This window comes from Canis lupus, chromosome 12, assembly GCF_048164855.1.
Source record: "Canis lupus baileyi chromosome 12, mCanLup2.hap1, whole genome shotgun sequence".
Taxonomy (NCBI): Eukaryota; Metazoa; Chordata; class Mammalia; order Carnivora; family Canidae; genus Canis; species Canis lupus.
Genome location: NC_132849.1, coordinates 668,955 through 739,441, shown reverse-complemented (window position 1 = coordinate 739,441; position 70,487 = coordinate 668,955). Strand labels below are relative to the sequence as shown.

Here is a 70,487-nt window from a genome sequence, read left to right as displayed (position 1 = left end):
TTCAGGATCACGCCCTGGGCCAAAGGCAGGCGCTAAACCGCTACGCCACCCAGGGATCCCAAACAATACAAACTTCTAATTTACAGTTCTAGAGATGAGAAATCCAAAATCAGTTCCAATAATGTTTGCAGATGTTTGAGTTCCTTCTGGAAGCTTTGAGGGTGTATCTGTTAACTTGCCTTTTCCAGCTTGTTTGCATTCCTTTGCTCATGGCCTCCCATCACAACTACCTCCATTTCTGTAGCCACATCCCAATTCTCTGACAATCTTGCCTCCTCTTGTAAAAATCCTTATGATTATATTGGTCTTGCCAAGATCTTAATTTAATTACTTCTGTAGGATCTTTTTTGCTATGTCATATAACTTATTTGTAGACTTTCAGGATTACACATTGGTATCTTTGAAGCATCATTATTTGTTCTGCAATCAGGTGATATTGATACTGCACACTTTGAATAACAAGTCTCTGTAGTAGAATAAAGTCCAGGGACACTTATCCTGATAGGTCTTCTGAACAGAGAGATCACTCTTTGGTTCTGATTCTCTATTCAAATATAGTACAGAAATTGAACCAAGACCACAGGCCTTCTGTCCTGTCACACAAATAGTTACACACACCCACACACACCACACACACACATATATATTTTATATAAGTTACTTTTTGTTATATAAGTTATAAATTATATATATAACATATTTTTATGTTATATATAAGGTATATATAACATATAAGTTATATATAAGGCATATATAACCTTATATATAAGGTTATATATATAAGGTTATATATATAACATATATATAAGGTTTATATATAACCATATATAAATAATATATGTAATATATATATAACATATATATATAAGGTTTATATATAACCGCATATAAATAATATATGTATATGTGTGTCTATATATATGTATGTATGGACACACATACTATTTTTTATTTACTTATTCATGAGAGACAGAGAGAGAGATAACAGAGACATAGGTGGCAGAGGGAGGAGAAGCAGGCTCCATGCAGGAAGCCTGATGTGGGACCCGATCCAGGCCCCAGGATCACGTCCTGGGCTGAAAGCAGACACTCAACCACTGAGCCACTCAGCCGTCCCAACACACATACTTTAAAAGGTGATAGACTCACAATATATTTGATGGTGTGTAATTTTATTCCTTGGACATTGTATTTTCAAACTAAATGCTTTTAAAAGTCCTTCTGAGGGATCCCTGGGTGGCGCAGCGGTTTGGCGCCTGCCTTTGGCCCAGGGTGTGATCCTGGAGACCCGGGATTGAATCCCACATCGGGCTCCTGGTGCATGGAGCCTGCTTCTCTCTCTGCCTGTGTCTCTGTCTCTCTCTCTGTGTGTGTAACTATCATAAATAAATAAAAAGATTTAAAAAAATAAATAAATAAAAGTCCTTCTGAGAAAAACATTTCTGTGTATATAAAAGGGAAAGACAGAAGGTGGAGGGAGGGAGAGAGGAGAGGAGAGAGGTTTAAAAATGCATCATGATCTAAAGGTCATCAGATAGAGCCCTTCATCAAGTTTTATTCTCAGTGCGGAGCCTGCTTCAGACTTAGACTTAAGACTTTTCTCCCTCCCTCTCTCTTAAATAAGTAAATCTTTAAAGAAATAAAAAAATAAAAATGTACACTACATAAGGGGTCTGAAAGTCACCAATCTGTCTAAACAAGTAAGCTGAACAGACTGAAAAATTAAGTCTTCTTTGATCCATAAGACAGGGCAAAGGCTACAAGGCAAAAAACCCTGCCTCCAAGATTGGAGAGGCAGATGACTACAGATCATCAAGGTTTATCAGGACAAAGACTCATGAGCAAAATCCCAGATTTGTTTCAGTATTGTGAAAAACAGGAAAACCTGAAGTGTAATAGACAAGCTGTTGGAAGCTCACTATGGACAATTGTGAAAGTTAAAAACCTCAGGGGGAGCCAGTTATCAGTGGTCTACAAAATATTGTGAGATTTACCTGGTACTTGACCAGGTTCCCAAGAAAAGATCCTCCTGGGTTCTGTCAGGAAGAAAGGAAAAGAGAAACCATTTTGAAATAGATGAGAATATTCTGTTTTTAACAAGGCCTGTCATCTGAGAAAAACAGCAAATCAGAGGTTAACTGCTGGAGTATTATCAGAACTTAACGGACCTGGGGAAAGGTATACCCAACTGCAACCTATTCCAACTACCCCAACCTATCTAAATGATGAGAAAAAAGTGAAAAACATTGTGACCTAATCACAGGACCATAAGGTACTTTGCTCCCCCTGCACATCACCATCACATTACTAAAAGCCTATAGATAGCAGTTACTTTTCTGGTACATCATGCACAGCTACCAAGAAAAATTTACAAGGCCAAAAATAAATAGCCTACCAAAAGACAAAATAAAATAAAATAAAATGTAAACAAAACAAGCCTCACACCAGACATGTTGAAATTATCATACTAGAAATTCTAAACAAAGCATATGATTAATATGTTAAGGGAGCTAATGAATAAAGTAGACAGCATGCAAGAACAGATGGCCAGTATAAGTAGAAAGCTGGAAATCCTAAAAATAAAAAATAAATTATCGGGTTAAAAATACATAGTAACAGGGATCCCTGGGTGGCTCAGCGGTTTAGCGCCTGCCTTTGGCCCAGGGTGCGATCCTGGAGACCCGGGATCGAATCCCACATCGGGCTCCCGGTGCATGGAGCCTGCTCCTCCCTCTGCCTGTGTCTCTGCCTCTCTCTCTCTCTCTCTCTCTCTCTGTGTGTGTGTGTGTGTGTGACTATCATAAATAAATAAACATTAAATAAATAAATAAATAAATAAATAAATAAATAAATAAATAAATAAAAATACATAGTAACAGAAATGAAGAATGCATTTGATGGGCTTGTTAGTACACTGGACATAGCTGAGGAATCCTGTAGCTATAAGGTACCTCAAGAGAATCCTCCAAAACTAAAAGCAAATAGAACAATGACTAAAATAAAACAGAATGGCCAAGGACTATGGGCCAAATGTAATATAGGCATAATGGGACTACCAGAAGACGACAGAGAAAACGGGACAGAAGATATATAGAAAGAGATGGAGTACTTCCAAATTCGTTCTATGAGGCCAGCATCACCTTAATTCCAAAACCAGACAAAGACCCCACCAAAAAGGAGAATTACAGACCAATATCCCTGATGAACATGGATGCAAAAATTCTCAACAAGATACTAGCCAATAGGATCCAACAGCACATTAAGAAAATTATACACCATGACCAATTAGGATTTATCCCTGGGACACAAGGCTGGTTCAACACCCGTAAAACAATCAATGTGATTCATCATATCAGCAAGAGAAAAACCAAGAACCATATGATCCTCTCATTAGATGCAGAGAAAGCATTTGACAAAATACAGCATCCATTCCTGATCAAAACTCTTCAGAGTGTAGGGATAGAGGGAACATTCCTCAACATCTTAAAAGCCATCTACGAAAAACCCACAGCAAATATCATTCTCAATGGGGAAGCACTGGGAGCCTTTGCCCTAAGATCAGGAACAAGACAGGGATGTCCACTCTCACCACTGCTATTCAACATAGTATTGGAAGTCGTAGCCTCAGCAATCAGACAACAAAAAGACAATAAAGGCATTCAAATTGGCAAAGAGGAAGTCAAACTCTCCCTCTTCACCGATGACATGACACTCTACAGAGAAAACTCAAAAGACTCCACCACAAGATTGCTAGAACTCATACAGTAATTTGGTAGCATGGCAGGATACAAAATCAATACCCAGAAGTCAGTGGCATTTCTATACACTAACAATGAGACTGAAGAAAGAGAAATTAAGGAGTCAATCCCATTTACAATTGCACCCAAAAGCATAAGATACCTAGGAATAAACCTCACCAAAGAGGTAAAGGATCTATACCCTCAAAACTATAGAACACTTCTGAAAGAAATTGAGGAAGACACAAAGAGATGGAAAAATATTCCATGCTCATGGATTGGCAGAATTAATATTGTGAAAATGTCAATGTTACCAAGGGCAATTTACACGTTTAATGCAATCCCTATCCAAATACCATGGACTTTCTTCAGAGAATTACAACAAATTATTTTAAGATTTGTGTGGAATCAGAAAAGACCCCGAATAGCCAGGGGAATTTTAAAAAAGAAAACCATATCTGGGGACATCACAATGCAAGATTTCAGGTTGTACTACAAAGCTGTGGTCATCAAGACAGTGTGGTACTGGCACAAAAACAGACACATAGGGATCCCTGGGTGGCGCAGCGGTTTGGCGCCTGCCTTTGGCCCAGGGCGCGATCCTGGAGACCCGGGATCGAATCCCACATCAGGCTCCCGGTGCATGGAGCCTGCTTCTCCCTCTGCCTGTGTCTCTGCCTCTCTCTCTCTCTCTCTGTGACTATCATAAATAAATAAAAATTGAAAAAAAAATATTTAAAAACAGACACATAGATCAATGGAACAGAATAGTGAACCCAGAAGTGGACCCTCAACTTTTTGGTCAACTAATATTCGATAAAGGAGGAGACTATCCACTGGAAGAAAGACAGCCTCCTCAATAATGGTGCTGGGAAAATTGGACATCCACATGCAGAAGAATGAAACTAGACCACTCACTTTCACCATACACAAAGATAAACTCAAAATGGATGAAAGATCTAAATGTGAGACAAGAGTCCATCAAAACCCTAGAGGAGAACACAGGCAACACCCTTTTTGAACTTGGCCCCGCAAAGGATACAGTCAACAAAACTAAAAGACAACCTACAGAATGGGAGAAGATATTTGCAAATGATGTATCAGATAAAGGGCTAGTTTCCAAGATCTGTAAAGAACTTATTCAACTCAACACCAAAGAAACAATCCAATCATGAAAAGGGCAAAAGACATGAAGAGAAATCTCACAGAGGAAGACATAGACATGGCCAACATGAACATGAGAAAATGCTCTGCATCACTTGCCATCAGGGAAATACAAATCAAAACCACAATGAGATACCACCTCACACCAGTGAGAATGGGGAACATTAACAAGGCAGGAAACCACAAATGTTGGAGAGGATGCGGAGAAAAGGGAACCCTCTTACACTGTTGGTGGGAATGTGAACTGGTGCAGCCACTCTGGAAAACTGTGTGGAGGATCATCAAAGAATTAAAAATAGACCTGCCCTACGACCCAGCAATTGCACTGTTGGGGATTTACCCCAAAGATACAGATGCAATGAAACGCCGGGACACCTGCACCCCGATGTTTATAGCAGCAATGTCCACAATAGCCAAACTGTGGAAGGAGCCTCGGTGTCCATCGAAAGATGAATGGATAAAGAAGATGTGGTCTATGTATACAATGGAATATTACTCAGCCATTAGAAATGACAAATACCCACCATTTGCTTCGACATGGATGGAACTGGAGGGTATTATGCTGAGTGAAGTAAGTCAGTCGGAGAAGGACAAACATTATATGGTCTCATTCATTTGGGGAATATAAATAATAGTGAAAGGGAATATAAGGGAAGGGAGAAGAAATGTGTGGGAAATATCAGAAAGGGAGACAGAACGTAAAGACTGCTAACTCTGGGAAACGAACTAGGGGTGGTAGAAGGGGAGGAGGGCGGGGGGTGGGAGTGAATGTGTGACGGGCACTGGGGGTTATTCTGTATGTTAGTAAATTGAACACCAATAAAAAATAAATTAAAAAAAAAAGAAAGGGAGACAGAACATGGAAGACTCCTAACTCTGGGAAACGAACTAGGGGTGGTGGAAGGGGAGGAGGGCGGGGGTTGGGGGTGACTGGTTGGCGGGCACTGAGGGGGCACTTTACGGGATGAGCACTGGGTGTTATGTATGTAGGCAAATTGCACACCAATAAAAATAAATTTATTTTTAAAAAAGAAATTTAAAGTACAATGAAAGTAATAAAAATAATAAAAATATAAAAAATATTAATATATACATAACAATTAAAATTAAGCACTTAATAAAAAAAGAATTGCAGAAAATAAATAAAAATATTAAGAAAACACAAAGTATTAAAGGAGCTAGATCCTACTTTCCCCGTAGAAATGAAGCTTTGCCGGCCTCTGTGATCAGTACTCTTGGTGGGACCCAGTGGTCTGTGCAGTCCTCTGGGGAAGGGCCCATCGCTCTGATTCTCAGGTGTCCTCTTCCTTACTGAAGATGCACCTGCAGGTCTCAGAGGCGGGGCTCAGTGTAAGCGCCTCTGGCCACCAGCAGGTGGCGCTGTGCTGCTGCCTGAGGATCAGTGCTGATGGGTGGGATGAGTGTGGGGGCCCTGCGTTCCCTGCCCTGAAGCTGAACATCCTCCCCGCAGCCTGCAGTCAGCCTTCACAGAAGAGCCATCAAGCGCTCTTGTCTCCGCAGGTTTTTTTTTGTTTTTTTGGTTTTTTTTAAGATTTTATTTATTTATTCATGACAGTCACAGAGAGAGAGAGAGGCAGAGACACAGGCAGAGGGAGAAGCAGGCTCCATGCACCGGGAGCCCGACGTGGGATTCGATCCCGGGTCTCCAGGATCGCGCCCTGGGCCAAAGGCAGGCGCCAAACCGCTGCGCCACCCAGGGATCCCTGTCTCCGCAGTTTGTGTCAGAACCCTGCGTTCACTCTGCCTGTGTCCCAGCTTTTCTTGTAATGTAATCTCACATGCGGGACTGAGTTTCAAAACTCCAAAATATAGGGCCTCCCCTGTTGGAGACCTGTGCTCCTGCTGCCCGGGAGTGTCTCCTCCACTTCCGCAGTAGGTGAAGCACAAGGGGACAAGGGGCAGCCAGGAGGAACGTGTGCTGAAGGGACCCGATGGCCGGGCGGATGGCCGTTCATGGGCATCTGGTCACGGTGGGCGGGAGCCGTGTGTGTCAGGTGCGTGCCTGTGGCGCCTGCGTGTCGGTCCGGGAGCCCCAGGGCTGTGGCTCAAGGGCACGTCGTCTGCAGAGACGGAGGGAAGGCGTCTCCTGGGATCCCTAAGGATGACCCCGTGCAGGCAGCGGGCAGCTCTCCGACGTCCGTCTCCTGCTGGGCTCGTCTGCTTGGGGCTGCAGTGCAAGAGCTGGGAGGGCGGGGGGGCCCCCACCGAGGGGACCACGGACTTTCCTGCGGGCGGTGTCCTAAATGCAGAGCCTTTCAGGAGCGGGTGCGCCCCCGAGGGAGCTCCAGGGGCCAAAACCTGATTGGAGCTGATGGCGGCAAAGGGCCACGGGCGTCGCTAAGTGCCCTTGCAGGGACTTTGTTCTGCCTACGTTGTGGGTGGTCGGTTGCCAGGCAGTGCCCGCGGAGGACTAGCACCAGGGCCGGGAGCAGCCCTCCAGCCCCTGGAGGATGTCTACCAGCCCCGTGGACCCTGGTCCCTAGTTCTCAGGCTGGGCTGGAACCATAGGATCATTTGGAGGATCCCCATTTGGGTGGACAGTGGGGTGAGGTGGTCCTTACCAGTTCAAGGCCCTTGGTCCCTGCCTCCAAGGCCACGACCCTCAGCCATCCTGCCAGCTCCCACCTGGACACCTTCTCCTCCAGGCTCATTCCCAGCGTGGTGGCTATGGTTTGCACAGATGCCAGGGCCCCCGGAAAGCTCAGGGATAGGGATGGCTCAGGCCACCGGTGGGCGGGACAGCCTCCAGGGCTGACGTGTGCCCTTGAGATCCAGTGTGAGTGCAACCCCGGTTGTACCTCCGCGACATGGGTGTAGACGTGCCATGGCCGAGGGTCCAGGGACCTCTCCTCAGCACACTGAGAGAGCAGTCCTCCCACCTCAGCAAGGGGGCCGTGCTTCCCCGGGGTTTCCCTAGACCTAGCAAAAGCCCCATCTGTCCCGAGGCCACCCTCGCCAGACACCATGGATTCCGTCGTCGCAACCCATTCTGTTCTGGGAAGGAGCCGGACCCACCCACTGTGTCTATGGAAACTATGGGTGGAGGGTGTCTAGCATCGGCTCTACCTATGGACAGGTCCACACAATCCCTCCCATGGAGCCAGATGCACATAGAAAGGGACATCCCGAGTGCCTGTGCAGCCCCGTCGCTTGGGTGTCCGCCTGGGCTCAGGTCATGATCCCAGGGTCCAGGATGGAGCCTCAAGTGGGGCTCCCTGCTCAGTGGGGTCCTGCTTCTCTCCTGCCAGTGCACGAGCTCTCTCGCTCGCTCTCTCTCACCATGCACCCCCATAAATCTCTAAAGCATTTCACAGAAAAGGAAATGCAGATACAGATAATGGTGGACACGCATGTGTGCACAGAGGTGACTAGGGGAGGCAGAGAGGTTGGGGTATAAGGGCCACCTCTCAGAACTCCGCTTCCTCGCAAACGCTGAAACCCACGTGTTGGATCCGGAGGCCTCAGATGAGGATGTCAGCTCTCATCTCCAAGGCGTGTGGGACATGTCAGGGGCATAGTAAACCCGAAGGGACCGACCGCCCCCACCCCCCTGTTCTTCCAAATTTTCCACCGACATTCCTTTCCTGAGGTTCAATGACCAGACAGTAAGTTGCAAAGGAAGCTCCCGTGACAGTGTGACCTCTGTGTGTGTCTACCTGTGAGAGAAAATGAGGTAGAGGGGTCAGGAGACAGAGATAGACAGAGAGACAGAGAGAGACAGAGTGAGAGACAGAGAGACAGAGGAGAGAAAGAGAGAGAGAGATTTAGAGAAATAGAGGGAGACAAGCATAGAGGGAGGAGGCGACCATGAGGGAGGAGTGGGGAGATTCACTGCCCGCCCACGAGGATCGGGGTTAGGGGTGAATTAGGCCTCAGCTGACACCGTCACGGCCAGATCGCGTGCGTGGAGTGTGCGTCCCTGGGCATCCCCGCGACCCCTTGGAGGAGTGCTCACACAAGCAGCGCCTCCACCAGTGATGGTGGCTGTGTGTGGGGAGGGTGAGTGAGGCCTGTGCGTGTGTCTGTGCCAAGTTGGGAGCTGCAGGTGGGCGTCTTGGTGTCTCCGCAGCCCGTTTCGGGCACAGGCACGGGAAGGATTGCGAATGTTGCGAGACAGGCAGGAAGGAAGGAAGGGACCGAAGGCCCAGGGGACAAATGACACCACGAAATCGCTCGGGGGAGACAGAGAGATGTTTATTGTAGCCATGGGTCACCCCGTGGAGCTTGAACAGCCGGGATGAGGTTTCCTCAGGTGACTCTTGGCAGGGAAGAGAGGTGACCCGGCTGAGGGAAGACCTGTGACAGGCTGACCGCTAACGTCTGCTGCTTCCTGAATAGCCAGGGACCCTTGAGGGTCCAGGGGCCTGCTGATGGGTCCCACAGAAGGAAAACACATGCACATGCACAAAGGCACACACGCGGCTGAGGTTCTGGAACGCACCCCAGTGGGACCGTCTCACACTGACCGCCCCGAGTGGCTGTGGCCACCCCTCTGGCTGCCACTTGGTGACCGTTGGCAGTGCTCTGGGCAAGATGCCAGGCCAAGGCCCCAGGACATTCCCGCCGTAGCCTGGGACAGGAGGCTGACGGGGGAGACCTCAGGCTTTGCCCCTTAGGCCATTCCCACCCTGACAGCCTAGATGCATCCGAGTCCCTGGGCAACACAGTCCAGACCTGGAGCATGATGGCTGCTCCTCCTGGCCTCAGGCTCCGTCGGCCCCTGGCTGAACTGAGGGTTCCCCCTCCTCTGAGTCACGCTAGGGCCCCATGTTCCCCTGGATGCCTGAATGCATGGGTTGGGCGTGGGGAGGACAGGTCCTCCCTGCTCCTAGGCCTGAGGCCACAAGGAGTCCTGTAGCATTTCCAGCAGAGCGTGAAAATCGTCCTCGCTGAGGGGTGCTTCCAGGGGTCCTGGAGGTTCGTCCTCCTGCAGAGTCCCCACCCACAAGGGGTGGACATCTTCTTCCATCTCATCGGCTGAGAGAAGCTCTTGTAGGAAACTGGAGGTGTCCGCACACAGCTGGTGTTGTGGGGGCAGCGGGACACATGGCCCTGCAGGAGGGGGAGGCTGTTGCCACCAAGCGGGGCTCTCCCCGGGGGCGGGCTGCTGCCCTGTCCCATCCTGGGACCCTGCTGTGCCCATGACTGCCTGGGAACTTTGGCCCCTCCTCGGCGTGGCCTGATCGGTGCCCGAGGGACCTGCATGACCCCAGTGTTGAGGAGGATCAACAGGCGGAGGCCGCGGGCCAACTTGCGAGGGCAGGGGCGCCTTGCTGGGGTGCTCTTTCGGCTGCTGGCATCTCCCAGGGGAGGGGAGGCCAAGGTCAGCATGACCTGGTGAGAGGCCCCCTCCTGGAGTCAGTTCTGGGCAGCATCGGCTCCCCAGGACTCTGGGAGCAGCAGCGATTCCTCCTTGCCCACCTAAGGTTGGTGTGACCAGGCTGGCCCCCGGAATCAGGCGCCCAAAGCCCCCACAAGAAACTGGAGGGACAACAACCACGGAGGAGACAGGAGGTGTCCCTGCAGCCTGCGTCTGCATGCTTCCCAAGGGATCGAAGGGAGCCAGATTTGGAGAGCTCCTGGGGACCCTTGACAGGTGGCTTTGGTCCAATGGGACCGTCCCGCGAGGACTGGGTTTGTGGTTTGCCGCCAAAGCATTCTCGGGCCCACTTGGGCTCTGCCCTGGGTGCCGAGCTCTTCTGTTCTGAAACCAAACCTGGGACAGAGAATAGGGGTTGTGGCCATCAGGAGGACGGGATGCCAAGTCTGCTTGCCCGTGACCTGCCCTGTCCCACCTCACCCACCACACACACACACCCCGCCCTGTGCTCTCTCCAGGAAAGACGCAGTGAATGGTTGGGGCTGCACCTCAGGCCACGGCTGTCCCTACCTTTCCATGGGCCCTCGAAAACCACGCGCACGCCCTGGGCAACCTTGGCCACCTAGCCGGGAGCATACTGGGCCTGTGTCACTTCGCCTGGCAGGTGCTTCTGCTGCTCTTCGCTCCCTGCCCTGCCCTCGCCTTCTTTGCCATTTGCGGCCTGGGGATCAGCCGTGCCCTGAGTCCTGGGACCGAGACTCAGCCGACGGCCTGCCCCACTTTACCCAGGATAGTCCACGTCCTGAGGTCTGCTCCCGGCTGCCCTCAACACCTCTGTCCCCATCTACTCTTGGGTGTGAACGTGTGGAAAACCACATCCTCTGCCTCAGAGCCTTGGACTCATGGCTACGGGGTCTGACTGCAGGCACATCTGTGATGGGCCGAGCGAAAGGCGTGGGCAGCCAGCCCTCCACATCCAGAACAGCTACGTTTGCATCGGCCCTCCCTCCCGTCCTGGCTGGAGGAAAAGAGGAGCTCAGGTGAGCTCCTGGAGTTTCCCCTCTGACCCTGGAAAAGACGCGTCAGAGGAAAGCCAAGGCGTGCCACCTGAAGCAGCCTCCTCACTCACGCTCTTGCACCAACCAAGAGTCTTTCAGAGAATCTGCCTATATCTCCCTGAAAGCTGCCTCACACCTCCCATCCCGTAAAGCGCTGTGTGCAGAACTAAGGCAGAAGAGCCGCACACAGCTGGGCTCCCCGAATCCTCTCCCTCACCTGGATTAGGGCCTGTAATCCCGGCTGATTAGGTTATCCACACAAGCTGTGGCTCCTGGGCAGGATCCGTTTTAGCCCCGTGGTCCTGAGGCCCAGGGCAGCATCACACCGGTCTCCACACAAAGGACGGCAAGCCCACGCACACTAATGGCATCTTGGGGGCGTACTCAATGGATAAGCGGGCTGAGTTTGAAGCCGCTGAGACTACGGCTTCTCTCGAGAGGGGCCAACTTGGACATATTCCCACTTTGGTCCGGTCACCATTTCTACAAGCATGTGTGCTAACCAACATTGAGTTTGGAAATTCTTCCTTTGGACGGGTTCTCCCGGGCTTAGTCAACACTCTGCCCCTGGTGCCTCTGCCCCACACCCCGCGGGTACCCCCTCCCCAGGAGCCCACGTCTCTCCAGCACCATGTAAGGGCCACCTTCCCTTCCACAGGGAACAACCCCCGTGACACACTGTAAAAACTCACCTGAATTCTGGCTTCTGGAAGGCCTGTTTTTCTGGCCAGGCTTTCCCTCATACCAATGCCAGGAAACCGCTCCTCCTCAAAGGCTTGAAGGAGGATACTGGTTTGGGATGCAGAAATGGATGTCCGTTTTCTCCTGCCTTCCTTCGGGACTCGACCTAAAGAGAGAACAAGGTTGGAGAGGAGGGCTTGGACGCCAATAGCACAGCCAGTGTGGAGACAGAAGTGGGTGTCAGGGTGTGTGTGATGGTGTGTGATGGTGTCTGAATTCATATGACTGGGTGTGTGTGTGTGTGTGTGTGTGTGTGTTAGAGAGAGAGAGAGAGAGAGAGAGAGCGCTTTTCTCCATGTTCTCTGTCTTCATAGGCTCTCCTTCCCTGAGCCCAAGGAGACAGAGCCTGGGCCGAGCCCCAGAGCCAGCGTTTGAATAACAATGGTGAGTTGATGGAAGAAGAGGCCTGTGTCCTGGCTAGCAGGTTCAGGACAGGAAGATGCAGATACTTCCTGACCCAGAAACAGCCCGCCTGCTGCCTGCCCAGGAATGGCAGGCGGGGTGTCGCCATCTGGGGTCACAAGGGTGGCTAGAGCCTGAGAGCAGAGCTTGGGGCCCTTCCTGAGGCTTTTGCCACGGCCAGGTCAGCACACAGAGACACGTTCCTGTGTCAAGGAGTGGCTCAGGAGGGGACCCTTCTTGGGTGCCGGGGAGTCACCTGGAGGCTGTGCCTTTCCATTCGGTGGCCCTTCTCCTTGGGGAATTCTGGAGTCCAGTCGGCGGCTCTGCCTTAGCTGTCTCGTTCTCTGGTTTTGGAACCAGACCTAAGGGGCAAGAGAAGAAGCAACGTTCAGGGAACACGGGAGGGCAGGAAACCCCACACATGTGGCAGGGACATGAGGCCCCAAGACCAACCAACAACCCAGAGAAAGCCAGAGCTGGCTTGGTGCCTCCAGTGGCACGTGCTATTTGCATGGCCCTCTGGTGTACAAGGAAGTAGGCGTTGGTCTAACCTGAGGAGCGAGAAATGTAGGGAAACCTACAACAGACGGCATGGGGACAAGAGTCATTTCTTCTTTGGTCATCCGCATGGGCAGAGGATGCAGCTCCTGCTGAAGTCCCCTGTAGGGAGCTGAGGCACTTTGACTGACCAAGAAGACACTGGAAACGGGTGTCATTCTCCTCACCAATGGACCCATGCGCAGGCTTCCTCTGCACTGGAGGGAAAAGACAGGTGTGCCGTCATGGATAGGCATACGTGCGTCTCTATGTGTCTCCTCCCCACCCCTGTAGGAGGACTCACAGTGTTTCATGTGGGGAAAGTGATTGGTCAGGACACAGGATCTCTGGGGACACTCAGCCCATGGGCATGGACCTGTCGTCGGGCCTCAGACCTTGGGCCCCAGAGTTCCCTCGTCCCTTGAGTGAAGGTCTTGGAACGACCTCCAAGGGCAAGGTCTCCTAGGCCCCCCACACCCCAGGCCGTAGGTTCTGAGCTCCCCAGCTGACCACGCAGAAGGACGGGCAAACACCTAGCCCCATGTGCGTGCACTCTTCCTCCCCCAGAGTCCGTGAGAAAAGCACTGGGGCTGCCTACCTGGATTCTAGACTCGGAGATGGCCAGCTCTCGGGCCAGGTGTTCTCTGGCAGTGATGCTGGGGTAAGGGTTCTTCTGGAAGAATGCCTGCAGGGCCCCCTTCTGGCTTGCCGTCAACACGAGCCTCCTTCGTCGGGGTGCTCGAGGGAGTGGGCCTGTGTGGGGAAGAGAGCAGCGACGGGAGGAAGGCTTTACGCTTTCAGAGGAGCATCGACCGGTGATGTGCTCTCAGAGCTCCTGTTTCTGGGATGTCGAAAACGTCCCCATCCAGGGGCACCCATCCCTTTGCCACTCATGGACCCACCTAAGCCTGAGGGGGTTGTTCCACTGGACACAGGCCGTTCCGCATCTGCCCTTGGGAATGGGTGATTGTCAAGGATCTAGGGAAAGGGCAGCCTTGAGCTAGGTATGTGATTCCAGGCCAAGGTATGGAGAAGACCCTGGGTGGGGGTCCCGGTGGGCGTCGGGTTTGAAGAGGTGGTGGGGCGGGGTGAAAAGCCCGTCGGGAAAACCAAAGAGGACCATATGTCCACCAGGAAACCTCAAGGGAACATGTGAAAACCCATGCCCACCGTGGGTCCCTTGAGGTGAAAGTTCTACAGTGGTCAACTCGTCTAAGAAGTGATCCACCTTGACCCAATTTCTGCGCCCCGAGGTCCAGCCGGCAGCCTTACAGAAGCGGGGCTCCTGCTGGGAATCTCGGCCCAGTCCAGGGTTCCCTCCCCCCGCAGCCCTATGCAACCCTCTCTCCAGCCCCTTTGCCCAGACCCCAGGGGAGCCCCGCCCTCCCACGGGCGTCCCAGCCATCCGGGTGGTGACTCCTCTTGTGCTTAAGCCTGGAAAGTCGCCAGAGCCCCTGGGCATCCCAGCAGGAGCGGGGCCCCGATGGCCACTCACCGCCGGGGGTGCTGCTGGAGGCCATGCTGCAGGAGGAGCTCGCTCTCGGGGCGCCGGCAGGTCGACTGGGCTGGATGCGGCAGCGCGGGACTTACCACGGCCTGGGTGGCCCCGCCCCAGGAAGGCCCACCCCTCGGCCTTCCCACAGCTTCCTGGGTGGCTCTGCCCTCAGTGGGGCTGACGTTGGGCGGGCCAGGGAGGTCTCCCGGGACGGGGCCTCGGGACCACCCGAAGCAAGAGTTGGAGCTTGGCCTGCGTCGCATGGGCCCGCCCCCTTCCCGGCACCCACAGGCCTCTCGGGATCTCAGCTCAGGCACAGAGACGCACCCTGAGGCCCTGTGCACCGTGTCTCTGCCCGGACCCCTTCGTGGCCCTGGTACAAGGGCTCAGGATTCCGGCCCCACCTCTGGGCGCCCGGCACGAGCCTCCTGCTGCTTCGCCTCCCTGGAAAGTCATTTTAATTTTTTTCCTTTGTTTTTTACTTGTCCCAGTTAAACTCGTGTGGTTTATTTCTTTTCACTTTGGTCATTTTTCATTCGGAGTGTTCCACTTTTCCTTTTTAGGTGTATTTGTAGCAATGACTTTGTAATTTCGAGATACATATGTATATATATCTCCAAATTATATGCATACGTTCATATATATATGGATTTTTTTTTTAAACAAACATATACTTTGAGGTCCCCGTGGGTTTTGAACCCTGGGCCCGCCAATCTGGACTGGTCAGCCTCTCAGTTTGGTCTGGAGGCAGCCTCGGAATCTGGGGAACCAGTTTCCAATGACACCAGGCGCCTCCCAGGCGGCTCCCCGGCAGCTCCTGTGAAGCCGCACTGGCCAGCAGGGCAGGAGACGGAAATCAGACCCCTTAGATAGGAGGCCCATGAGCGGGACCTTGCGCGCCAGCCTTCGTCCTCCGTGTGCGGATGGGTGGCACCTCGATGGTTTGCCTGTGGGCACGAATGAGCAAAAACCTTGAAGGAAAGAACGCAGAGCACCCGTGGACGAGGACCATTCGGGGCAAGTGCGTGTGTTACCACGTCCTTGGGCCCCGGAGCCAATGCCCTCCGCAGCCTCATAGGGACTCAGGCCTACCCCGGGGTGAAGAGTGCGGGCTCCGTCCGAGCCCATCCTGTTGTGGTCAGACAGGCTCCAGCTGCTTCCCCTCGCTCTTGACCGCCCTCTGCTGCGCATGTCCGCAGGGACATGAGGTGTCCAAGGAGAGGGAGGCTTAGTGACCTGGGAGACCCGGGAAGACCGGTCCAATCACCTGCAAAGCAGGTGACGAAAATCATATCCCCCTTGGAATCTGTACTTTTGTATCCTTCGGGTAAATACCTAGTTGTGCATTTCTGGTCTTGGGGTAGTTCTATTTTGAACCCGAGGAACCTCCATTCTATTTTTGTACGGTGGCTGCATCTGTTTGCTTTCCCACCAGTAGTGTAGGAGGGTTCTCCTTTCTCCCCATCCTCACCAATACCTGTTGTCTCCTGTGCTGTTTCTTTTAGCCATTATGGCAAGTGTCAGGTGATATCTCATTGTGGCTTTGATTTGCGTTTCCCTGATGATGGGTGACATTGAGTGTCTTTCCACGTGTCTGGTGGCCATCGGAATGTCATGTTAGAGAAAATGTCCATTCGTGTCTTCTGCCCATTTTCAGTTGGATAATTCATGTTTTGAATGCTGAGATTTACATTTTGGATACTAAATCTTTATTGGACCTGTCTTTTAGAATTATCTTTTCTCATTCTGTAAGTTGCCTCTTAGCTTTGGTTGTTTCCTTCACTGTGCAGAGCTTTTTATCTTGATGAAGTCCCAACAGTTTATTTTTGCTTTTGTTTCCCGTGTCTCAGGGGCATATCTAGAAAGAAGATCCTATGGCCACGTCAAAGGTGTCACTGCCTATCTTTTCTTCCTTTTATGGTTTCAGGTCTCACATTTAGGTCTTCAATCCCTTTTGAATTTATTTTTTTTATCCATGGTGTGGGAAAGTGTTCCCATCCCATTCTCCTGCATGTGGCTGTCTAGTTTTCCCAACATCATTTGCTGAAGAGACTGTCATTTAACCATTGGATATTCTTTCCTGCTTTGTCAAGTATTAATTCAGCCTAGAGTTACAGGTTTGCATCTTGTTTCGGTTTTCCATTCTCCTCTATCGATCTAGGTGTCTTCTTCTTGTGCCCGCACTATACTCTTTGGATCACTAGAAAACTGTAATATAACTTGAAGTCTGAATTTGTGGTGCCCCCAGCCTTGATTTTCTCTTTCTACATATCTTTGGCTATTTTCAATCTTTTGTGGTTCCATAAACATTTTAGGGTTATTTGTTCCGGCTCTGTGAAAAATGCTGTTGCTATGTTGATAGCGATTGCATTGAATGTGCAGATTGCTTTGAGTCGTATAACCTTATTTGCAATATTTGTTCTTCCCGTCCTTGAACATGTAATGTTTTTGCATTTTGTGTCTGTCATCTTCAATTCCTTTCATCAATATTTTATAGTTTTCACAGCACGGGGCATTCACCTCTTTGGTTAGGCTGAATCTTATGTATCTTATTGGTTTCGGTGCTCTTGTGAAGGGGATTGAATCCTCAATTTCTCTTTCTGATGACTCATTATTGTTGCATAGAAATGCAACACATTTCTCCACATTAATTTCATATCCTGCAAGTATTTCAAATTCGTGTTTCATTTCTTGCAGTTTTTTTACTTCTCGCAATTTTTTTGGTGATGTCTTTTGGCTTTCCTACATAGAGGATAATGATTTTGCCCCCTGAGCATGATATTGTTGTAGATATTTGGCATATGGCCTTTATGATGCTGAGGTATGTCCCTTCTATCCCTACCTTGCTGAGAGTTTTTTGTTTTCAAGAAAAAATGCTGTATTTTGTCAAATGTTTTTTTCTGCATCTATTGACATATCATACGGTTCTTATCCCTTCTTTTATTAGCATGGTGTATCATGTTTATTGAATTGTGAAAATTGAACCAGCCTCGCAACCCACGAATAAATCCCACCAGATTGTGGTGAATAATTCTTTTAATATACTGCTGAATTTGATTTGCTAGTATTTTACTGAGAATTTTCGCATCCATGTTTCATTAGGAGTATTGGTCTGTCATTCTCCTTTTTAGTGTTTTTTTTTTTTTTTTTTCATTTTTCTCTGGTTTGGACCAACGTAAGTCCGGCCTCATAGAACAGGTTTGGAAGTATTCCTTCAATTTCTATGTTTTGGAAATGTTTGAGAAGAATAGGTATTAATTCTTCTTTAAATGACCAGTAGATGCCCTGGGAAACCATCCTGTCCTGGACCTCCATTTTCTAAGGTCTAAAGTTAGGGTATGTAGACATCATATCGATGGATTGGTTTTTTTTAAAGATTTTATTTATTTATTCATGAGAGAGAGGGGGAGAGCCAGAGACCAAGATAGAGAGAGACAGAGACAGAGACAGAGACAGAGACAGAGTGAGGCAGAGATATAGGCAGAGGGAGAAGCAGGCTGCACACAAAGAACCCGATGTGGGACTTAAATCCTCACCATGGCATCATGCCCTGATCTGAGGGCAGACACTCAATCTCTGAACCACCCAGACATTCCGGATCTTGTTTTTTTTTTTTTTTTAAATTTTTTATTTATTTACTATAGTCACACACAGATTGAGAGAGAGAGAGAGAGAGAGAGGCAGAGACACAGGCAGAGAGAGAAGCAGGCTCCATGCACCGGGAGCCCGATGTGGGATTCGATCCCGGGTCTCCAGGATCGCGCCCTGGGCCAAAGGCAGGCGCCAAACCGCTGCACCACCCAGGGATCCCCGGATCTTGTGTTTTAATCCACTCTGGTACCTTAGATCTTTTAATTGGGGCCTTTAGTTCATGTACATTCTGAGTGACTATTGAAACATATGAATTGAGTGCCTTGGTGTGACCAGTAGTGTTGGTGTTTCTGGTGATGTTCTCTGGTCCTTTCTAGTCTTTGTTTCTTTTGGCATTTTTCCTCCCCACTTAAAGACTCCCCCTTAAAAATTCCTTGCCGGACTGGTTTAAGTGGTGGTGTACTCCTTTATTTGTCGTCTCTCTGGGAAATTCTCAATCTCTCCTTCTATCCTGAATGCCAGCCTTGTTGTATAACGAATGTGCAGCTGTGCATACTTTTCCCATTCAGTACATGAATATTTCCTTCCAGAACTTTCAGGCCTGCCAAGTTTGTGTGGACAGATCTGCTGTGAACTGGATTCGTCTTCTTGTAGGTGAAGGAGTCTTGCTGCCCCGCCGCTTTCAGGATTCTTTCCTCGTCTATGTATTCTGTGATTTTGACTCTGATGTGCCTTGGTGATGTCGGCTCTTATTTTTTTAATTTAGTGGGAGTTCTCTGTGTTCTTGGTTTCATTGTCTGTGTCCTTCCTCACATTAGAGAAGTTTATATAATTTGTTCAAATAAAACTTGTGCCCCCTTTTCTCTCTCTTCATCTTCTGAGTCTACTGTGATATGAATGTTATTTTTAAGAATTTATTTTATTATTTATTCATGACAGACACATGTAGAGGGAGGCAAGGACACAGGCAGAAGGACAAGTAGGCGCCATGCAGAGAGCATGATGCAGCACTAGTTCCTCGTAATCCAGGATCATGCCCTGGGCCGCTGGCAGGTGCCAAACCGATGAGCCACCTGGGGTGAAAGACACTTGCTAGGAGTTGGAGCAGGATCTCATGAGGGACAGGGATGCCCTCAATCCCCCAGGGGCACTAACACAGTTCCTGCCTCCTGGGGAGAGCGCGCCACACAGCTGAGCTCCCTAAACGGCTACAGCACATGACCGGCTGGTCCAGGAACAGCTCTGGCAGCTCTGGCAGCATTGACGTACTGAAGGAGCTGTGCAGCCCCAGGAGCGGGATTCCAGCTGTGCATGCCCAGGAGCCCAGGGCGCTGGGGACACAGCCCAGGATCTGGCTCTCCCCCATGGACAGGTGGAGGCCGGGAGGACACAGGACAGCAGGGATGCTCATGCCGCTGGGCAACCCCAAGCTGAGCACATCAGTGCCCCTGCCCCTGGAGCATCTAGACCCAGGCCGTTGTGGACTGGGAGCTGTGGTAGTTACTGTGGGAGCTGACTCCAGAGCTAGAGATCTGGCCAACACCACAGTTGTTGTTCCTCCTGGGACCTCACAGGATAAACAACCCCCACTGAGCCTCAGAGTGGTCTCACAGGATAAACAGGATAAACAACCCCCCGCTGAGCGTCAGAGTTGTCTCACAGGATATATAGGATAAACAACTCCCACTGAGCCATACACCAGGCAGGGGGCTGAGCAGCTCTCCCAAGTGCTAACACCTGAGAATCAGTACACCAGGCCCCTCCCCCAGAAGAACAGCTATAGTGACAGGGGAAAAGCAAGTTATTGACCAAGCAGCACTGGAAAGTTCCAGGGGAAGTTGAGCGATTTACAGTATATAGAATCAGACGATACGCCCCCTTGATTTTGTTTTGTTTGCTTCCCCCCTTTTTTCTTCCTTTTTTCTTTTTTCTCTTCTCCCTTTTTTCTCCTTTTTCCCGTACAACTTGTTTTTATCCACTCTGCACTGAGCAAAATGACGAGAAGGAAAAACTCCCCTCAAAAGAAAGAACAGTCCTCTGTCTCACAGAGTTACAAAATTTAGATTACAATTCAAGGTCAGAAAGCCAATTCAGAAGCACAATTAAAAAGCTACTGGTGGCTCTATAAAAAAGCAGAAAGGATTCAAGAAACTTCATGACTGCAGAATTAGATCTAATCAGGCAGAAATTAAAAATCAATTGAATGAGATGCCATGCAAACTAGAGGTCCTAAGGACGAGGGTTAACGAGGTAGAAGAACGAGTGAGTGACATAGAAGACAAGTTGATGGAAAGGAGGAAAACTGAGAAAAAATTTGAAAGATCATGAGGATAAGTTAAGGGAAATAAATGACAGCCTCAGAAGGAAAAATCTACCTTTAATTGGGGTTCCTGAGGGTGCCGAAAGGGACAGAGATCCAGAATATGTATTTGAAAAAAATCATAGCTGAGAACTTTCCGAACCTGGGAAGGGACACAGGCATTCGGATCCAGGAAATAGAGAGATCCCCCCTAAAGTCAATAAAAATACCTCAATACCTTGACATTTAAGAGTGAAACTGGGATCCCTGGGTGGCGCAGCGGTTTGGCGCCTGCCTTTGGCCCAGGGCGCGATCCTGGAGACCCGGGATCGAATCCCACGTCGGGCTCCCGGTGCATGGAGCCTGCTTCTCCCTCTGCCTGTGTCTCTGCCTCTCTCTCTCTCTCTGTATGACTATCATAAATAAAAAATAAATTAAAAAAATTAAGAGTGAAACTTGCAAATTCCAAAGATAAAGAAAAGATCCTTAAAGCAGCAAGAGGCAAGAAATCTCTAACTTATATGGGGACAAATATTAAATTAGCAGCAGACCTCTCCACAGAAGCCTGGCAGGCCAGAAAGGGCTGGCAGGATATAGTCAGGGTCCTAAATGAGAAGAACCTGCAGCCAAGAATACTTTATCCAGCAAGGCTCTCATTCAGAATAGAAGGAGAGATAAAGAGCTTCCATGATAAGAAGAAACTGAAAGAATATGTGACCACATCCAGCTCTGCAAGAAATACTAACAGGGACTCTGGAATAAAAAGAGGTGGTCCAAGGGAACAATCCACAAAAAGAGGGACTGAATAGGTATCATGATGACACTAAATTCATATCTTTTAATAGTAACACTGAACGTGATTTGGCTTAATGACCCCATCAAAAGGCGCAGGGTTTCACACTCGATAGAAAAGCAAGACACATCTATTTTCTGTCTACAAGAGACTCATTTTAGACCTAAGGACACCTACAGTCTGAAAATAAAAGGTTGGAACCATTTGCCATTCAAATGGTCCTCAAAAGAAAGCAGGGGTAGCCATCCTTATATCAGATAAAGTTTATCCAAAAGACCGTAGTAGGAGATGAAGAGGTACACTATATCATACTTAAAGGATCTATCCAACAAGAGGACCTAACTAACAATCATCAATACATGCCCCGAATGTGGGAGTGGCCAAGTATAACAATCAATTAATAACCAAAGTTAAGACATACTTAATAATACACTTATACTTGGTGAATTGAATGTAGCGTTTTCTACAATTGACGAATATTCTAAGCACAACATATCCAAAGAAACAAGAGCTTTAAATGATACACTGGACCAGATGGATTTCCCTGATATTTACAGAAATTTACATCCAAACGCAACTAAATACACATTCTTCTCAAGTGCACATGGAAATTTCTCCAGAATAGACCACATATTAGGTCACAAATCAGGTCTTAATCGATACCAAAAGAATGGGATCATCCCGTGCATATGTTCGAGAACATATGCTGTGAAATTAGAACGAAATCACAAGAAGAAGTTTGGAAGGATTTCAAACACGTGAAGGTTAAGGACCATCCTGCTCAAAGATGAAAGGGTCAACCAGGAAATTACGGAAGAATTAAAAAGATTCATGGAAACTAATGAGAATGAAGATACAACCGTTCAAAATCTTTGGGATACAAAAAAAGCAGTCCTAAGGAAGAAATACATGGCAATACAAGCATCCATCCAAAAACTGGAAACAAATAAAATACAAAAGCTAACCTTACACCTAAAGGAGCTGGAGAAAAAACAGCAAATAGATCCTACACCAAGCAGAAGAGAGTTAATAAAGATTAGAGCAGAACTCAATGAAATAGCAGAATTGTGGAACAGATCAAGAAAACCAGGAGGCGGTTCTTTGAAAGAATTAATAAGATAGATAAACCATTATCCAGCCTTATTAAAAAGAAGAGAGAAAAGACTCAAATAAATAAAATCATGAATGAGAAAGGAGAGATCACTACCAACACCGAGGAAATACAAACGATCTTAAAAACTCATTATGCGCAGCTATACCTCAATTAATTAGGCAATCTAGAAGAAATGAATGCATTTCTGGAAAACCACAAAGTACCAAAACTGGAACAGGAAGAAATAGAAAACCTGAGCAGGCCAATAACCACGGAGTAAATTGAAGCAGTCATCAAAAATCACCCAAGACACAAAAGTCCAGGGCCTGATGGCTTCCCTGGGGAATTCTATTAAATGTTTAAAGAAGAAACCATACCTAATCTATGAAAGCTGTTCAGAAAGATAGAAAGAGATGGAACACTTTCAAACTCGTTCTATGAGGCCAGCATCACCTTAATTCCAAAACCAGACAAAGACCCCACCAAAAAGGAGAATTACAGACCAATATCCCTGATGAACATGGATGCAAAAATTCTCAACAAGATACTACCAGTAGGATACAACAATACATTAAGAAAATTATTCACCATGACCAAGTAGGATTGATTCCCAGGACACAAGGCTGGTTCAACACTCGTAAAACAATCAACGTGATTCATCATATCAGCAAGAGAAAACCCAAGAACCATATGATCCTCTCATTAGATGCAGAGAAAGCATTTGACAAAATACAGCATCCATTCCTGATCAAAACTCTTCAGAGTGTAGGGATAGAAGGAAGATTCCTCAAGATCTTAAAAGCCATCTACGAAAAGCCAACAGCAAATATCATTCTCAATGGGGAAGCACTGGGAGCCTTTCCCCTAAGATCAGGAACAAGACAGGGATGTCCACTCTCACCGCTGCTATTCAACATAAAACTAGAAGCAATCAAGCAACAAAAAGAAAGAAAAGGCATTCAAATTGGCAAAGAACTCAAACACTCCCTCCTTTCGCACATGCCGTGATACTGTATGTAGAAAACCCAAAACACTCCACCCAAGATTGGTAGAACTCATACAGCAATTTGGCAGTGTGGCAGGATACAAAATCAATGCCCAGAAGTCAGTGACATTTCTATACACTAACAATGAGACTGAAGAAAGAGAAATTAAGGAGTCAATCCCATTTACAATTGCACCCAAAAGCATAAGAGTCCTAGGAATAAACCTAACCAGAGAGGTAAAGTTTCTATACCCTAAAAACTATTGAACACTCCTGAAAGAAATTGAGGAAGACACAAAGAGATGGAAAAATATTCCAGGCCCATGGATTGGCAGAATTAATATTGTGAAAATGTCAATGTTAACCAGGGCAATTTACACGTTTAATGCAATCCCTATCAAAATACCATGGACTTTCTTCAGAAAGTTAGAACAAATTATTTTAAGATTTGTGTGGAATCAGAGAAGACCCCGAATAGCCAGGGGACTATTAAAAAAGAAAACCATAGCTGGGGACATCACAATGCAAGATTTCAGGTTGTACTACAAAGCTCTGGTCATCAAGACAGTGTGGTGCTGGCACAAAAAAAGACACATAGATCAATGGAGCAGAATAGAGAATCCAGAAGTGGACCCTGAACATTATGGTCAACTAATATTCAACAAAGCAGGAAAGACTATCCACTGGAAGAAAGACAGTCTCTTCAATAAATGGTGCTGGGAAAATTGGACATCCACATGCAGAAGAATGAAACTAGACCACTCTCTTGCACCACACACAAAGATAAACTCAAAATGGATGAAAGATCTAAATGTGAGACAAGATTCCATCAAAATCCTAGAGAAGAACACAGGCGACATCCTTTTTGAACTTGGCCACAGCAACTGCTTGCAGAATTCATCCCTGAAGGCAAGAGAAACAAAAGCAAAAATGAACTATTGGCACTTCATCAAGATCAGAAGCTTCTGCACAGCAAAAGATACCGTCAACACAACTCAAAGACAACCTATAGGATGGGAGAAGATATTTGCAAATGACCTATCAGATAAAGGGCTAGTATCAAAGATCTATAAAAAACTTAGTAAACTCAACAGCAAAGAAACACACAATCTAATCATGAAATGGGCAAAAGACACAGAAATTTCACAGAGGAAGACATAGACACGGCCAACATGCACATGAGAAAATGCTCCTCATCACTTGCCATCAGGGAAATACAAATCCAAACCACAATGAGATCCCACCTCACACCAGTGAGAATGGGGAGAATTAACAAAGTAGGAAACAACAAAAGTTGGAGAGCATGTGGAGAAATGGGAAGCCTTTTGCACTGTTGGTAGGAATGTGAACTGGTGCAGCCACTCTGGGAAACTCTGTGGAGGTTCCTCAAAGAGTTAAAAATAGATCTGCCCTGTGACCCAGCAATTGCACTGCTGGGGATTTATCAAAAAGATACCAATGCAGTGAAACACCCAGACACGTGCACCCCAATGTTTTTAGCAGCAATGTCCACAATAGGCAAACTGTGTTAGGAGCCTCATTTTCCATCGAAAGATGAATGGATAAAGAAGATGTGGTCTATGTAAACAATGGAATATTACTCAGCCATTAGAAACAACAAATACCCTCCCTTTGCTTTGATGTGGATGGAATTGGAGGGTATTATGCTGAGTGAAATAAGTCAATCAGAGAAGGACAAACATTATATGGTCTCATTCATTTGGGAAATATAAAATAATAGTGAAAGGGAATAAAGGGGAAAGTAGATAAAATGAGTGGGAAATATCAGAGAGGGAGACAGAACATGAGAGACCCCTAACTCTGGGAAACGAACAAGAGGTGGTGGAAAGGGTGGTAGGTGGGTGGTGGGGGTGCCTGGTTTACGGGCACTGAGGGGGCCACTTGGTGGGATGAGCACTGGGTGTTATGCTATATGTTGGAAAATTGAAATCCAATAAAAACATTAAAGTTTAAATTTTTTTAAATTTTTTTTAATTTTTATTTATTTATGATAGAGAGAGAGAGAGGCAGAGACACAGGCAGAGGGAGAAGCAGGCTCCATGCACTGGGAGCCCGACATGGGATTTGATCCCGGGTCTCCAGGATCATGCCCTGGTCAAAGGCAGGCGCCAAACCGCTGCACCACCCAAGGAGCCCCATTAAAGTTTAAATTTAAAAAAAAAAAGAGGCTCAAAAAATAAAAAAATAAAAAAAAATAAAAGAGGCTCTGGTGAGATCAGGGCTAGCCTCCCAAGATGATCCAACATGGGTAGGAAATGAATGAATGTAAAGAAAACTGACCAGATTTCTTTAGAATTATTGTTCCAGTTACAGGTGTGTTTGGGGCAAATGGCTTATACATGCCAGCAGGGGGTTGCGTGCTTTGACTCTCCTACTGGTGCCAAAGGAGTGAGAAATTGGGACTTTTAGCGCTTTGCCCACAGTTGAGGCACAGGGGGAAGAATGAAGAAGGAAGCCTAAAAGCTGACAGCGAATAAAAAAAAGAGTCAGACATATAATTATAACCACCCACCCATCAGAATTGCTACAATTTGACAAGTGACAAACCCAAATGTTGGCAAAGATTCAGAAAACTTACCACTTGTATACATCCAGTTGTAGTGTGAAATCTTACAATCACTCCTGGGAAAGACTTTAGCAGTTTTGTAAAAAGATGCTTTGCATACAATTACAACATAATTCAGCAGTAGTACTCCTGGGAATTTATCCCACAGAAATGAAAAATTATTTTCACATAAAAATATGCTCCTGTAGATAGCATTATCTACAATATCCAAATTGGGGAATCAGCCCAATGTCCATCAACTGCTGAATACAAAAGGAAGATGCGGTATACATTGTAATAGTGGACCTAGAAAGATGTCCATATGTGTATGTATATATATATATTTATTGTTCCAAAAGGACTTTTATTCCCTCAGAAATAGGCAAATATGTGATGTTTTAGTCAGATATAGTGTAAATGATCACATTTGTTTCTTCAACATGTTCTTGTCTAACAATTTATGTACATCTCTGTGCAACCCATCAATTTAAGATGGCACTCGTGACTTTCATCCCATGAGGACACTCTTATGATAATGTAGCAAAATGTAAGTAATTCTGCTGGGCTTAATCCAAACACATGAGACCTTTCAAAGCATAGAGTTTTGTCCAGGTGGAGGTAGAAGGCGGTTGTCAGAGGGACTGAAACTGCAAGAGGGACTCAATGCACTACTATGAGGATACAGGGGCCACGTCGAGAGAATGTGGGTGGCAAGAATGTGGATAGTATCTATGGGCAGAGCATGCTCCCATCTGACAGCAAGGGAAACAGAACCGGACACCTATGGCCACAAGGACCTGGATTCTGCCAACATTCTGAAGGAGTGTGGAAGGACATTCTTCCCTAATCCTCTAGGTCAAAGCCTACTCAGGCTGACATACTGAGTGGAGCCTTGTAAGACACTAAGAAGAATTCTGTTGAGCTCACTTGGACCTCTCATCTTCAGAACTGTGAGCTAGGAAATGAGTATTGTTGGAACTTGTTATGTTTGTGTAATACACCAAGATTTGTTGAGGAAAAAAGGACGGGAGAGATTTGATATATATGAATTGCTCAGCCTATCCAGCTGCAATAGCTACAAGGTTTAAACAACCTATATGCCCAACAACAGAAGAATGGGTAAGCAAAATGCAGCACACTCAGTGTGACGGAATATTATTCAGCTATAAAAGGAACAAAGTGCTGATACACACTGCAACATAGGCAGTCTTTGCAAGCATTATGGCGAGCAAAAGAAGCCAAACAAAAAGCATCCATGTTGTAGGATTCTATTTACATGAAGTATAAATATATATGAATATAAATACTCAGAATAGGTAAATCCACAGTGATTAAGATCAGAGGAGTTGGAGACACGGGGGAAGATGGCGGAAGAGTAGGGTCCCCAAGTCACCTGTCCCCACCAAATTACCTAGGTAACCTTCAAATCATCCTGAAAACCTATGAATTCGGCCTGAGATTTAGAGAGAAGAGCTGGAATGCTACAGTGAGACGAGTTCACGCTTCTATCAAGGAAGGAAGACGGGGAAAAAAGAAATAAAGAAACAAAAGGAATCCGAGGGGGAGAGGCCCCGCGAGGAGCCGGGATAAGGCCGGGGCGAGTGTCCCCAGGACAGGAAAGCCGCGACCCGGAGAAGCAGGAGCTTCACCAATCATCCCGGGTTGAAAGGCACTCCAAGGGAGTTAGAGCAGGACCCAGGAGGGGCGGGGATGCCCTCAGGCTCCCTGGGACACTAACAGACACCTGCGCCCCGGGGAGAGTGCGCCGAGCTCCCTAAGGGCTGCAGTGCGCGTGGCGGGGCCCGGAGCAGCTCGGGGGGCTCGGGGGCGGCTCCGTGGAGGGGGCTGCGGGGCGGGAGCGCGAATCCACCAGCGCCGGCCGGGAGCACTGAGCGCCAGGGACACAGCCCAGGATCCGGCCTCCCCCCGGGACAGGCAGACGCCAGGAGGACCCAGGACAGCAAGGACGCTCCTGCCCGGAGCTGAGCAGATCAGCGGCCCCGCCCCGGAGCCTCCAGGGCCTGCAAACGGAGAGCTCTGTAGTTACTGCAGGAGCTGAATCCAGGGATCCAGAGCTGCCGCCCCCACTGTTGTTCCTCCTGGGGCATCACGTGGTAAACAACCCCCACTGAGCCCTGCACCAGGCAGGGGGCTGAGCAGCTCCGCCGTGTGCTAACACCTGAAAATCAGCACAATAGGCCCCTCCCCCAGAAGACCAGCTAGACGGACAAGTTCCAGGGGAAGTCAAGGGACTTAAAGTATACAGAATCAGAAGATACTCCCCCCTGTTGTTTTTTTTTTCTTTTTGCTTTTTGATTTCTGTTTGTTTTTCCCACCCTTTTTCCTTTCTTTCTTTTTCTTTTTCTTTTTCTTCTTTCTTTTTTTTTCTTCCTTTTTTCTTTTTCTCTTTTCTTTCCTTCATTCCCTCCTCTCTTTTTCGCCTTTTCCCAATACAACGTGTTTTTGGACACTCTGCACTGAGCAAAATGACTAGAAGGAAAACCTCACCTCAAAAGAAGGAATCAGAAACAGTCCTCTCTCCCACAGAGTTACAAAATTTGGATTACAATTCAATTTCAGAAAGCCAATTCAGAAGCACTATTATAAAGCTACTGGTGGCTCTAGAAAAAAGCATAAAAGACTCAAGAGACTTCATGACTGCAGAATTTAGTTCTAATCAGGCAGAAATTAAAAATCAATTGAATGAGATGCAATCCAAACTAGAAGTCCAACGACGAGGGTTAACAAGGTGGAAGAACGAGTGAGTGACATAGAAGACAAGTTGATGACAAAGAGGGACTGAGGAAGAAAGAGACAAACAATTAAGACCATGAGGATAGATTAAGGGAAATAAATGACAGACTGAGGAAGAAAAACCTATGTTTAATTGGGGTTCCCGAGGGCGCCGAAAAGGACAGAGGTCCAGAATATGCATTTGAACAAATCATAGCTGAAAACTTTCCTAATCTGGGAAGGGAAACAGGCATTCAGATCCAGGAAATAGAGGGATCCCCCCTAAAATCAATAAAAACCGTTCAACACCTCGACATTTAATAGTTAAGCTTGCAAATTCCAAAGATAAAGAGAAGATCCTTAAAGCAGCAAGAGACAAGGAATCCCTGACTTTTATGGGGAGAAGTATTAGGGTAACAGCAGACCTCTCCACAGAGACCTGGCAGGCCAGAGAGGGCTGGCAGGATATATTCAGCGTCCTAAATGAGAAGAACATGCAACCAAGAATACTTTATCCAGCAAGGCTCTCATTCAAAAAAGAAGGAGAGATAAAGAGCTTCCAAGACAGGCAGGAACTGAAAGAATATGTGACCTCCAAAACAGCTCTGCAAGAAATTTTAAGGGGGACTCTTAAAATTCCCCTTTAAGGAGTCCAGTGGAACAATCCACAAAAACAGGGACTGAATAGATATCATGATGACACTAAACTCATATTTTTCAATAGTAACTCTGAACATGAATGGGCTTAATGACCCCATCAAAAGGCAAAGGATTTCAGATTGGATAAAAAAACAGGACCCATCTATTTGCTGTCTACAAGAGACTCATTTTAGACAGAAGGACACCTACAGCCTGAAAATAAAAGGTTGGAGAACCATTTACATTTCAAATGGTCCTCAAAAGAAAGTAGGGGTAGCCATCCTTATATCAGAGAAACTAAAATTTACCCCGAAGACTGTAGTGAGAGCTGAAGAGGGACACTATATCATAATTAAAGGATCTATCCAACAAGAGGACTTAACAGTCCTCAATATATATGCCCCGAATGTGGGAGCTGCCAATATATCAATTAATAACCAAAGTTAAGCCATACTTTTTTTTAATAATAAATTTATTTTTTATTGGTGTTCAATTTACCAACATACAGAATAACACCCAGTGCACATCCCGTCAAGTGCCCCCCTCAGTGCCTGTCACCCATTCACCCCTATCCCCCGCCCTCCTCCCCTTCATTCACCCCTGGTTCGTTTCCCAGAGTTAGGAGTCTTTATGTTCTGTCTCCTTTTCTGATATTTCCCACACATTTCTTCTCCCTTCTCTTATATTCCCTTTCACGATTATTTATATTCTCCAAATGAATGAGAACATACAATGTTTGTCCTTCTCCGATTGACTTAGTTCACTCAGCATAATACCTTCCAGTTCCGTCCATGTTGAAGCAAATGGTGGGTATTTGTCGTTTCTAATGGCTGAGTAATATTCCACTGTATACATAGACCACATCTTCTTTATCCATTCATCTTTCGATGGACACGAAGACTCCTTCCACAGTTTGGCTATTGTGGACATTGCTGCTAGAGACATCGGGGTGCAGGTCCCGGCGTTTCATTGCATCTGTATCTTTGGGGTAAATCCCCAGCAGTGCAATTGCTGGGTCGTAGGGTAGGTCTATTTTTAACTCTTTGAGGAACCTCCACACAGTTTTCCAGGGTGGCTGCACCATTTCACGTTCCCACCAACAGTGTAAGAGGGTTCCCTTTTCTCCGCATCCTCTCCAACATTTGTGGCTTCCTGCCTTGTTAATTTTCCCCATTCTCACTGGTGTGAGGTGGGATCTCATTGTGGTTTTGATTTGTATTTCCCTGATGGCAAGTGATGCGGAGTATTTTCTCATGTGCATGTTGGCCATATCTATGTCTTCCTCTGTGAGATTTCTCTTCATGTGTTTTTCCCATTTCATGATTGGATTGTTTGTTTCTTTGGAAACAATTATTTGGAAATACTTAGATAATAATACACTTATACTTGGTGACTTCAATGTAGCACTTTCTACACTCAATAGGTCTTCTAAACACAACATCTCCAAAGAAATGAGAGCTTTAAATGATACACTGGACCAGATGGATTTCACAGATATCTACAGAACTTTACATCCAAACTCAACTGAATACACATTCTTCTCAAGTGCACATGGAACTTTCTCCAGAATAGAACACATACTGGGTCACAAATCGGATCTGAACTGATACCAAAAGTTTGGGATCATCCCCTGCAGATTCTCAGACCATAATGCCTTGAAATTAGAACTAAATCACAATAAGAAGTTTGGAAGGAGTTCCAACAGGTAGAGGTTAAGGACCATCCTGCTATAAGATGAAAGGGTCAACCAGGAAATTAAGGAAGAATTAAAAAGATTCATGGAAATTAATGAGAATGAAGATACAACCATTCAAAATCTTTGGGATACAGCAAAAGCAGTCCTCAGGGGGAAATACATCGCAATAAAAGCATCCATTCAAAAACTGGAAGGAACTCAAATATAAAAGCTAACCTTACACCTAAAGGAGTTAGAGAAAAAACAGCAAATAGATCCTACACCCAGCAGAAGAAGAGAGTTAATTAAGATTCGAGCAGAACTCAACGAAATCGAGACCAGAAAACCGTGGAACAGATCAACAAAACCAGGAATTGGTTCTTTGATAGAATTTATAAGATAGATAAATCATTAGCCAGCCTTATTAAAAAGACGATAGAGAAGACTCAAATTAATAAAATCATGAACGAGAATGGAGAGATCACTACCAACACCAGGGAAATAAAAACGATTTTAAAAACATATTATGAACAGCTATATGCCAATAAATTAGGCAATCTAGAAGATACGGACGTATATCTGGAAAGCCACAAACTACCAAAACTGGAACAGGAAGAAATAGAAAACCTGAACAGGCCAATAACTAGGGAGGAAATTGAAGCAGTCATCAAAAAACTCCCAGGACACAAAATTCCAGGGCCAGATGGCTTCCCTGGGGAATTCTATCAAACGTTTAAAGAAGAAACCATACCTATTCTACTAAAGCTGTTTGGAAAGATAGAAAGAGATGGAGCACTTCCAAATTCATTCTATGAGGCCAGCTTCACCTTAATTCCAAAACCAGACAAAGACCCCACCAAAAAGGAGAATTACAGGCCAATATCCCTGATGAACATGGATGCAAAAATTCTCAACAAGATACTAACCAAGAGGATACAACAATACATTAAAATTATTCACCATGACCAAGTAGGATTTATTCCTGGGACACAAGGCTGGTTCAACACTCATAAAACAATCAATGTAAGCCATCATATCAGCTAGAGAAAAACCAAGAACCATATGATCCTCTCATTAGATGCAGAGAAGCATTTGACAAAATAGAGCATCCATTCCTGATCAAAACTCTTCAGAGTGTAGGGATAGAGGGAACATTCCTCAAGATCTTAAAAGCCATCTACGATAAGCCCACAGCAAATATCATTCTCAATGGGGAAGCACTGGGAGCCTTTCCCCTAAGATCAGGAACAAGACAGGGATGTCCACTCTCACCACTGCTATTCAACATAATACTGGAAGTCCTAACCTCAGCAATCAGAAAACAAAAAGTCATTAAAGTCATTCAAATTGGCAAAGAACAAATCAAACTCTCCCTCTTCACCGATGACATGATACTCTACATAGAAAACCCAAACGTCTCCACCCCAAGACTTCTAGAACTCATACAGCAGTTTGGTGGTGTTGTAGGATACAAAATCAATGCCCAGAATTCAGTGACATTTCTATACACTAACAATGAGACTGAAGAAAGAGAAATTAAGGAGTCGATCCCATTTACAATTGCACCCAAAAGCATAAGATACCTAGGAATACACCCAACCAAAGAGGTAAAGGATCTACACCCTAAAAACTATAGAACACTTCTGAAAGAAATTGAGGAAGACACAAAAAGATGGAAAAAATATTCTATGCTCATGGATTGGCAGAATTAATATTGTGAAAATCTCAATGTTACCCAGGGCAATGTACACGTTTAATGCAATCCCTATCAAAATACTATGGACTTTCTTCAGAGAGTTAGAACAAATTATTTTAAGATTTGTGTGGAATCTGAAAAGACCCTGAATAGCCAGGGGAATTTTAAAAAAGAAAACCATAGCTGGAGACCTCACAATGCCAGATTTCAGGTTGTACTACAAAGCTGTGGTCATCAAGACAGTGTGGTGCGTGCATAAAAACAGACACATAGATCAATGGAACAGAATAGAGAATCCAGAAGTGTACCCTCAACTTTTTGGTCAACTAATATTCGATAAAGGAGGAAAGACTATCCATTGGAAGAAAGACAGTCTCTTCAGTAAATGGTGCTGGGAAAATTGGACATCCACATGCAGAAGAATGAAACTAGACCACTCTCTTGCACCATACACAAAGATAAATTCAAAATGGATGAAAGATCTAAATGTGTGACAAGATTCCATCAAAATCGTAGAGGGGAACACAGGCAACACCTTTTTTGAACTCGGCCACAGTTACTTCCTGCATGTTACATCCATGAAGTCAAAAGAAACAAAAGCAAAAATGAACTTTGGGACTTCATCAAGATAAGAAGCTTTTGCACAGCAAAGGATACAGTCAACAAAACTAAAAGACAACCTACAGAATGGGAGAAGACATTTGCAAATGACGTGTCAGATAAAGGGCTAGTTTCCAAGATCTATAAAGAACTTAGTAAACTCAGCACCAAAGAAACATACAATCCAATCATGAAATGGGCAAAAGACATGAAGAGAAATCTCACAGAGGAAGATATAGACATGGCCAACATGCACATGAGAAAATGCTCTGCATCACTTGCCATCAGGGAAATACAAATGAAAACCACAATGAGATCCCACCTCACACCAGTGAGAATGGGGAAAATTAACAAGGCAGGAAACCACAAATGTTGGAGAGGATGTGGAGAAAAGGGAACCCTCCTGCACTGTTGGTGGGAATGTGAAATGGTGCAGCCACTCTGGAAAACTGTGTGGAGGGTCCTCAAAGGGTTAAAAATAGGCCTGCCCTACAACCCAGCAATTGCACTGTTGGGGATCTACCTCAAAGATACAGATGTAGTGAAACGCTGGGAAACCTGCCCCCACCCCATGTCTCTAGCAGCAATGTCCACAATAGCCAAACTGTGGAAGGAGCCTCGGTGTCCATCGAAAGATGAATGGATAAAGAAGGTTTGGTTTATGTATACAATGGAATATTACTCAGCCATTAGAAATGACAAATACCCACCTTTTGCTTCGACGTGGATGGAATTGGAGGGTATTATGCTGAGTGAAATAAGTCTATCAGAGAAGGACAAACATTATATGTTGTCATTCATTTGGGGAATATAAATAATAGTGAAAGGGAATAGAGGGGAAGGGAGAAGAAATGGGTAGGAATATCAGAAAGGGAGACAGAACATGGAAGACTCTTAACTCTGGGAAACAAACTAGGGGTGGTGGAAGGGGAGGAGGGTGGGGGGTGGGGGTGATTAGGTGACGAGCACTGAGGGGGGCACTTGACGGGATGAGCATTGGGTGTAATTCTGTATGTTGGCAAATTGAACACCAATAAAAATAAATTTATTATTAAAAAAAAATTTCAGAGGAGTGGTTGCCAGAGGCAGGGGATGGGGAGGGAATGAGGATGAATCGCCTACATGGCATAGGGTTTTATTTGGAATAATGAAAATGTTCCCAAAATAGATAGTTGTGACGGTCACCTGATATTGTAATCGTACAAATGCCACTGAATGGTAGACTTTCAAACAGTCAAAAATGTAAATTTTATGTGAAGTATGTTTTAAAACAGTAAAATATATAAAGAAAAACTAGAATTTAGTTCAAAGTTGAGACATGTTATCATTCTTGAAAATATTTCAACACTTCTAATAGAAATCACAAGGACTCGATTTACATATTTAATATGATTTTTAAAAAATACCTATCCTAGAAATTAAATACCAGTGAAAATATTTCCTAGGAATAAAGGCGCACTGAAGATATTTTCAGAGCATATGCTGAAACATAACCACACACACCAAAGCTACTCTTGTCAATACAAATGGAAATTTTAAAGAATGTTTTTTCAAGCAGAAGAAAAGTTACCTGAAGGACCAATGTCCTAAGTCGCATTCCTATGAAGCAGACGCTACAGCGCAGTCGCCAAACCCTTCCAGAAGGAAACTGCAGAGTCAGAAAACATCATGGTAAACTCTATTATAAACGGTCAAAGTAAAGTAATTCCACACTTACATTTTGGGAAATATTGAAAGTTACAAGCATTCCATAATTTTTTTATTACCCTAGTAACTTTAAAATAAGAATAAGAAAGGAAAATATGAAGACATATCAGTACCATTCATGAAGATGTAATCCTGAACAAAATCACTTCATCCACCAATATACGAAATGATAGTTTCCAAGTATGAGTTAGGTTTACCCCAAGAGAACAAAGATCCTTACTGTTAAAAAGAAATTAGTCAACTAACCTTCAACCAAGCAGGAAAGAATATCCAATGGAAAAAAGACAGTCTCTTCAGTAAGTGGTGTTGGGAAAATCGTACAGCACATGCAGAAAAATGAAACCAGACCATTCTCATACACCATATTCAAAGATCAATTCAAAATGGATGAAAGACATAAAGGTGAGATAGGAACCCATCAAAATCCTAGAGAACACAGGAAGCAACCTTTTTGACCTTGGCTGCAACAACTTCTTGGAAAACATATCTCTAAAGGCAAGGGAAAAAAGCAAAAATGAACTGTTAGGACTTCCTCAAGATAAAAAGCTCTGCACAGCAAACAATCAACAAAACTAAAAGGGAACCTACAGAATGGAAGAAAATACTTGGAAATGACATAATAGATAAAGGGCTTGTATCCCAGATCTATAAAGAACTTATCAAACTCAACACGCTAAAAACAAAAAATCCTATCAATAATGGGTAGAAGATATAAGTGGTCATTTCTTCAAAGAAGACCTACTAATGGCCAACAAGTACATGAAGAAAGCTCCACATCACCTGTCATCAGTAAATACAAATCAAAAGCACAATGAAATACTGCCTCACAGCAGTGAGAATGTCTATAATTAAAAGACAGGAAACAACAGATGTTGGCAAGCATCTGGAGAAGGGGAAAATTCTTGCAGTGTTGTTGGGAATGGAAGCTGGTACAGCCTCTCTGGAAAAGAGTATGGAGGTTCCTCAAAGAGTTAAAACAGAGCTACCCTATGACCCAGGAATTGCACTACTAGATGTTTACCCCAAGGATACAGATGCAGTGAAACACCGGGACACCTGCATCCTGATGTTCACAGCAGCAGTGTCCATAACAGCCAAACTGTGGGAGGAGCCACGATGTCCTTGGACAGATGGACGAATAAAACATATGTGATATATATATATAACTCAGCTATCAAAAAGAATGAAATCTTGCCATTTGCAAAGACATGGATAGTACTAGAGGGTATTATGTTAATTGAAATAAGTCAGTCAGGAAAGAAAATTACCATATACTTTCACTCCTATGTGGAATTAAAGAAGCAAAAGAGATGGACATCTGGGAAGGGAAGGAAAAATAAAAAAGGTGAAAACAGAGAGGGAGGAAAAGAGACTCTTAATCATAGGAAAAAAACTGAGGGTCACAGGAGGGGAGGGGGTTGGGGAAATAGAGTAACTGAGGGATGGGCATGAAGGAGGGCACGTGATGTCATGAGCATCCAACACCTCTTGAATTCTACCTCTGAAACTAGTATTACACTATATGTTAATTAATCAGATTTAAAATAAAATTTTCAAAAAACATTAGTTGCATTTCCTTTCAGGATCTCAACTCTACCCCATCAGCTTATGCCAGGACCACACCATTGTGGGTTTGATTTTTTTATTTTTTATTTTTTTATTTTTTTAAGTAGGCTCCTTGCCTCATCCATAGCCCAGCTCAGGCCTTGAACTCATGACCCCGAGATAAATACCTCAGGTGAATCCGAGAGTCCTATGCTTAACCCACTGAGCCAGACAGGTGCCCTAGAGCCACACAGTTTTAATTCTGTGGCTCTGTGACATAGTTTGAAATAGGAAAGTGCTGCGTCTAGCTCTATTCTGCTTCTCAGTACTGTTTGTGCTGTCCAGGGTCATTTGTAGGGGCAGATGAAAGTTAGGGTCTTTTTCCTATTTCTAAAATCTATCACCATGATTTTGATAGGAATTCCATTGAAAGTGAGGGTTGCTTCAGGGACTATTGACATTTTAACAAGATGAAGGCTCCCATCTGATGAGCCCCGATGTCTTCCCAAAGTCTTGCCGTTTTCGGTATAGAAGCTTTCAATGACCTTGGTTCAGTTTAATTATTTTTTTTTAATGCTAGTGAGAATGGAGTCATTTTCTTAATTTCCTTTTTGAATGTTCATTGTTAGTTCACAGAAGGGCTACCAACCTTGCTATGTTCATTTTGTTTCCCCAAGTGATGTCCCTCATTAGCTCTAACAGTTCTGGTGGAGCCTCCAGGGTTTCCTGTTTCTAGTACGGTGTCTTCTGCAAATAGGGACAGTTTGACTTCCCCCTTACAGGTGTGGATACCTTTTATTTTCCTTGTCTGTTTCCTATTGTAGAACTTCCAGGGCTAAGAGGGGGACATCCTTGTCTTGTTCCTGCTTTTAGGGGAGAGGATTTCAGGTCTTCATCATAGAGTATGATGTCAGCTACACGCCTTCCTACACAGCTTTTATTCTTTGATGGACATTTCCTCAAAACCCACTATGCTTTTTATGTTGTATTTTGTCAAATGCTTTTTATGCAACTATTGAGATAACCGTATAGTTTTTGTCCTTTCTCTTGTTAATGTGATGGATAACGTTGACAGATTGCCAGAGAGAAAGTGGGTGGGAGATGGGCAAAATAGATGAATTTTAGGAGCTATAAGCATCTGGATCTCAAATATATAATCCACAGAAATTCAGAAAGTACAGCCTAGGCAATGGAGTCAGTACTATTGTAACATTGTACAGGGACTGATGCTGACCACACTTCTCATGGGAAGAGCTGAGTAATGTACAAAATGGAGTCACTAAGTTGTAGTCCTGAAACTAGTGTAACACTGTATGTTGACTATCCTTCAATAAATATTGATAGGTTTTTCTGATAGAAATCACGGTGTGGGGATCCCTGGGTGGCGCAGCGGTTTGGCGCCTGCCTTTGGCCCAGGGCGCGATCCTGGAGACCCGGGATCGAATCCCACATCGGGCTCCCAGTGCATGGAGCCTGCTTCTCCCTCTGCCTGTGTCTCTCTGCCTCTCTCTCTCTCTCTCTGTGACTATCATGAATAAATAAATAAAATCTTTAAAAAAAAAGAAAAAGAAAAAGAAATCACGGTGTGTCCCTGAAAGGCATTTACACGGCCATTACACATATGAAGGGACCTCTGCAGAGATGATAAAGATTTCTCAAATGTCTTCAATGTTGATTTTTAAAAGATTTGAGAGAGCATGCAGTGGAAGGGCAGAGGGAAAGGGAGACTCTGAAGCACACTCTCCACCCAGCCAGAGCCTGAGCCCTTCGTGAGGCTCCACACCACAACCTCGAGATCCTGAACTGAGCCAAAATCAAGAGTCGACGTTTAACTGACTGAACCACCAGGAGCCCCTCAAATGTTCTTAAGCAAAATCCATGCTGTGAACCCTTGGTGGTGGGAGGACAGCAGGGACACCCAGTCTACCTAGAAGGGTGGGAGTCCTGGAGGGCCTGAGGGTGGGAACAAAGGATGTGGGAGGGTGCCTGCATCCCCTTCCCACCCGGCATAGTGACAGGACCTTCTCTCACACCCTTGGCCTTCAGGGTGCAGACCTACATGCTCACTGGACCACCGACCTACAGTGATGACACGGGACCCCATTGTGGGTGGAACTGTGGCGCCCCAGGGTTCCACCACTGCCTGTCGCTACTCTGCATCCGCAGGCAGTTGGAGGCATTCGTGTTCCAGATCTGGCTCACAGCGCCCGAACTATCCCACTCTCCCCAGTACCCCAGTGTATAAAGTGTAGGCACTTACACAGCGACAGGTTACAGGTGAATGAGAGCTGCTCCCTGCTCCCCTCGTGCCACTGTGGGGCCTGTGGGTCTGGGTGTGGGCACTGGCCTCCTGGATTGGGTGGGAACACACTGACGCCCATGTGATGCCCATGAGGCAGCTCCTGCAGCCCTTCCACAGCTCCACGGGGTGAGGGCTACCTCCCTGCTGCCCCAAGCCAGGGAATGAGGTTGTGGTCAGGGCTCGGGCAGCTCATCCAGGATCCCCGCTCCCCTGTAAGCCCTGTTCTGTGCAGGGGAGACACAAGCCATGAGCTTTCCAGCCTGTCTAGGTGCATGGACCCCGACATGTGATGACCAATCCCTCCACCCTGTGGTCCACAGTGGACGATCAGGGCTTCTGGGTCCTCCTGGCCCATGATCGGGCTTGCTCTTCATGAACTAGAACATGGAGGCTCTCGTGCTCCCCCAAAACCTCCCTCAGGCTATTCACAAATCATTGAATTCAGGGTGGGTAGTTTGGTTACACTTTTGCTGGCATAAGTTTTTAATTTCGATAATGTCCAGTTCATTGCTTTTTTCCTTTGGTCATTGTGCTTGTGGAATCTAAGAGAAAACTTCAGTCTGCCCCAGGTCCGCAGGAACACTCACTGGCAGCCCCATCCACCGCCATCTCGGCGCAAGTCCTAGGCTGGAAGACGTCACCCAAGCATCAGGTCAGCAGTTGCCTGCAGCCTACTGGGTAAGAGCAGGTGAGGCCCAGGAGGGGATAAGAGCCAAGTATGAACCAGGTCAGCCCAGATAAGGACCATAGTCACCAGGAATATGTGAGACCCTGGGGACAGACCCGGGCATCAGTAGCAAGTGAGGGTCCATCCTGGATCCTAGACATTGGTTGCTGACGAACCCAGGTGGGGATCGTAATCACCAGGTCCAGATGAGGCCCAGGTGGTGAGCATACCCTGGTATGTAGGAGTGGATATGGCCGAAGTTGTATCATAAGCAGTAAGACCAATTATGTACCAGGTGAGGATCACACTACAGTCCAGCCAATGAGACCCAAGTGGGTGTTGTTGCCATTACAAGCAGGTATGGCCAGGTGGGGACGCTAACCCTCAGGAGCACCAGATGTCCAGTTGGTGCATTAGCCAGCAAGTAGAGGTGAAACTCAACCAGGGATCCGAGTCTAAGCTGAGCAGGGAGGGCCCAGGCAGAGGTGAAACCCAGAGGAGCAGAGCATGAGGAAAAGGCTTGAGGCATCAGAGCCATGTGAGGCCCAGGAGGGGATCAGAGCCAAGGATGAGCCAGGTCAGCCCAGACAATGACCATAGTCACCAGGAACAAGTGAGACCCTGGGGACATTCCTGGGCATCAGGAGAAGTGAGGGTCCATCCTGGATCCTAGTGAACGGTAGCCAATGAGCCCAGGTGGGGACCATGGTCACCAGGCCCAGATGAGGCTCAGGTGGAGACCAGAGTCACCAGGTCAGGACAGGCCCAGGTGGGGATCATCGCTGATAGAAGCAGGTATGGCTGTCAGGCCGCTCCCATTAGGCAGACAGACCCATCCTCTCATGCCCAGCCAATCTCAGACGGTCCTGAGCTCCCTTAGGATTCAGGGGAGAGGAGCCATTCTTCTCCCTCCTTTCCCCATGTCCCTGGCACTGAGGGGTCCCCACCACAGGGTCCCTCTGTTTCAGGCACACCAATTAGGGTCTCCCTGGGTCCCCTGGGATGATGCTGACCTGTCACTGTGGAAGGTCACGGACCGTCACAGCTTTCTGCAGTGAGTTCCCCGGACACCCACTCATCCATTTCAGGAGGGGGTTTGCATTTGCAGGAACGTCTCTCTGGGGGCTGGCTCATCCACCCAGGTCAGGACCTCGTCCACTGTAGTCCTCTGAGGGCCATGTCTGCATGAGGCTGGAGCTGAGAGACCCAGGAGGCAAACCCGGGAAGTGGGTAGGAGCGGAGCTGGGCCTGGGGTCGGGCCCCTGGGCACTCAGAGGAAGAGCCTCCACAATTGCTTCAGGGAGGGCCAGGTTTCTGCCTCCTGCATCGGGGTGGGGGGAGTCCTGTCCTTCAGCAAGGATTCCAGAGTTGAGGGGCTCTGGGACCGTGGTGTGTTTTCTGTAGGAGGACGGTCTGGTCTGGGGCGAGTACAGAGGGGTACTCCTCACTCACACCCTCAGCCCAGGGCCTCCACAGTACTGAAGGATTCTGTGGGGCTGCAGGTAGATGCTGGGGTCAAAGCAAGCTCAGGGAGGGAGGGTGGGCGGCAGAGGAAGGGGCCGACCAGCTTGGTCAGGAAGATGGAAAAAGAGGAGGAGGCCAACCTGGGGCTGGAACGAGGGAAGGAGGACAGCCCAGTGGCCTTGGTTGGAGGGGAGGAGGCTGCTGGGTCGACTGCCCCACAGGTACCTCACAGAGGCTGGAGACTCCATGTGGGGCCACCGGGGCTGTCCCTGGCCCTCTCAGCCCTGCTCACAGCCCAGTGTGTCCTTGAATGGTTGGCATGAGTCTAGCTCAGGGGCTCTGACAAGACAAGAGTTACAAGGGCCAGAGTCACAGAGGTGACAGCAAGAGTGGAGGAGTCAGCGGACAGCAGGGAGGACAGCCAGGGTGTAGGGGGAGCCTGGTTGGACGCCGGGCAGTCAGTCCCTGGGAAGGCAGGGGGGCCTCAGCCGAACAGTCATGGGGGAGCCCGGTTCGCGCTGACAGCTCTCAGGCTGGTCCATCCCAGGACGGTGGCAGGTCACCGCCTGGGTACCAAAGGGGCCCCACCCAGCCCACCACCAGCAACAACCCTTCTTGGACCCTCCGGAGCCCTGCCCCCGCCTGACCGTAGGCAGCGGGCAGCCCCTGCCCTCCCTGGGGGGACCCTCCCCTCTGAGTTTCCTGAGCCCACATGTGGGGGACAGTGGGGCCGGGCCTGGGCCTCAGGGCTCTGCACCTCCTGCCTTCCAGGAAGAAGTCCTGCCTGTCCCCAACCCTACGAGGCCAAGGCAAGAGTGCATCCTGGGCACTGGGCAGGATTAGGCAGTGGCGTGGGGCCAGATGTCCGCAGACCCTGTCCCCAGGTTGTCCCCAGGGGTGTCTCCCCAAACGCCCTGTCCCAGCGCTTCCTGGGCTGCTGGGAACGCACCCGAGACCCCGAGCCAGTCAGCGGGAACAGCTCTGTGCCGTCCTGGCTCCTCTGAGTCCTCGCAGGGCGACTGGACGTGGCACCGAGTGCTCACTTCCCATGGCTGGAGGCTCATCTGCTGCCCCTGCTTGTCCTTTTCCAGAAACAACGTTAGCAGACCTGGCAAGACAACAAGAGGCTAACAATGCTCAGGAAATGGGGCCACTACCATCACAGTGAGAAGGTGGGCGCTGCGTGCCCCCTGAGGGCACTCTCACGATGGAGCTGGGGGCCCCCCCAGAGCGTCCCGCTGTCCTGTTCCCAGGAGAGTCCCCTGCCTGGGGAGAGTCTGATGCCAGAGCCAAAGACTCCGCAGCCCCAAGGTTGGCGGCAGGGGGAGCGACAGGTCAGGGCCACAGTCCCCGCTCCTTGTGGAGGACGAGGCTCAGCTCTAGGGAGGCCCAGTCTCTCTGGAGACACCGTGGAGCTGAAGCCAGAATCTTCTCGATGCTTCCCATTCCCTGAACTCCAAGGTGCTGCCCTGGGCCCATCTCACCAACACTGCATTCCCTCCTGCAGCTGTGTAGTCAAGTTTACAAGGGGGTCCCAACCTAGCTGCAGGTACAGGTGTGGTTGCATTTGCTGGAGATTGAGAGGGTTAAATCAGGAACCCAAGGAAATACCAGATAGGGCCCTTCCACTTTTGCAGATGCATCACCCTCAGGAGAGGCCTGGGAAGGAGCCAAGGGGAATGTGATGTGAGGAGGTCATCTGCCTGGGGATCCGTGGTGGCCCCAGCATCTTCTGGTGCCTCTCCAACCCGAGGGCCCTGCCCACCTCCCTGCAGCCCCAACCTCAGTCCCACCATCCATGGAGGAGTTTCAGCCTGGGGTTCAGAGAGGGACAAGCCCACAGCACCCACCCCATAGGGTTACTGTTGGGCTGAGGGTCCTTAAACCCTGCCAACCCTGGCCTGGACGGCATTCCTACTCTCTGGGAAGACCAGGTCCATTCAGGGCTCAGAGGGCTGTGGGCAGACTGGGGTCAGGGCATGGGGAAGGAGGCCCCTGCCAGGATGTCACCCCCGCCTGCTTGGTGAATGAGGAGACCCTGATCTTTGGGGGCCTGAGGCCTTCTCAGGCTTCTTCATTCCAGGGTTCCCCAAACTGCTGAGATTCCAGGCCCATCACGAGCACATTCTAGATAGAGCTCACCCCAAGCTGAAAAAGCACATGGTGAGTAGATGCTCCCCAGAGGCTCCTTCCCCTTGGCCCGGGGCAGGGGGTGCCAGCACAGCCCTTCTGAGCTGCCCCAGAGTTTGGTATCAAGTTCCTCCTCCTGGGGGCCCGGGGTGCCCTCAAGGCTGGGCGGGGCCATGGGAAGTGTGTCCACCTGGTTCCACGGGGCCTCAATTTGGGGCCTGAAAACTTCTGCCCTTCTGCCAGGATGAGGAACAGATGTGCACTTGCATCTACACCCCCAGGTAGTTCCTTCACTGTTTTATCAGCCGGGTCAGGCCACCCCAGGCCCCTATTCCCACATCCTGCCCCCTGACCCTGGGGAGGGTGTGCTCAGCCCCATCCTCAGACAAGCCAGGCCTGACCCTGGGGCCCTAAGGCTGAGGCTTGAAGCCCAGACCCACATGGAGAAGCCCAGAGGGGCCCTGCAGGAGGTTTCAGGGTATGGGCGGTCTCTGTCCTAGCTCTCCCAGGGAAGGCCAGGTCAGCCTGGGGTGTGGATGAGCCCTCGGCCAATTCTGCAGCCAGCCTGGGGTCCTCCTGGGGTATTGGCACAAATGGGGGCAGAGTCTGTGCCCCCAAGGCTGTGGGTAGTGCTGGCCAGGATCAGAACCCAGAGTGGCCTGGAGCCCTGATCTCCCAGGGAGGATTGCATATGCAGGAGGGGCTGTGGTGCCTCCTTGGATGCAGCCAGGGGGTCGGCAGTGGCTATGGGCAGATGGGACACTCCCAGGGGCTGTGCTCAGGCCGCCCCTCCCACCCAACTGTCCCCTAGACCCCCTTCTTCCTCACCCTGAAGTATTGGGATGCCTACATCCTAGACGGGGAATGTGTGCTCACAGCCATGGCTTACATGATCTTCAAAGTGCACAGGAGTAAGTTAACCCCCGGGAGCCCAGGTATGCCCGAGGCTAGGGATGGGAGGGCAGGGGCGTTGAGCAGCACCCAGGCCCGAGGACGGGGGAACGTCCAGGCATGCGGTTTGAGTGGGGCTCCCTGAGCGGAGCAGCAGACAAGGCCATCCCTTGGCCATACCACTGCCCATGGTGCTCCTGCACAGCTGGACCCTCAGCTGCTGCCACTAGGGGGCACCCGGAGGCCACAGAGCAGGGCGCCTCTGGGTCTCACACCCACTGCCCAGAAGGCCTCCTGAAGGTGCCCCTGGAAGGTCTTTGGGAGTTTCTGCAGGAGCCTTTGTCCAGCCCTGGGCCGTAGAAGATCAGGTGGTGCTCAGACACATTTGGACCTCCATGACCCAGCTCAAACAGATGAAGTGTGACCTGTCCCACCCTCAGATGGACCCAAGGACCCCTCCCCTCCCGATTCAGCTTGCTGGGGCTGCCCACAGTGGACAGAGCTCCTGGAGCCTTCCTACTCATTTCTGGGCCTGTCCTCTTCTGTTTCAGCCTCAGGGAAACCAAGCCATGGCTGGGCGTACAGGCACTCACTGCAGGGGCTGGGCACCAGCAGTGTGGAGGGCTGTGAACAGGGTCAGGCCAGGAGGTACCCAGGAGCCCTGAGGACTGCTGGGGCCCCCAGCTGGGGACTCACAGCCTGCTGGAGATGCTAATCCAGCCTACCTCTGTCCAGCAGGATCTGAGAGTTCCCCATGAGGCCCCTGGGCCTGGAGTGAGTGTCCCCAGCACCTGAGCCTCTCCTCCCTTCTCCTACTGGTGAGACGTTGCCCAGAGTGGACGAGCTGGCCTCCCCAGGCCCAGCCACACAACCTGAGCAGTCTGGACCCCCTCCCGGCAGGGCCATCCTCAAGGCCGAGGAGCTGCTGCAGGAGGGAAGCTCCCCAGAGCTCACGGCTGCACACCTCTGTCCAGGAACACTGGGGGCTCTGCTTCTGGCCCAGCTGTCCCCAGCCCAGGACCCCTCACTGCCCCGGCTGCCCCACAGTGATGGAACTCCTGCCTCATGGTCCCAGGGAACCAGGAGAGTGCAGTCAGATGGCACTAGAACATGGATTCGAAGCCAGAACACTGGGTCCCCTTCTCTTTGGCACCTGCCTGGTCCATACAAGAGGCCACACAGCAGATCACACACTAGAATCTCCCTGGGATTCCAGTCATGGAGTACACCAAAGTCACTAAGATGACACTGTCAGGAGCAAGACACCCATCCTGCACTGTGGCCATAGCAGCTCAAGCCCCTCACTGGGCAGTGATAGGCAGGGCCAGGCCAGAGCCAGGGCAGTGCTGAGTCCTGGGACCATCTGACCTCCACCTCCACAGGGAACCTCGATGCTTGTGGGCCTCTGGTGCAGTGCGTGATGGTGGGGGTGGGGGCCCTGAGGCTCTGGCCAGCCGAGACCATGCCCTGCCTCGTCTTACTGTCCTTCCTGTAGGGTGTCCACATGCACACCTGGCAAATACTCTGACCCATTACGACCTGGGCTGTAGGGAGGCAGTGTCAACAGGAACCCCTCTCCCCAGGCTCTGGGGAGGCAGTGTCAACAGGAACCCCACCAGGGTCAGAATGAAGACTGATGGGATTGAGCCTCCCCTGGGTCTGACCAGTTCTGGATTCTGCCCCAAGGCTCAGTGACCCTCTCAGAGCAGGATGTGGCCTCCGGGGAAGTGGGTGTGCCCCACAAATCTAGGTATCTGACCTAGGACAGCACTGGGAAAATAGGACACACCAGGGCAGGGGCAGCAGGGACAGGCTGCTGGGCCACACACTCACCCACACTAGGAGACAAGATCCTCCACATCCTGGGTCTCTAGCAGTCAATCACCTGGACCAGTGGGCCAGGGGCCAGGGTCCAGCTGACCTGCTGAGACCCAGCGAGACCCAGGAACCCCTAAGCTGCAGGTCCAGGTCAGGTCTGCTGTCCTCAGAACTGACTCTCAGGCCCCAACCTCAGGACATCTGCCCCCATTCGGACTCCTCACAATCTCCAAACTGGGGACTCTAGCACTCGAACTCCCATGTGACTTCAGCTTTCCCCTAAAGGACAGGAAGGTCTCCTTCCCCAGGGGAAGGTGCCCACTCTCAGCTCCAAGCACTGATTGCTGTTGAAAGTTCAATGAAGTGTTGCATTAAAAGGCACGGCCATCCAATTTCTGCGTCTTCCAGAGCTCTGCAAGAATCGCGGACAGGCCCCATAAAGGAGGAGGGGGCGCTGCCGAGGCCCCTGACCAGCCCCCTCCACAGGTGTCACCAGGGACACAAAGCTGACCTGCCCCCGTGCCTTACAAGGTCGGCCAACGCCAGGGGCAGGACAATCTCAGACTTTTTGCTACTCAGCCCATGCCCCGAGGGCCAGGATGGGGCTGGGAGAGTGACAGCCAGGCCCGGTGGCCTCAGTTCACAAGGGTCTGGGCAAAGCGCCCTGGGAGGTCTGCACTCCTGTCCAGGGGGCCAGGACTGGCCATGCTCCGGGGGCACTTTCAAAACTCCTCACACCCTGCCTGTGCTCCTGCAGAACAGAGAGCCAGAGGGACGATTAGTGTGGCCCTGCAAGGGACATCAGGACACCAGGCACTTACAGCTCATGATCCTGGGCCCTTTACTGGGCAGGCTCAGCTGGCACACCTTGTGCTACTGCATTTTCTCCACCAGCATGTGGAAGAATCCTCGACAACCTAGAAGGTAGGGGCTGTGGGAGAGTGGGGCTCAGCCCAGGGGCATGGCAGCAAGGGGACCGAAGGAACCCTACCCCCTGCTCACTCCAACTCCCACACACAGTCAGCCCCAGGGCTCCAGCCATCGGGCAGTTTCCTCCTCAGGAGCTCACTGACAGGGGTTTCCCGACGTATGACTCCAGCTTGAGAGGCATCGAGGAAAGAGAGGCAGCTGGCACTCGGCTGGGACCCACTGTCAGACATGTGAATGTGGCCCAGGTGGGCCTTCAAACTCAGCTGACCCTCCAGCAGAGTCACTGCACGAACAAGCCCAGGGATGACCAGGAGAGCCCAACTAGCCACCCAACGCCAGCATCTGTAGTAATAAACATTGTGGTTTCAAGCCAGTTAGGTGTTAGGATGACACAGCCCAAGGATCACACCCGCACAGAGAGAAAGACAAACACACCCCAAAACGAACAAATTCGGAGTCCCCCTCGATGTCGTCAAACAGCGGCAGAATGGTTACATCCATGATGCTCAGATCACTCGGGAGAACAGACTGAAGATCCTACAAATCATGACTGCACAGAGGTGTTGTGGGCATGGAGATGTGCCTGCTGGGTTCTGACAATGAGCATGCAAAGTCGGCTACCATAGGAAACATCCTACAGAGGGTGGGCTCCCTCTTAGCAAAGGACACCAAATCCCTTCGAAGACGACACATCTGTCCTTCTCTCTGTTTGTGGTTCTCCCCCTATTTTGTTCTTCATAATACTACTTCAGCCTCCACCCTTCATCCGAGCCAATGACCATACTGGCTTTTTTAGGACATTGGGTCTTTCAAGGAGGCAGAGCTTTGCCTACCGGTTTCAGGAATAATTATTGCCCAGGTTTATGCTGATCCACCTACCTCTTGCCTTCACAGCTCTTCTCTCCTTGAGAATGAGAGGAAACACAGGTCTTACAATGAAAGAAGCCCACTCCCACTCGGGCGAGACCTCCAGTAATGGAAATCGTCATCTGGGCAAAGTAGTGAAAGCGGGAGCAAATAAGAATAGGTGGTAGGTTAGACATAGTTTGGTTCGAGTATTTTCCTCAAGCAAGTACCTACCTTCGATGTCAATTTTTAAATCTTCATCCACTTATTAGTTTTTAAATCTTTTCTTTTTATGTAATCTCTATGCCCAGCACGGAGTTCAAACTCACAATCCTGACATCAAGATCCACCGAACAAGGCAGTCAGGCACCCCAGTGCCATGTTTTATATCTCTCTGCTTGCTTGCCTATCTCTGCATCCTCTGAAATATTGTGTCCATGATTGGGGAGCTTTAGCTACCTCCAAATACCAGAACCTTCTGCTATATCCCAATCCTAGAATGATGTTTGTTATTGAATATCATTTCAAACCAATCGTCAGTAAAATGACTACTGGTAAAGGAAATTGTCAACTTTTAACGTGTTGGGCCCGGCTTCCTGGGCTCTCAGGGAAACTATGCTTTCTTTAACATTTCTCAAGTTCCAAATTACTCCATCAAACCTCAGAGTTTTGGCTCAATTTCTGCCCTGACTCAGCTATATGTCTGTTTCAATTAATAGGTATCATTCCATCAAAGGGAGCCTGGCCGGCTCAGTGTGGTTGGTAAGAACAAGTGACTCTTGATCCTGGGGTAGTGACTTCAAGCCCCATGTTCGGTGTAGAGATAACAGAAAAAGAAAATCTTTTAAAAATCAATCAGTCAGTTGATCTCTAGAGACACAGCTCAGATCCTACAGGGTCAGAGAGCCAGCTTACAGGTCTATGCACAGGATCATAAGTAACAGCACAAATTCAGAACATTCATAGTTGGCTAGCGTGGGGGACACACCAGCCTTAATGGTGCTCAGGTGGCGAAGTCAGGGGCAGCCCCAGAAGCCATAGGGTTTGCTTAGGGTCCCCTGGTTCATAAGGACGGTGGCGTCAACTGTTCCCAGGCACAGGAGCGGGACACCGCGTGAGAGCAGTGGGTGTAGGGGCCAGCATTCTGCCCTGTGTGGCCTGATCTGCAACCCCTGTGCAGTCATGGGACCGCTATACTGGAGCAGAAGTGGGAGGCGACCCTCTGGGGCAGGAAGTGCATAGGTCTCCACCAGGGAAGGCCCTAGATTTTGAAGTTCTGAAACTTAGTCAATTCTCTTAGATAAGAAAAAAAAAATCCTTAGACACAGGCAGGGTGAACGCAGGATTCTGACCTCCAGGGCCAGGGAATCCAGGACCCCCACACTCATCCCGCCCATCAGCACTGAAAGTCCTCAGGGAGCAGCACAGCACCGCCTGCTGGAGGCCAGAGGCGCTTACACTGAGCTCAGCCTCTGAGCCCTGCAGGTGCATCTCCACTAAGGCAAGTGCACACCTGGCAATCAGGGGAACAGCCGCTCCCACATTGGCCTGCACAGACCACTGGCTCCCACCAAGAGAGCTGATCATAGAGGCCTGCAAGGCTTCAGCTCGATGGGGAAAGTAGGATCTAGCTTCCTTTATACTTTGTTCTTTATTATTTTTCATTTATTTTTTCAATTATTTTTTATTAATTGCTCACTTTTAATTATTATGTACATACTTATCTATTTCTTATTTTTGATTACATTCATAGTAGTTGTATTTTCATTCTTATTTTGGGATCTACATTCTACTAATAATTAATAAGTAACAAGCAAACCAGAACACGCCCAGGATCTAGTTTTAGGGGGTTTTGTTGTTGTTGTTGTTTTCCCTGTTTTTTCTATTTCTTTCTTCCTTCTTTTTTCGACAATAATGAGGTGGAGAAATTCACCTCTGAAAAGAACACGAGGTACTCCTCACAGCCAGGGATTTAATCAATGCAGATATAAGTAAGATGTCTGACTGGAATTACAAACAAAGAGTATAAGGTTAGTAACTGGCTTGTAAAAAGAGTACACTAGACACTACACAATCCCTTAATGTAGAGACAAAAGAACTAAAATCGAGTCAGGCAAGCAATGAAATATGTATAACTGAGTTGCAGTCCCAAGCAGAAGCCATAAAAACAGGAAACATAATGAACCACAGAGGCAGACTTAGGGAACTCAGTCACTTATTAAAACAATAACATTCATATCGGGAGAACCCCAGGTGGCTCATCGGTTTGGCACCTGCCAGCGGCCCAGGGCATGATCCTGGATTACGAGGAACTAGTGCTGCATCATGCTCTCTGCATGGCGCCTACTTGTCCTTCTGCCTGTGTCCTTGCCTCCCTCTACATGTGTCCGTCATGAATAAATAATAAAATAAATTCTTAAAAATAACATTCATATCACAGTAGACTCAGAAGATGAAGAGAGAGAAAAGGGGGCACAAGTTTTATTTGAACAAATTATATAAACTTCTCTAATGTGAGGAAGGACACAGACAATGAAACCAAGAACACAGAGAACTCCCACTAAATTAAAAAAATAAGAGCCGACATCACCAAGGCACATCAGAGTCAAAATCACAGAATACATAGACGAGGAAAGAATCCTGAAAGCGGCGGGGCAGCAAGACTCCTTCACCTACAAGAAGACGAATCCAGTTCACAGCAGATCTGTCCACACAAACTTGGCAGGCCTGAAAGTTCTGGAAGGAAATATTCATGTACTGAATGGGAAAAGTATGCACAGCTGCACATTCGTTATACAACAAGGCTGGCATTCAGGATAGAAGGAGAGATTGAGAATTTCCCAGAGAGACGACAAATAAAGGAGTACACCACCACTTAAACCAGTCCGGCAAGGAATTTTTAAGGGGGAGTCTTTAAGTGGGGAGGAAAAATGCCAAAAGAAACAAAGACTAGAAAGGACCAGAGAACATCACCAGAAACACCAACACTACTGGTCACACCAAGGCACTCAATTCATATGTTTCAATAGTCACTCAGAATGTACATGAACTAAAGGCCCCAATTAAAAGATCTAAGGTACCAGAGTGGATTAAAACACAAGATCCGGGGATCCCTGGGTGGTGCAGCGGTTTGGCGCCTGCCTTTGGCCCAGGGCGCGATCCTGGAGACCCGGGATCGAATCCCACATCGGGCTCCCGGTGCATGGAGCCTGCTTCTCTCTCTGCCTGTGTCTCTGCCTCTCTCTCTCTCTCTCTCTCTCTCTCTCTCAATCTGTGTGTGACTATAGTAAATAAATAAAAAATTTAAAAAAAAAAAAAAACAAGATCCGGAATGTCTGGGTGGTTCAGAGATTGAGTGTCTGCCCTCAGATCAGGGCATGATGCCATGGTGAGGATTTAAGTCCCACATCGGGTTCTTTGTGTGCAGCCTGCTTCTCCCTCTGCCTATATCTCTGCCTCACTCTGTCTCTGTCTCTGTCTCTCTCTCTCTCTCTCTATCTTGGTCTCTGGCTCTCCCCCTCTCTCTCATGAATAAATAAATAAAATCTTTAAAAAAAACCAATCCATCGATATGATGTCTACATACCCTAACTTTAGACCTTAGAAAATGGAGGTCCAGGACAGGATGGTTTCCCAGGGCATCTACTGGTCATTTAAAGAAGAATTAATACCTATTCTTCTCAAACATTTCCAAAACATAGAAATTGAAGGAATACTTCCAAACCTGTTCTATGAGGCCGGACTTACGTTGGTCCAAACCAGAGAAAAATGAAAAAAAAAAAAAAAAACCCACTAAAAAGGAGAATGACAGACCAATACTCCTAATGAAACATGGATGCGAAAATTCTCAGTAAAATACTAGCAAATCAAATTCAGCAGTATATTAAAAGAATTATTCACCACAATCTGGTGGGATTTATTCGTGGGTTGCGAGGCTGGTTCAATTTTCACAATTCAATAAACATGATACACCATACTAATAAAAGAAGGGATAAGAACCGTATGATCTGTCAATAGATGCAGAAAAAAACATTTGACAAAATACAGCATTTTTTCTTGAAAACAAAAAACTCTCAGCAAGGTAGGGATAGAAGGGACATACCTCAGCATCATAAAGGCCATATGCCAAATATCTACAACAATATCATGCTCAGGGGGCAAAATCATTATCCTCTATGTAGGAAAGCCAAAAGACATCACCAAAAAAATTGCGAGAAGTAAAAAAACTGCAAGAAATGAAACACGAATTTGAAATACTTGCAGGATATGAAATTAATGTGGAGAAATGTGTTGCATTTCTATGCAACAATAATGAGTCATCAGAAAGAGAAATTGAGGATTCAATCCCCTTCACAAGAGCACCGAAACCAATAAGATACATAAGATTCAGCCTAACCAAAGAGGTGAATGCCCTGTGCTGTGAAAACTACAAAATATTGATGAAAGGAATTGAAGATGACAGACACAAAATGCAAAAACATTACATGTTCAAGGACGGGAAGAACAAATATTGCAAATAAGGTTATACGACTCAAAGCAATCTGCACATTCAATGCAATCGCTATCAACATAGCAACAGCATTTTTCACAGAGCCGGAACAAATAACCCTAAAATGTTTATGGAACCACAAAAGATTGAAAATAGCCAAAGATATGTAGAAGGAGAAAATCAAGGCTGGGGGCACCACAAATTCAGACTTCAAGTTATATTACAGTTTTCTAGTGATCCAAAGAGTATAGTGCGGGCACAAGAAGAAGACACCTAGATCGATAGAGGAGAATGGAAAACCGAAACAAGATGCAAACCTGTAACTCTAGGCTGAATTAATACTTGACAAAGCAGGAAAGAATATCCAATGGTTAAATGACAGTCTCTTCAGCAAATGATGTTGGGAAAACTAGACAGCCACATGCAGGAGAATGGGATGGGAACACTTTCCCACACCATGGATAAAAAAAATAAATTCAAAAGGGATTGAAGACCTAAATGTGAGACCTGAAACCATAAAAGGAAGAAAAGATAGGCAGTGACACCTTTGACGTGGCCATAGGATCTTCTTTCTAGATATGCCCCTGAGACACGGGAAACAAAAGCAAAAATAAACTGTTGGGACTTCATCAAGATAAAAAGCTCTGCACAGTGAAGGAAACAACCAAAGCTAAGAGGCAACTTACAGAATGAGAAAAGATAATTCTAAAAGACAGGTCCAATAAAGATTTAGTATCCAAAATGTAAATCTCAGCATTCAAAACATGAATTATCCAACTGAAAATGGGCAGAAGACACGAATGGACATTTTCTCTAACATGACATTCCGATGGCCACCAGACACATGGAAAGACACTCAATGTCACCCATCATCAGGGAAACGCAAATCAAAGCCACAATGAGATATCACCTGACACTTGCCATAATGGCTAAAAGAAACAGCACAGGAGACAACAGGTATTGGTGAGGATGGGGAGAAAGGAGAACCCTCCTACACTACTGGTGGGAAAGCAAACAGATGCAGCCACCGTACAAAAATAGAATGGAAGTTCCTCGGGTTCAAAATAGAACTACCCCAAGACCAGAAATGCACAACTAGGTATTTACCCGAAGGATACAAAAGTACAGATTCCAAGGGGGATATGATTTTCGTCACGTGCTTTGCAGGTGATTGGACCCGTCTTCCCGGGTCTCCCAGGTCACTAAGCCTCCCTCTCCTTGGACACCTCATGTCCCTGCGGACATGCGCAGCAGAGGGCGGTCAAGAGCGAGGGGAAGCAGCTGGAGCCTGTCTGACCACAACAGGATGGGCTCGGACGGAGCCCGCACTCTTCTCCCCGGGGTAGGCCTGAGTCCCTATGAGGCTGCGGAGGGCATTGGCTCCGTGGCCCAAGGACGTGGTAACACACGCACTTGCCCCGAATGGTCCTCGTCCACGGGTGCTCTGCGTTCTTTCCTTCAAGGTTTTTGCTCATTCGTGCCCACAGGCAAACCATCGAGGTGCCACCCATCCGCACACGGAGGACGAAGGCTGGCGCCCAAGGTCCCGCTCATGGGCCTCCTATCTAAGGGGTCTGATTTCCGTCTCCTGCCCTGCTGGCCAGTGCGGCTTCACAGGAGCTGCCGGGGAGCCGCCTGGGAGGCGCCTGGTGTCATTGGAAACTGGGTCCCCAGATTCCGAGGCTGCCTCCAGACCAAACTGAGAGGCTGACCAGTCCAGATTGGCGGGCCCAGGGTTCAAAACCCACGGGGACCTCAAAGTATATGTTTGTTTAAAAAAAAAATCCATATATATATGAACGTATGCATATAATTTGGAGATATATATACATATGTATCTCGAAATTACAAAGTCATTGCTACAAATACACCTAAAAAGGAAAAGTGGAACACTCCGAATGAAAAATGACCAAAGTGAAAAGAAATAAACCACACGAGTTTAACTGGGACAAGTAAAAAACAAAGGAAAAAAATTAAAATGACTTTCCAGGGAGGCGAAGCAGCAGGAGGCTCGTGCCGGGCGCCCAGAGGTGGGGCCGGAATCCTGAGCCCTTGTACCAGGGCCACGAAGGGGTCCGGGCAGAGACACGGTGCACAGGGCCTCAGGGTGCGTCTCTGTGCCTGAGCTGAGATCCCGAGAGGCCTGTGGGTGCCGGGAAGGGGGCGGGCCCATGCGACGCAGGCCAAGCTCCAACTCTTGCTTCGGGTGGTCCCGAGGCCCCGTCCCGGGAGACCTCCCTGGCCCGCCCAACGTCAGCCCCACTGAGGGCAGAGCCACCCAGGAAGCTGTGGGAAGGCCGAGGGGTGGGCCTTCCTGGGGCGGGGCCACCCAGGCCGTGGTAAGTCCCGCGCTGCCGCATCCAGCCCAGTCGACCTGCCGGCGCCCCGAGAGCGAGCTCCTCCTGCAGCATGGCCTCCAGCAGCACCCCCGGCGGTGAGTGGCCATCGGGGCCCCGCTCCTGCTGGGATGCCCAGGGGCTCTGGCGACTTTCCAGGCTTAAGCACAAGAGGAGTCACCACCCGGATGGCTGGGACGCCCGTGGGAGGGCGGGGCTCCCCTGGGGTCTGGGCAAAGGGGCTGGAGAGAGGGTTGCATAGGGCTGCGGGGGGAGGGAACCCTGGACTGGGCCGAGATTCCCAGCAGGAGCCCCGCTTCTGTAAGGCTGCCGGCTGGACCTCGGGGCGCAGAAATTGGGTCAAGGTGGATCACTTCTTAGACGAGTTGACCACTGTAGAACTTTCACCTCAAGGGACCCACGGTGGGCATGGGTTTTCACATGTTCCCTTGAGGTTTCCTGGTGGACATATGGTCCTCTTTGGTTTTCCCGACGGGCTTTTCACCCCGCCCCACCACCTCTTCAAACCCGACGCCCACCGGGACCCCCACCCAGGGTCTTCTCCATACCTTGGCCTGGAATCACATACCTAGCTCAAGGCTGCCCTTTCCCTAGATCCTTGACAATCACCCATTCCCAAGGGCAGATGCGGAACGGCCTGTGTCCAGTGGAACAACCCCCTCAGGCTTAGGTGGGTCCATGAGTGGCAAAGGGATGGGTGCCCCTGGATGGGGACGTTTTCGACATCCCAGAAACAGGAGCTCTGAGAGCACATCACCGGTCGATGCTCCTCTGAAAGCGTAAAGCCTTCCTCCCGTCGCTGCTCTCTTCCCCACACAGGCCCACTCCCTCGAGCACCCCGACGAAGGAGGCTCGTGTTGACGGCAAGCCAGAAGGGGGCCCTGCAGGCATTCTTCCAGAAGAACCCTTACCCCAGCATCACTGCCAGAGAACACCTGGCCCGAGAGCTGGCCATCTCCGAGTCTAGAATCCAGGTAGGCAGCCCCAGTGCTTTTCTCACGGACTCTGGGGGAGGAAGAGTGCACGCACATGGGGCTAGGTGTTTGCCCGTCCTTCTGCGTGGTCAGCTGGGGAGCTCAGAACCTACGGCCTGGGGTGTGGGGGGCCTAGGAGACCTTGCCCTTGGAGGTCGTTCCAAGACCTTCACTCAAGGGACGAGGGAACTCTGGGGCCCAAGGTCTGAGGCCCGACGACAGGTCCATGCCCATGGGCTGAGTGTCCCCAGAGATCCTGTGTCCTGACCAATCACTTTCCCCACATGAAACACTGTGAGTCCTCCTACAGGGGTGGGGAGGAGACACATAGAGACGCACGTATGCCTATCCATGACGGCACACCTGTCTTTTCCCTCCAGTGCAGAGGAAGCCTGCGCATGGGTCCATTGGTGAGGAGAATGACACCCGTTTCCAGTGTCTTCTTGGTCAGTCAAAGTGTCCTCAGCTCCCTACAGGGGACTTCAGCAGGAGCTGCATCCTCTGCCCATGCGGATGACCAAAGAAGAAATGACTCTTGTCCCCATGCCGTCTGTTGTAGGTTTCCCTACATTTCTCGCTCCTCAGGTTAGACCAACGCCTACTTCCTTTACACCAGAGGGCCATGCAAATAGCACGTGCCACTGGAGGCACCAAGCCAGCTCTGGCTTTCTCTGGGTTGTTGGTTGGCCTTGGGGCCTCATGTCCCTGCCACATGTGTGGGGTTTCCTGCCCTCCCGTGTTCCCTGAACGTTGCTTCTTCTCTTGCCCCTTAGGTCTGGTTCCAAAACCAGAGAACGAGACAGCTAAGGCAGAGCCGCCGACTGGACTCCAGAATTCCCCAAGGAGAAGGGCCACCGAATGGAAAGGCACAGCCTCCAGGTGACTCCCCGGCACCCAAGAAGGGTCCCCTCCTGAGCCACTCCTTGACACAGGAACGTGTCTCTGTGTGCTGACCTGGCCGTGGCAAAAGCCTCAGGAAGGGCCCCAAGCTCTGCTCTCAGGCTCTAGCCACCCTTGTGACCCCAGATGGCGACACCCCGCCTGCCATTCCTGGGCAGGCAGCAGGCGGGCTGTTTCTGGGTCAGGAAGTATCTGCATCTTCCTGTCCTGAACCTGCTAGCCAGGACACAGGCCTCTTCTTCCATCAACTCACCATTGTTATTCAAACGCTGGCTCTGGGGCTCGGCCCAGGCTCTGTCTCCTTGGGCTCAGGGAAGGAGAGCCTATGAAGACAGAGAACATGGAGAAAAGCGCTCTCTCTCTCTCTCTCTCTCTCTCTCTAACACACACACACACACACACACACACCCAGTCATATGAATTCAGACACCATCACACACCATCACACACACCCTGACACCCACTTCTGTCTCCACACTGGCTGTGCTATTGGCGTCCAAGCCCTCCTCTCCAACCTTGTTCTCTCTTTAGGTCGAGTCCCGAAGGAAGGCAGGAGAAAACGGACATCCATTTCTGCATCCCAAACCAGTATCCTCCTTCAAGCCTTTGAGGAGGAGCGGTTTCCTGGCATTGGTATGAGGGAAAGCCTGGCCAGAAAAACAGGCCTTCCAGAAGCCAGAATTCAGGTGAGTTTTTACAGTGTGTCACGGGGGTTGTTCCCTGTGGAAGGGAAGGTGGCCCTTACATGGTGCTGGAGAGACGTGGGCTCCTGGGGAGGGGGTACCCGCGGGGTGTGGGGCAGAGGCACCAGGGGCAGAGTGTTGACTAAGCCCGGGAGAACCCGTCCAAAGGAAGAATTTCCAAACTCAATGTTGGTTAGCACACATGCTTGTAGAAATGGTGACCGGACCAAAGTGGGAATATGTCCAAGTTGGCCCCTCTCGAGAGAAGCCGTAGTCTCAGCGGCTTCAAACTCAGCCCGCTTATCCATTGAGTACGCCCCCAAGATGCCATTAGTGTGCGTGGGCTTGCCGTCCTTTGTGTGGAGACCGGTGTGATGCTGCCCTGGGCCTCAGGACCACGGGGCTAAAACGGATCCTGCCCAGGAGCCACAGCTTGTGTGGATAACCTAATCAGCCGGGATTACAGGCCCTAATCCAGGTGAGGGAGAGGATTCGGGGAGCCCAGCTGTGTGCGGCTCTTCTGCCTTAGTTCTGCACACAGCGCTTTACGGGATGGGAGGTGTGAGGCAGCTTTCAGGGAGATATAGGCAGATTCTCTGAAAGACTCTTGGTTGGTGCAAGAGCGTGAGTGAGGAGGCTGCTTCAGGTGGCACGCCTTGGCTTTCCTCTGACGCGTCTTTTCCAGGGTCAGAGGGGAAACTCCAGGAGCTCACCTGAGCTCCTCTTTTCCTCCAGCCAGGACGGGAGGGAGGGCCGATGCAAACGTAGCTGTTCTGGATGTGGAGGGCTGGCTGCCCACGCCTTTCGCTCGGCCCATCACAGATGTGCCTGCAGTCAGACCCCGTAGCCATGAGTCCAAGGCTCTGAGGCAGAGGATGTGGTTTTCCACACGTTCACACCCAAGAGTAGATGGGGACAGAGGTGTTGAGGGCAGCCGGGAGCAGACCTCAGGACGTGGACTATCCTGGGTAAAGTGGGGCAGGCCGTCGGCTGAGTCTCGGTCCCAGGACTCAGGGCACGGCTGATCCCCAGGCCGCAAATGGCAAAGAAGGCGAGGGCAGGGCAGGGAGCGAAGAGCAGCAGAAGCACCTGCCAGGCGAAGTGACACAGGCCCAGTATGCTCCCGGCTAGGTGGCCAAGGTTGCCCAGGGCGTGCGCGTGGTTTTCGAGGGCCCATGGAAAGGTAGGGACAGCCGTGGCCTGAGGTGCAGCCCCAACCATTCACTGCGTCTTTCCTGGAGAGAGCACAGGGCGGGGTGTGTGTGTGTGGTGGGTGAGGTGGGACAGGGCAGGTCACGGGCAAGCAGACTTGGCATCCCGTCCTCCTGATGGCCACAACCCCTATTCTCTGTCCCAGGTTTGGTTTCAGAACAGAAGAGCTCGGCACCCAGGGCAGAGCCCAAGTGGGCCCGAGAATGCTTTGGCGGCAAACCACAAACCCAGTCCTCGCGGGACGGTCCCATTGGACCAAAGCCACCTGTCAAGGGTCCCCAGGAGCTCTCCAAATCTGGCTCCCTTCGATCCTTTGGGAAGCATGCAGACGCAGGCTGCAGGGACACCTCCTGTCTCCTCCGTGGTTGTTGTCCCTCCAGTTTCTTGTGGGGGCTTTGGGCGCCTGATTCCGGGGGCCAGCCTGGTCACACCAACCTTAGGTGGGCAAGGAGGAATCGCTGCTGCTCCCAGAGTCCTGGGGAGCCGATGCTGCCCAGAACTGACTCCAGGAGGGGGCCTCTCACCAGGTCATGCTGACCTTGGCCTCCCCTCCCCTGGGAGATGCCAGCAGCCGAAAGAGCACCCCAGCAAGGCGCCCCTGCCCTCGCAAGTTGGCCCGCGGCCTCCGCCTGTTGATCCTCCTCAACACTGGGGTCATGCAGGTCCCTCGGGCACCGATCAGGCCACGCCGAGGAGGGGCCAAAGTTCCCAGGCAGTCATGGGCACAGCAGGGTCCCAGGATGGGACAGGGCAGCAGCCCGCCCCCGGGGAGAGCCCCGCTTGGTGGCAACAGCCTCCCCCTCCTGCAGGGCCATGTGTCCCGCTGCCCCCACAACACCAGCTGTGTGCGGACACCTCCAGTTTCCTACAAGAGCTTTTCTCAGCCGATGAGATGGAAGAAGATGTCCACCCCTTGTGGGTGGGGACTCTGCAGGAGGACGAACCTCCAGGACCCCTTGAAGCACCCCTCAGCGAGGACGATTTTCACGCTCTGCTGGAAATGCTACAGGACTCCTTGTGGCCTCAGGCCTAGGAGCAGGGAGGACCTGTCCTCCCCACGCCCAACCCATTCATTCAGGCATCCAGGGGAACATGGGGCCCTAGCGTGACTCAGAGGAGGGGGAACCCTCAGTTCAGCCAGGGGCCGACGGAGCCTGAGGCCAGGAGGAGCAGCCATCATGCTCCAGGTCTGGACTGTGTTGCCCAGGGACTCGGATGCATCTAGGCTGTCAGGGTGGGAATGGCCTAAGGGGCAAAGCCTGAGGTCTCCCCCGTCAGCCTCCTGTCCCAGGCTACGGCGGGAATGTCCTGGGGCCTTGGCCTGGCATCTTGCCCAGAGCACTGCCAACGGTCACCAAGTGGCAGCCAGAGGGGTGGCCACAGCCACTCGGGGCGGTCAGTGTGAGACGGTCCCACTGGGGTGCGTTCCAGAACCTCAGCCGCGTGTGTGCCTTTGTGCATGTGCATGTGTTTTCCTTCTGTGGGACCCATCAGCAGGCCCCTGGACCCTCAAGGGTCCCTGGCTATTCAGGAAGCAGCAGACGTTAGCGGTCAGCCTGTCACAGGTCTTCCCTCAGCCGGGTCACCTCTCTTCCCTGCCAAGAGTCACCTGAGGAAACCTCATCCCGGCTGTTCAAGCTCCACGGGGTGACCCATGGCTACAATAAACATCTCTCTGTCTCCCCCGAGCGATTTCGTGGTGTCATTTGTCCCCTGGGCCTTCGGTCCCTTCCTTCCTTCCTGCCTGTCTCGCAACATTCGCAATCCTTCCCGTGCCTGTGCCCGAAACGGGCTGCGGAGACACCAAGACGCCCACCTGCAGCTCCCAACTTGGCACAGACACACGCACAGGCCTCACTCACCCTCCCCACACACAGCCACCATCACTGGTGGAGGCGCTGCTTGTGTGAGCACTCCTCCAAGGGGTCGCGGGGATGCCCAGGGACGCACACTCCACGCACGCGATCTGGCCGTGACGGTGTCAGCTGAGGCCTAATTCACCCCTAACCCCGATCCTCGTGGGCGGGCAGTGAATCTCCCCACTCCTCCCTCATGGTCGCCTCCTCCCTCTATGCTTGTCTCCCTCTATTTCTCTAAATCTCTCTCTCTCTTTCTCTCCTCTGTCTCTCTGTCTCTCACTCTGTCTCTCTCTGTCTCTCTGTCTATCTCTGTCTCCTGACCCCTCTACCTCATTTTCTCTCACAGGTAGACACACACAGAGGTCACACTGTCACGGGAGCTTCCTTTGCAACTTACTGTCTGGTCATTGAACCTCAGGAAAGGAATGTCGGTGGAAAATTTGGAAGAACAGGGGGGTGGGGGCGGTCGGTCCCTTCGGGTTTACTATGCCCCTGACATGTCCCACACGCCTTGGAGATGAGAGCTGACATCCTCATCTGAGGCCTCCGGATCCAACACGTGGGTTTCAGCGTTTGCGAGGAAGCGGAGTTCTGAGAGGTGGCCCTTATACCCCAACCTCTCTGCCTCCCCTAGTCACCTCTGTGCACACATGCGTGTCCACCATTATCTGTATCTGCATTTCCTTTTCTGTGAAATGCTTTAGAGATTTATGGGGGTGCATGGTGAGAGAGAGCGAGCGAGAGAGCTCGTGCACTGGCAGGAGAGAAGCAGGACCCCACTGAGCAGGGAGCCCCACTTGAGGCTCCATCCTGGACCCTGGGATCATGACCTGAGCCCAGGCGGACACCCAAGCGACGGGGCTGCACAGGCACTCGGGATGTCCCTTTCTATGTGCATCTGGCTCCATGGGAGGGATTGTGTGGACCTGTCCATAGGTAGAGCCGATGCTAGACACCCTCCACCCATAGTTTCCATAGACACAGTGGGTGGGTCCGGCTCCTTCCCAGAACAGAATGGGTTGCGACGACGGAATCCATGGTGTCTGGCGAGGGTGGCCTCGGGACAGATGGGGCTTTTGCTAGGTCTAGGGAAACCCCGGGGAAGCACGGCCCCCTTGCTGAGGTGGGAGGACTGCTCTCTCAGTGTGCTGAGGAGAGGTCCCTGGACCCTCGGCCATGGCACGTCTACACCCATGTCGCGGAGGTACAACCGGGGTTGCACTCACACTGGATCTCAAGGGCACACGTCAGCCCTGGAGGCTGTCCCGCCCACCGGTGGCCTGAGCCATCCCTATCCCTGAGCTTTCCGGGGGCCCTGGCATCTGTGCAAACCATAGCCACCACGCTGGGAATGAGCCTGGAGGAGAAGGTGTCCAGGTGGGAGCTGGCAGGATGGCTGAGGGTCGTGGCCTTGGAGGCAGGGACCAAGGGCCTTGAACTGGTAAGGACCACCTCACCCCACTGTCCACCCAAATGGGGATCCTCCAAATGATCCTATGGTTCCAGCCCAGCCTGAGAACTAGGGACCAGGGTCCACGGGGCTGGTAGACATCCTCCAGGGGCTGGAGGGCTGCTCCCGGCCCTGGTGCTAGTCCTCCGCGGGCACTGCCTGGCAACCGACCACCCACAACGTAGGCAGAACAAAGTCCCTGCAAGGGCACTTAGCGACGCCCGTGGCCCTTTGCCGCCATCAGCTCCAATCAGGTTTTGGCCCCTGGAGCTCCCTCGGGGGCGCACCCGCTCCTGAAAGGCTCTGCATTTAGGACACCGCCCGCAGGAAAGTCCGTGGTCCCCTCGGTGGGGGCCCCCCCGCCCTCCCAGCTCCTTGCACTGCAGCCCCAAGCAGACGAGCCCAGCAGGAGACGGATGTCGGAGAGCTGCCCGCTGCCGTGCACGGGGTCATCCTTAGGGATCCCAGGAGACGCCTTCCCTCCGTCTCTGCAGACGAGGTGCCCTTGAGCCACAGCCCTGGGGCTCCCGGACCGACACGCAGGCGCCACAGGCACGCACCTGACACACACGGCTCCCGCCCACCGTGACCAGATGCCCATGAACGGCCATCCGCCCGGCCATCGGGTCCCTTCAGCACACATTCCTCCTGGCTGCCCCTTGTCCCCTTGTGCTTCACCTACTGCGGAAGTGGAGGAGACACTCCCGGGCAGCAAGAGCACAGGTCTCCACAGGGGAGGCCCTATATTTTGGAGTTTTGAAACTCAGTCCTGCGTCTGAGGTTAAATTTAAAAAAGAAAAAGAAAAAAGCTCAGACACAGGCAGGGTGAACGCAGGGTTCTGACACAAACTGCAGAGACAAGAGGGCTTGATGGCTCTTCTGTGAAGGCTCACTGCATGTGGGGTCGGGATGTTCATCTCCAGGAAAGGAAACCAGGGCCCCCAAACTCATCCCACCCATCAGCACTGAGAGCTCTCAGGGAGCAGCTCAACGCCGAGTGGTGGAGGTCAGAAGTGCTTACACTGAGCCCTGCCTCCGAGCCCTGCAGGGGTATCTCCACTAAGGCAAGCTGGCAGCTGACAATCAGGGGAACGCTCCTCCCCCAGAAAACTGGCACAGACCACTGGCTCCCACCAACAGTACTGATCACAGAAGCCTGCAAATCTTCAGCTCGACGGGAAAGCAGGATCTAGCTTCCTTTGTACTTTGTTTTTTTTTTGTTTTGTTTTGTTTTGTTTTGTTTGTACTTTGTTCTTTATTATTATTTTTTATTAATTTTCTTCTTTATAAAATCTTAATTTTAATTGTTATCTATATATTTTATATGTCTCTTATTTTGATTACTTTCCTTGTACTTTAAGTTTCTTTCTTATTTTGGAATCTAGATTCTTTTTAAAAGCAGGCCAAGAATCTGGAGGGGCAAGATGGTGGGAGAGTAGGGTCCCCAAATCACCTACCCCACCAAATTACCTAGATAACCTTCAAATCATCCTGAAAATCTACGAATTCGGCCTGAGATTTAAAGAGAGAACAGCTGGAATGCTACAGTGAGAAGAGTTCGTGGTTCTATCAAGGTAGGAAGAGGGGAGGGGGGGAGGGAGAATTAAATAAACAAAAGGCATCCAAGGGGGAGGAAGCCCGTGAGGAGCCGGGCTAAGGCCGGGGCGAGCACCCCCAGGACAAAAAAGCTCCGTCCCAGAGAAGCAGGAGCTTCATCAATCTTCCCGGGCTGAAAGGCACTCGCAGGGAGTTAGAGCAGGACCCCAGGAAAGGCGAGGATACCCTCAGGCTCCCTGGGACAGTAACACAACAACGGCGCCCCGGGGAGAGTGCGCCAAGCTCCCTAAAGGGCTGCAGCGTGCACAAGGCTGGACCCGGGCGCAGCTCCCAAGCGGCTCAGGGGGCAGCTCCGCGTGGAGGGGGCTGTGTGGCCCCGGGAGCAGCTCAGGGGTGGCTCAGGCAGAGGCTACGCGCAGAGGGAGCTGCGCGGCCGCAAGCGTGATTCCAGCAGTGCAGCCCGGGAGGACAGGGCGCGGGGGACACAGCCCAAGATCTGGCGCTCCACCCGGAACAGGCAGAGGCCGGGAGGGCCCAGGACAGCAAGGACACTCCTACCGCAGAGCGGCCCCAAGCTGAGCAGATCAGCGACCCTGCCTCCAGAGCATCCAGACCCCTGCAGACAGAGAGCTCTGTAGTAACTGCAGGAGCTAAATCCAGGGCTCCAGAGCTGGCCGCCACCACTGTTGTTGTTCCTCTTGGGGCCTCAGAGGATAAACAGCCCCCAGTGAGCCTCACAGTGGCCTCACCTGATAAACGGCTTACACATCTTTCACTGATACCTGCACCAGGCAGGGGACTGAGCAGCTCCCCCAAGTGGTAACACCTGAATATCAGAACAGCAGGCCCTCCCCCAGAAGACCAGCTAGACCGACAGGGGAAAAACAAATTATTGACCAACTAACACTGGAAAGTTCCAGAGGAAGTCAAGGATTTACAGTACACGGAATCGAGGATACTACCCCTTGTCTTTTGTTTTTTAATTTCTGTTTCCTTGGGATCCCTGGGTGGCTCAGCGGTTTGGCGCCTGCCTTCAGCCCAGGGCGTGATCCTGGAGACCCAGGATGGAGTCCCACGTCGGGCTCCCTGCATGGAGCCTGCTTCTCCCTCTGCGTATGTCCCTCATGAATAAGTAAATAAAATCTTTAAAAAAAAAATTTCTAAAAAAAAAAAAAAAAAATTTCTGTTTCCTTACCCGCCCTTTTTTCTTTTTTCATTTCTTCTTTTTTCCTGTTTTTATCGTTTTTTCTTTTTTCTTTTATTCTTTTTCTTTTCTCCTTTCTCTTCTCTCCTTTTCTCCTTGTCTCCTTTTCCCAATAAAACGTGTTTTTGGTCACTCTACACTGAGAAAAATAACTATAAGGAAAACCTCACCTCAAAAGAAAGAATCAGAAACAGTCCTCTCTTCCAAGAGCTACAAAATCTGGATTACTATTCAATGTCAGAAAGCCAATTCAGAAGCACTATTATAAAGCTACTGGTGTCTCTAGAAAAAGCATAAAGGACTCAAGAGACTTCATGACTGCAGAATTAGATCTAATCAGGCAGAAATTAAAAATCAATTGAATGAGACGCAATCCAAACTAGAAGTCCTAACGACAAGGGTTAACGAGGTGGAAGAACGAATGAGTGACATAGAGACAGGTTGATGTCAAAGAGGGAAACTGAGGAAAAGAGACAAACAATTAAAAGACCATGAATATAAATTAAGGGAAATAAACGACAGCCTGAGGAAGAAAAACCAACATTTAATTGTGGTTCCCGAGGGCACCGCAAGGGACAGAGGGCCAGAATATGTATTTGAACAAATCATAGCTGAAAACTTTCCTAATCTGGGAAGGGAAACAGGCATTCAGATTCAGGAAATAGAGAGATCCCCCCCCCTAAAATCAATAAAAACCGTTCAACACCTCGACATTTAATAGTTAAGCTTGCAAATTCCAAAGATAAAGAGAAGATACTTAAAGCAGCAAGAGACAAGAAATCCCTGACTTTTATGGGGAGGAGTATTAGGGTAACAGCAGACCTCTCCACAGAGACCTGGCAGGCCAGAAAGGGCTGGCAGGATATATTCAGGGTCGTAAGTGAGAAGAACATGCAACCAAGAATACTTTATACAGCAAGGCTGTCATTCAGAATGGAAAGAGAGATAAAGAGCTTCCAAGACAGGCAAGAACTGAACGAATATGTGACCTCCAAACCAACTCTGCAAGAAATTTTAAGGGAGACTCTTAAAATTCCCCTTAAAGAAGAAGTCTAGGGGAACAATCCACAAAAACAAGGACTGAATAGATATCATATCTTTCAATAGTAACTCTGAACGTGAACGGGCTTAATGACCCCATCAAAAGGTGCAGGGTTTCAGACTGGATAAAAAAGCAGGAACCATCTATTTGCTGTCTACAAGAGACTCATTTTAGACAGAAGGACACCTACAGCCTGAAAATAAAAGGTTGGAGAACCATTTACCATTCAAATGGTCCTCAAAAGAAAGCTGGGGTAGCCATCCTTATCTCAGATAAACTAAAATTTACCCCGAAGACTGTAGTGAGAGATGAAGAGGGACACTATATCATACTTAAAGGATCTATCCAACAAGAGGACTTAACAATCCTCAATATATATGCCCCGAATGTGGGAGCTGCCAAATATATCAATCAATTAATAACCAACGTGAAGAAATACTTAGATAATAATACACTTATATTTGGTGACTTCAATTTACCGCTTTCTACACTCGATAGGTCTTCTAAACACAACATCTCTAAAGAAACGAGAGCTTTAAATGATACACTGGACCAGATGGATTTCACAGATATCTACAGAACCTTACATCCAAACTCAACTGAATACACATTCTTCTCAAGTGCACATGAAACTTTCTCCAGAATAGACCACATACTGGGTAACAAATCGGGTCTGAACCAATACCAAAAGATTGGGATCGTCCCCTGCATATTCTCACCATAATGCCTTGAAATTAGAACTAAATCACAGCAAGAAGTTTGGAAGGACCTCAAACACGTGGAGGTTAAGGACCATCTTGCTAGAAGATGAAAGGGTCAACCAGGAAATTAAGGAAGAATTAAAAAGATTCATGGAAACTAAATAGAGAAGATACAACTGTTCAAAATCTTTGGGATGCAGCAAAAGCAGTCCTAAGGGGGAAATACATCGCAATACAAGCATCCATTCAAAAACTGGAAAGAACTCAAATACAAAAGCTAACCTTACACATTAAGGAGCTGGAGAAAAAACAGCAAATAGATCCTACACCCAACAGAAGAAGAGAGTTAATTAAGATTCGAGCAGAACTCAAAGAAATCCAGACAAGAAGAACCGTGGAATAGATCAACAAAACCAGGAGTTGGTTCTTTGAAAGAATTAATAAGATAGATAAACCATCAGCCAGCCTTATTAAAATGAAGAGAGAGAAGACTCAAATTAATAAAATCATGAATGAGAAAGGAGAGATCACTACCAACACCAAGGAAATACAAACGATTTTAAAAACATATTATGAACAGCTATACGCCAATAAATTAGGCAATCTAAAAGAAATGGACGCTTTCCTGGAAAGCGACAAACTACCAAAACTGGAACAGGAAGAAATAGAAAACCTGAACAGGCCAATAACCAGGGAGGAAATTGAAGCAGTCATCAAAAACCTTCCACTACACAGAAGTCCAGGGCCAGATAGCTTCCCAGGGGAATTCTATCAAACGTTTAAAGAAGAAACCATACCTATTCTACTAAAGCTGTTTGGAAAGATAGAAAGAGATGGAGTATTTCCAAATTCGTTCTATGAGGCCAGCATCACCTTAATTCCAAAACCAGACAAAGACCCCAGCAAAAAGGAGAATTACAGACCAATATCCCTGATGAACATGGATGCAAAAATTCTCAACAAGATACTAGCTAATAGGATCCAACAACACATTAAGAAAATTATTCACCATCACCAAGGAGGATTTATCCCTGGGACACAGGCTGGTTCAACACTCGTAAAACAATCAATGTGATTGATCATATCAGCAAGAGAAAATACAAGAGCCATATGATCCTCTCATTCGATGCAAAGAAAGAATTTGACAAAATACAGCATCCATTCCTGATCAAAACTCTTCAGAGTGTAGGGATAGAGGGAACATTCCTCAACATCTTAAAAGCCATCTACGAAAAACCCACAAAAAATATAATTCTCAATGGGGAAGCACTGGGAGGCTTTCCCCTAAGATCAGGAACAAGGCAGGGATGTCCACTCTCACCACTGCTATTCAACATAGTATTGGAAGTCCTAGCCTCAGCAATCAAACAACAAAAAGACATTAAAGGCATTCAAATTGGCAAAGAAGAAGTCAAACTCTCCCTCTTCGCTGATGACATGATACTCTACATAGAAAACCCAGAAGCCTCCACCCCAAGATTGCTAGAACTCATACAGCAATTTGGCAGTGTGGCAGGATACAAAATCAATGCCCAGAAGTCAGTGGCATTTCTATACACTAACAATGAGACTGAAGAAAGAGAAATTAAGGAGTCAATCCCATTTACAATTGCACCCAAAAGCATAAGATACCTAGGAATACACCTAACCAAAGAGGTAAAGGATCTATACCCTAAAAACTATGGAACAATTCTGAAAGAAATTAAGGAAGACACAAAGAGATGGAAAAATATTCCATGCCCATGGATTGGCAGAATTAATACTGTGAAAATGTCAATGTTACCCCAGGGCAATTTACACATAATGCAATCCCTATCCAAATACTATGGACTTTCTTCAGAGAGTTAGAACAAATTATTTTAAGATTTGTGTGGAATCAGAAAAGACCCCGAATAGCCAGGGGAATTTTAAAAAAGAAAACCATATCTGGGGGCATCACAATGCCAGATTTCAGGTTGTACTACAAAGCTGTGGTCATCAAGACAGTGTGGTACTGGCACAAAAACAGACACATAGATCAATGGAACAGAATAGAGAATCCAGAAGTGGACCCTGAACTTTATGGTCAACTAATATTCGATAAGGGAGGAAAGACTATCCATTGGAAGAGAGACAGTCTCTTCAATAAATGGTGCTGGGAAAATTGAACATCCACATGCAGAAGAATGAAACTAGACCACTCTCTTGCACCATACACAAAGATAAACTCAAAATGGATGAAAGATCTAAATGTGAGACAAGATTCCATCAAAATCCTTTTTGAACTCAGCCACAGTAACTTTTTGCAAGATACATCCACGAAGGCAAAAGAAACAAAAGCAAAAATGAACTATTGCAACTTCATCAAGATAAGAAGCTTTTGCACAGCAAAGGATACAGTCAACAAAACTAAAAGACAATCTACAGAATGGGAGAAGATATTTGCAAATGACGTTATCAGATAAAGGGCTAGTTTCAAGATCTATAAAGAACTTATTAAACTCAACACCAAAGAAACAAACAATCCATCATGAAATGGGCAAAAGACATGAACAGAAATCTCACAGAGGAAGACATAGACATGGCCAACATGCACATGAGAAAATGCTCCGCATCACTTGCCATCAGGGAAATACAAATCAAAACCACAATGAGTGGAAATACAAATCAAAACCACCTCACACCAGTGAAATGGGGAAAATTAACAAGGCAGGAAACCACAAATGTTGGAGAGGATGCAGAGAAAAGGGAACCCTCTTGCACTGTTGGTGGGAATGTGAACTGGTGCAGCCCCTCTGGAAAAGTGTGTGGAGGTTCCTCAAAGAGTTAAAAATAGACCTGCCCTACGACCCACCAATTGCACTGCTGGGGATTTACCCCCAAAGATACAGATACAATGAAATGCTGGGACACCTGCACCCTGATGTTTCTAGCAGCAATGTCCACAATAGCCAAACAGTGGAAGGAGCCTCGGTGTCCATCGAAAGATGAATGGATAAAGAAGATGTGGTGTATGTATCCAATGGAATATTCCTCTGCCATTAGATATGACAAATACCCACCATTTGCTTCGACGTGGATGGAACTGGAGGGTATTATGCTGTGTGAAATTAGTCAATCGGAGAAGGATAAACATTATATGGTCTCATTCATTTGGGGAATATAAATAATAGTGAGAGGGAATATTAGGGAAGGGAGAAGAAATGTGTGGGAAATATCAGAAAGGGAGACAGAACATAAAGACTCCTAACTCTGGGAAACGAACTAGGGGTGGTGGAAAGGAGAAGGGCTAGGCGTGGGGGTTAATGGGTGACGGGCACTGACGGGGGCACTTGACAGGATGAACACTGGGTGTTATTCTGTATTTTGGCAAATTGAACACCAATAAAAAATAAGTTTATTATAAAAAAAGAAAGTAAAATAAAATTAATCAACTTCATCAATTAAAAAATAAATTTAGGGATCCCTGGGTGGCGCAGCAGTTTGGCACCTGCCTTTGGACCCGGGTGCTTTCCTGGAGACCTGGGATCGAGTCCCGCGTCGGGCTCCCTGCATGGAGCCTGCTTCTCCCTCTGCCTGTGTCTCTGTCTCTCTGTCTCTCTGTCTCTCTCTGTGTGACTATCATGAATAAATAAATAAAATCTATAAAAAAGAAAAATTAAAAAATTAAAAAAATTAAAAAATAATAAAATAAAATAAAAATAAAATAAAATGAGTCTCTTGTAGACTGCATATAGAAGGGTCTGCTTTTCTATCCAGTCTGATACCCTGCACCTTTTGATGGGATCATTTATCCCAATTACATTCAGAGTAAGTATTGAAAGAAATGAATTTAGTGTCATCATATTACTGATTCAGTCCCTGTTTTGTGGATTGTTTCTTTGGGCTTCCTTTTTCTTATACAGGGTTGTTTCTTGCAAACTACATATTCTTTCAGTTTCTGCATATCCTGGAAGCTCTTTATTGATCCTTCTATTCTGAATGACAGACTTGCCAGATAAAGTATTCTTGGCTGCATGTTCTTCTCATGTAGTACCTTGAATAGATCTTGCCAGCCCTTTCTGACCTCCCAGGTCTCTGTGGAGAGGCCTGCTGTTAATCTGATATTTCTCTCCATATAAATTAAGAATCTCTTGCCTCGTGCTGCTTTTAGGATTTTCTCTTTCTCTTTGAAATTTGCAAGTTTCACTATTAAATGTCGAGGTGTTGAACAGTTTTGATTGATTTTGGGGTGGGTTCTCTCTATCTTTTGGCTCTGAATGTCTATTTACTTCCTCAGATCAGGGAAGTTCTCAGCTATGATTTGTTCAAATATACATTTTGGTCCCGTCTCCCTCTCAGCCTCTTCTGGAATCCCAATTATACATAAATTCATCTTTCTAAGGTTTTTGTTTATTTCCCTAAGCCTTTCCTCATGGTCTCTTAATTGTTTTCCTCTTTTTTCCTCAGCTTCCTTCCTACCATCAACTTGTCTTCTATGTCATTCACTCTCTCCTCTACCTCATTAACCCTAGCAGTTAGGTCCTCCAGTTTGGATTTCATCTCATTTAATCTATTTTTAATTTTGGCCTAATTAGATATGAATTCTGCAGTATTGAAGTCTCTAGAGTCTTTTAAACTTTTTTCCAGAGCCAC

The 70,487-nt window shown here is 48.6% G+C and overlaps 2 protein-coding genes and 2 long non-coding RNA genes across 11 annotated transcripts; 2 read left to right on the top strand and 2 right to left on the bottom strand.

Moving 5' to 3' along the window:
• Positions 1–9,105: 9,105 nt before the first annotated feature.
• LOC140600826 (uncharacterized) lies at positions 9,106–15,442 on the bottom strand. Of its 2 annotated transcripts, none has more exons than XM_072768955.1 (6): positions 14,476–15,442; positions 13,579–13,733; positions 12,995–13,198; positions 12,700–12,805; positions 11,993–12,147; positions 9,106–10,638 (listed from the first exon to the last, which is right to left on the bottom strand). In XM_072768955.1, exons 1-6 carry the CDS (start codon positions 14,498–14,500, stop codon positions 9,751–9,753), a joined length of 1,533 nt encoding a protein of 510 aa, XP_072625056.1. In that variant the 5' UTR covers positions 14,501–15,442; the 3' UTR covers positions 9,106–9,750. The 2 variants fall into 2 exon arrangements, with proteins under 2 accessions (XP_072625056.1, XP_072625057.1); XM_072768956.1 differs by having other exon boundaries at positions 13,025–13,198.
• Positions 15,443–38,249: 22,807 nt separating this feature from the next.
• Positions 38,250–47,233, top strand: LOC140601902 (uncharacterized). Of its 3 annotated transcripts, XR_012004989.1 has the most exons (6): positions 38,250–38,674; positions 39,247–39,387; positions 41,922–42,002; positions 42,468–42,993; positions 43,772–43,871; positions 44,590–47,233. It is a non-coding gene; the product is annotated as an uncharacterized lncRNA (long non-coding RNA). The 3 variants fall into 3 exon arrangements; XR_012004988.1 differs by having other exon boundaries at positions 39,247–39,377; positions 41,922–42,993; XR_012004987.1 differs by having other exon boundaries at positions 41,922–42,993.
• LOC140601903 (uncharacterized) lies at positions 39,151–43,813 on the bottom strand. 2 transcript variants are annotated; one of them, XR_012004990.1, is made up of 3 exons: positions 41,780–43,813; positions 40,380–41,169; positions 39,151–39,373 (listed from the first exon to the last, which is right to left on the bottom strand). It is a non-coding gene; the product is annotated as an uncharacterized lncRNA (long non-coding RNA). The 2 variants fall into 2 exon arrangements; XR_012004991.1 differs by having other exon boundaries at positions 39,151–39,370.
• Positions 47,234–52,104: 4,871 nt separating the features above from the next.
• On the top strand, positions 52,105–59,739 carry LOC140600825 (uncharacterized). 4 transcript variants are annotated; one of them, XM_072768954.1, is made up of 6 exons: positions 52,105–54,368; positions 55,111–55,265; positions 55,646–55,820; positions 56,039–56,144; positions 56,697–56,851; positions 58,206–59,739. In XM_072768954.1, the coding sequence occupies exons 1-5, from the start codon at positions 54,344–54,346 to the stop codon at positions 56,773–56,775; spliced, it is 540 nt and encodes a 179-aa protein (XP_072625055.1). In that variant the 5' UTR covers positions 52,105–54,343; the 3' UTR covers positions 56,776–56,851; positions 58,206–59,739. The 4 variants fall into 4 exon arrangements, with proteins under 4 accessions (XP_072625055.1, XP_072625054.1, XP_072625052.1 ...); XM_072768953.1 differs by having other exon boundaries at positions 52,106–54,368; positions 55,646–55,850; XM_072768951.1 differs by lacking the exon at positions 52,105–54,368 and having other exon boundaries at positions 54,380–55,265.
• The last annotated feature ends 10,748 nt before the right edge of the window (positions 59,740–70,487 follow it).

Coding starts and splice junctions, on each gene's coding strand:
- LOC140600826 (XM_072768955.1), bottom strand. CDS start 14,500: ATGGCCTCCAGCAGCACCCCCGGCG. Junction 13,734..14,475: donor CTCCAGCAGCACCCCCGGCG/GTGAGTGGCCAT, acceptor TTCCCCACACAG/GCCCACTCCCTCGAGCACCC. Junction 12,148..12,699: donor TGGAAAGGCACAGCCTCCAG/GTGACTCCCCGG, acceptor TTCTCTCTTTAG/GTCGAGTCCCGAAGGAAGGC.
- LOC140600825 (XM_072768950.1), top strand. CDS start 55,773: ATGCGGATGACCAAAGAAGAAATGACTCTTGTCCCCATGCCGTCTGTT. Junction 55,851..56,038: donor CTACATTTCTCGCTCCTCAG/GTTAGACCAACG, acceptor CTTGCCCCTTAG/GTCTGGTTCCAAAACCAGAG. Junction 56,145..56,696: donor TGGAAAGGCACAGCCTCCAG/GTGACTCCCCGG, acceptor TTCTCTCTTTAG/GTCGAGTCCCGAAGGAAGGC.